Source organism: Marmota monax, unplaced genomic scaffold, assembly GCF_021218885.2.
Source record: "Marmota monax isolate L192 unplaced genomic scaffold, Marmota_monax_Labrador192_F-V1.1 WCK01_AAM20220418_F8-fsc00059, whole genome shotgun sequence".
Taxonomy (NCBI): Eukaryota; Metazoa; Chordata; class Mammalia; order Rodentia; family Sciuridae; genus Marmota; species Marmota monax.
The window spans coordinates 6,401,898-6,473,986 of record NW_026693595.1 but is presented as its reverse complement, the minus strand read 5'-3'; the positions used below and the strand labels follow the sequence as shown (position 1 = coordinate 6,473,986).

At 41.6% G+C, this 72,089-nt stretch overlaps 1 long non-coding RNA gene across 1 annotated transcript; it reads left to right on the top strand.

The window, feature by feature from the left end:
* Nucleotides 1–55,950: 55,950 nt before the first annotated feature.
* LOC131424735 (uncharacterized) lies at nucleotides 55,951–63,439 on the top strand. Its single transcript, XR_009228203.1, has 3 exons — nucleotides 55,951–56,787; nucleotides 58,775–58,861; nucleotides 62,996–63,439. It is a non-coding gene; the product is annotated as an uncharacterized LOC131424735 (long non-coding RNA).
* Nucleotides 63,440–72,089: the final 8,650 nt, after the last annotated feature.

Genomic DNA, 72,089 nt, shown 5'->3' with positions numbered 1-72,089 from the left:
TGGAACAGGATAATGAGATAGGTAGGAAGATTCCGGACAAATTTAGGAGGAAAAACTGTCAAGGCTTGGGAATCTGATTTGGTGGAGAAGGGCAAGAAGGAGGATAAGGATGTCCCTTAGGCTTGTGGCTTGGACAATTGTATGAAACACAAATTTATAGAGAAGATGAAGAATTGCATTTTGTAGAGTTGTGTTTGAGGTCTTTGTGGGACAATCCAGTGGAACTGTCCAGTACACAGTTGGATAATTCTTAACCATGAACTCCTCACCTTAAATTACTTTATTACAGATTAGCAATATAGTTAAACTTGCCAAGTCCTAAAGGAATTAGATACAAATACTTTTATTTTGCTGGAAAGAAGTCTAGGCAAAAGCTTAAACTATCTCCCACTACATCAAATTCACATGCTCACCTATAAAGTTCATTCTCCTTCTGGCTGCATGAAACTTCTCTTCTTTTGTCTTTGGTGTGACATTTATCTCATTGCTTTCTAAGATGTCTATTCAATCAATTAATAAATTAGATTAGATTAGATTGTGAGCTCAAGGCAGGATCTCTGCTCATTTTGTCTTTGGATTTCCTGTGCTTCATAGGGTGCCCTGAACAGACTATTCCCATTTCCCTTAAAGGACTTGAATTTGTACCTTAAAATTCTGCTACTAAGTCAAAGCTGTTACATGGAAATAAAAACTACTCTATTCACAAGTGGGAAAAATTACCATGTATCCCACCCCAAGATAGCAAGCAATTCTTAAAGACAGAAAAATGTATCAATTGAACAATAAAAACAAATGTGTTGCAGGGCGCAGTGTTGTATCCTGTAATCCCAGTAGTTCAGGAGGCTGAGAAAGGAGAATGCAGTGGTGCATACCTGTAATTCCAGCAGCTTGGGAGGCTGACAGGAGGATGGTGAGTTCAAAGCCAGCCTCAGCAACCGTGAGGTGCTAAGCAACTCAGTGAGACTCTGTCTCTAAATAAAATACAAAATAGGGCTGGGGATGTGGCTTAGTTCTTGATTGCCCCTGAGTTCAAGCCCTGGTACAAAAACAAACAAACAGGAGGGAACTGTGACCACGCAGAGAGCAGGCCCAGCGGCCTGCTGAGGGGCAGAGCCGCCCCCCACCCCCCGCGCCTGCCAGGTAGGTGGAACTGTGACCACGGACAGAAAAGGCCCAGTGGCCCGCGGTGGGACAGAGCTTCCAATCACTCCTGCAAGGTAGGCGGGCCTGCGACCCACCGGCAGAAGAGGAGCAGCGACCTGCTGAGAGGCAGAGCCGCCCCCTCCCCCTGCACCGGCAAGGTAGAGGGAACTGTGACCACGCACAGAGCAGGCCCAGCGGCCTGCTGAGGGGCAGAGCCGCCCCCCACCCCCCGCGCCTCCCAGGTAGGTGGAACGGTGACCACCAACAGAAAAGGCCCAGTGGCCCGCGGCGGGACAGAGCTTCCAATAACTCCTGCAAGGTAGGCGGGCCTGTGACCCACCGGCAGAAGAGGAGCAGCGGCCTGCTGAGAGGCTGAGCCGCCCCCTCCCCCTGTGCCGGCAAAGTAGAGGGAACTGTGACCATGCACGGAGCAGGCCCAGCGGCCTGCTGAGGGGCAGAGCCGCCCCCCACCCCCCGCGCCTCCCAGGTAGGTGGAACGGTGACCACCGACAGAAAAGGCCCAGTGGCCCGCGGCGGGACAGAGCTTCCAATCACTCCTGCAAGGTAGGCGGGCCTGCAACCCACCGGCAGAAGAGGAGCAGCGACCTGCTGAGAGGCAGAGCCGCCCCCTCCCCCCAGCGCCTGCAAGGTAGACGGAACTGTGACCACCATCAGAGCAGGCCAGACCTGCAACCAAGAGACAGAACAGGCCCAGTGGCCTGAGGAAGGGTAGAGCCGCCCGCCCCCCCCCCGGCGCCTGCAAGGTAGGCACACCTGCGACCCATTGGCAGTACAGCCCCAGAGGCCTGCAGAGGGGCAGTGCCGCTGCCTGCGCCTGCAGAGTAGACAGAACTGTGACCACCGACAGAACAAGCCTAGCGGCCCGCAGAGGGACAGAGCCGCCGCCCGCGCCTGCGAGGGAGACTTTGCAACTATACAAGACCAATATAAATATATAAGGGGAAAATTCATAGCACAACAGTTTCACCAAGTAGAAAGGAACGCGAACAGTATGAAGAGACAAGGAAAGAAAGGACCACAAGCATTGCAGGTCAACTCAACGTTAGAAGAGGTAATAGCTGCAGCAGATGGAATGTCAGATAAAGAATTCAGGATATACATGCTTCAGATGATCTGGAGTCTCAAGGAAGACATCAGACAGCAAAATCAGACAATGAAAGATCACTTCAACAATGAATTACATAAACAAATCCAAGAAGCAAAAGATCAACTATACAGGGAAATAGAGGTTATAAAAAACAAACAAACAGAAATCCTAGAAATGCAGGAAGCAATAAGCCAACTTAAAAACTCAATTGAGAATACTACCAGCAGAGTAGAACACTTAGAAGACAGAACATCAGACAATGAAGATAAAGTATTTCAACTTGAAAAGAACATAGACAGCTCAGCAAGACTGTTAAGAAACCATGAGCAGAACATCCAAGAAATATGGGATAACATCAAGAGACCAAATTTAAGAGTCATTGGGATACAGGAAGGGACAGAGTTTCAAACCAAAGGAATGAGCAATCTATTCAATGAAATAATACGAGAAAACTTCCCAGACTTGAAGAATGAGACAGAACCCCAAATCCTAGAAGCCTACAGGACGCCGAATGTGCAAAATCATAAGAGACCCACACCTATACACATTATAATGAAGATGCCCAACATACAGAATAAGGAGAGAATTTTAAAAGCTACAAGAGAAAGGAAGCAGATCACATTTAGGGGTAAGCCAATCAGGATAACAGCTGATCTTTCAACACAGACTCTGAAAGCTAGAAGATCCTGGAATAACATATTTCAAACACTGAAAGAAAATGGGTTCCAACCAAGAATTGTGTTTCCAGCGAAATTAAGCTTCAGGATGGAAGATGAAATTAAAACCTTCCACGATAAACAAAAGTTAAAAGAATTTGCAGCTAGAAAACCATCTCTTCAAAACATCCTTGGCAAAACATTACAGGAAGAGGAAATGGAAAATAACAATGAAAACCAACAGTGGGAGGTAGGACACTAAAGGGGGGAAAATAATCAAAGAGGAAAACAAACCATGTTTAGTAACATAAATAAACAAATATGGCTGGAAGAACAACCCATATCTCAATAATAACCCTAAATGTTAATGGCTTAAACTCACCAATCAAGAGACACAGGCTAGTAGAATGGATCACAAAACAAGACCCAACAATATGCTGCCTACAGGAGACGCATTTGATAGGAAAAGACATACATAGGCTGAAGGTGAAAGGTTGGGAAAAATCATATCACTCATATGGACTTCGGAAACAAGCAGGAGTATCCATACTCATATCAAATAAAATAGATTTCAAGCCAAAGTTAATCAAAAGGGATAAAGAGGGACACTACATACTGCTCAAGGGAACCATACACCAACAAGACATAACAATCATAAATATATATGCCCCAAACAATGGTGCAGCTATGTTCATCAAACAAACTCTTCTCAAGCTCAAGAGTCTAATAGACCACCATACAATAATCATGGGAGACTTCAACACACCTCTATCACCACTGGACAGATCTTCCAAACAAAAGTTGAATAAGGAAACTATAGAACTCAATAAAACAATTAATAACCTAGACTTAATTGACATATATAGAATATACCACCCAACATCAAGCAGTTACACTTTTTTCTCAGCAGCACATGGATCCTTCTCAAAAATAGATCATATATTATGTCACAGGGAAACTCTTAGACAATATAAAGGAGTAGAGATAATACCATGCATCCTATCTGATCATAATGGAATGGAACTGAAAATCAATGATAAAAGAAGGAAGGGAAAAGAATACATCACTTGGAGAATGAACAATAGGTTACTGAACGATCAATGGGTTATAGAAGACATCAAGGAAGAAATTAAAAAATTCTTAGAGATTAATGAAAACACAGACACAACATATCGGAATCTATGGGACACATTGAAAGCAGTTCTAAGAGGAAAATTCATTGCTTGGAGTTCATTCCTTAACAAAAGAAAAAACCAACAAATAAATGATCTCATACTTCATCTCAAAACCCTAGAAAAAGAAGAGCAAAACAACAGCAAAAGAAGTAGAAGGCAAGAAATAATTAAAATCAGAGCTGAAATTAATGAAATCGAAACAAAAGAAACAATTGAAAAAATTGACAAAACTAAAAGTTGGTTCTTTGAAAAAATAAACAAAATCGACAGACCCTTAGCCATGCTAGCGAAGAGAAGAAGAGAGAGAACTCAAATTACTAACATACGGGATGAAAGAGGCAATATCACAACAGACACTTCAGAAATACAGAAGATAATCAAAAATTATTTTGAATCCTTATACTCCAATAAATTAGAAGATAGTGAAGGCATAGATAAATTTCTTAAGTCATATGATCTGCCCAGATTGAGTCAGGAGGATATAGACAACCTAAACAGACCAATATCAATTGAGGAAATAGAAGAAACCATCAAAAGACTACCAACTAAGAAAAGCCCAGGACCGGATGGGTATACAGCAGAGTTTTACAAAACCTTTAAAGAGGAACTAATACCAATACTTTTCAAGCTACTTCGGGAAATAGAAAAAGAGGGAGAACTTCCAAATTCATTCTACGAGGCCAACATCACCCTGATACCTAAACCAGACAAAGACACTTCAAAGAAAGAAAACTACAGACCAATATCTCTAATGAACCTAGATGCAAAAATCCTCAATAAAATTCTGGCCACTCGGATACAAAAACTTATCAAAAAAATTGTGCACCATGATCAAGTAGGATTCATCCCTGGGATGCAAGGCTGGTTCAATATACGGAAATCAATAAATGTTATTCACCACATCAATAGACTTAAAAATAAGAATCATATGATCATCTCGATAGATGCGGAAAAAGCATTCGACAAAGTACAGCATCCCTTTATGTTCAAAACTCTAGAAAAACTAGGGATAACAGGAACATTCCTCAATATTGTAAAAGCAATCTATGCTAAGCCTCAGGCTAGCATCATTCTGAATGGAGAAAAACTGAAGGCATTCCCTCTAAAATCTGGAACAAGACAGGGATGCCCTCTCTCACCACTTCTGTTCAACATAGTTCTCGAAACACTGGCCAGAGCAATTAGACAGACGAAAGAAATTAAAGGCATCAAAATAGGAAAAGAAGAACTTAAATTATCACTATTTGCAGATGACATGATTCTATACCTAGCAGACCCAAAAGGGTCTACAAAGAAACTATTAGAGCTAATAAATGAATTCAGCAAAGTGGCAGGATATAAAATCAACACGCATAAATCAAAGGCATTCCTGTATATCAGCGACAAATCCTCTGAAATGGAAATGAGGACAACCACTCCATTCACAATATCTTCAAAAAAAATAAAATACTTGGGAATAAACCTAACAAAAGAGGTGAAAGACTTATACAATGAAAACTACAGAACCCTAAAGAGAGAAATAGAAGAAGATCTTAGAAGATGGAAAAATATACCCTGTTCATGGATAGGCAGAACTAACATCATCAAAATGGCGATATTACCAAAAGTTCTCTATAGGTTTAATGCAATGCCAATCAAAATCCCAACGGCATTTCTTGTAGAAATAGAGAAAGCAATCATGAAATTCATATGGAAAAACAAAAGACCCAGAATAGCAAAAACAATGCTAAGCAGGAAGTGTGAATCAGGCGGTATAGCGATACCAGACTTCAAACTATACTACAGAGCAATAGTAACAAAAACAGCATGGTACTGGTACCAAAACAGGCGGGTGGACAAATGGTACAGAACAGAGGACACAGAAACCAATCCACAAAACTACAACTACCTTATATTTGATAAAGGGGCTAAAAGCATGCAATGGAGGAAGGATAGCATCTTCAACAAATGGTGCTGGGAAAACTGGAAATCCATATGCAACAAAATGAAACTGAATCCCTTTCTCTCGCCATGCACAAAAGTGAATTCAAAATGGATCAAGGAGCTTGATATCAAATCAGAGACACGCCGTCTGATAGAAGAAAAAGTTGGCTACGATCTACATACTGTGGGGTCGGGCTCCAAATTCCTCAATAGGACACCCATAGCACAAACGTTAATAACTAGAATCAACAAATGGGACTTACTCAAACTAAAAAGTTTTTTCTCAGCAAAAGATACAATAAGAGAGGTAAATAGAGAGCCTACATCCTGGGAACAAATCTTTACTCCTCACACTTCAGATAGAGCCCTAATATCCAGAGTATACAAAGAACTCAAAAAATTAGACAATAAGAGAACAAACAACCCAATCAACAAATGGGCCAAGGACCTGAACAGACACTTCTCAGAGGAGGACATACAATCAATCAACAAGTACATGAAAAAATGCTCACCATCTCTAGCTGTCAGAGAAATGCAAATCAAAACCACCCTAAGATACCATCTCACTCCAGTTAGATTGGCAGCCATTATGAAGTCAAACAACAACAAGTGCTGGAGAGGATGTGGGGAAAAGGGTACACTTGTACATTGCTGGTGGGACTGCAAATTGGTGCAGCCAATTTGGAAAGCAATATGGAGATTTCTTGGAAAGCTGGGAATGGAGCCACCATTTGACCCAGCTATTCCCCTTCTCGGTCTATTCCCTAAAGACCTAAAAAGAGCATGCTACAGGGACACTGCTACATCGATGTTCATAGCAGCACAATTCACAATAGCTAGACTGTGGAACCAACCTAGATGCCCTTCAATGGATGAATGGATAAAAAAAATGTGGCATTTATACACAATGGAGTATTACTCTGCATTAAAAAATGACAAAATCATAGAATTTACAGGGAAATGGATGGCATTAGAGCAGATTATGCTAAGTGAAGCTAGCCAATCCCTAAAAAACAAATACCAAATGTCTTCTTTGATATAAGGAGAGTAACTAAGAACAGAGTAGGGTCGAAGAGCATGAGAAGAAGATTAACATTAAACAGGGATGAGAGGTGGGAGGGAAAGGGAGAGAGAAGGGAAAATGCATGGAAATGGAAGGAGACCCTCAGAGTTATACAAAAGTACATACAAGAGGAAGTGAGGGGAAGGGGAAAAATAATATAAGGGGGACAAACGAATGTCAGTAGAGGGAGCAGAGAGAGAAGAGGGGAGGGGAGGGGAGGGGAGGGGGGATAGTAGAGGATAGGAAAGGCAGCAGAATACAACAGACACTAGTATGGCAATATGTAAATCAATGGATGTGTAACTGATGTGATTCTGCAATCTGTATATGGGGTAAAAATGGGAGCTCATAACCCACTTGAATCAAATTGTGAAATATGATATATCAAGAACTATGTAATGTTTTGAACAGCCAACAATAAAAAAAAAAACAAACAAACAAACAACAACAACAACAAAAAAAAAAACCCAAACCCCAAATGTGTTTAAGTAAGAAACAGCAATTTGGAAGCAAATAGAGTTTATGCATAAACCGTTGCATAGTAAAAAGCTTTATTGTATATATTTTTTCTTCTTTTTCAACCTCTGGTGACTTCTGCATTCACAGTGGACTAAAAATAAAACTATAGCACTGAAAAATACCTCTAGGTCAACATAAAAGCCAAACATTTGAGTGCTTTGAAATACATGGAGACACTGGTGGCACAGGGCAGATCAAAGAGCTGTGGATAGCTGGGTGCGGTGGCATGTGTCTGTAGTGCCAGCTACTAGGGTCTAAGGCTGGAGGATCACTTGAGCCCAGGAGTTTGTGGCCAGCCTGGGCAACATTGCAAGATTCTGTCTCAACAACAACAAAAAAGCCATAGATGATAGAAGCATCCTGTGAGTTCTTTCATTAGTCATATATACACAGAATAAAATGTTTTGAGTTTAACCAAACATGCTCATAATTTAGATTTGTTCAAATAGTCAGGCTCATTGGCACATATCTGTAATTCCAGCAACTTGGGAAGCTGAGGCAGGAGGATCTCAAAGTTTGAGGCCAGCTTTAGCAACTTAGTGAGACCCTTCCTCAAAGAATAAACAAAGGTCTGGGGGTACAGCTCATTGGTAGAGTGCTGGTGAGTTCAGTCCCCAATAGAAAAACAAATTTCTTTTTGTTCCAAAAAATATTTCCTATAATAAACTATTTGTCACGGAAACTGGTGACTGGGTCTTTGTGTGACACCCCAATGGAAAAAATACTCATTCTTGCCAGGTATGGTGGTGCATACCTACAGTCCCAGAAACTCGGGAAGCTGAGGCAGGGGAATTACAAATTCAAACCCAGTCTCAGCAATTTAGTGAGTCCCTAAGCAACTTAACAAGACACTCTCAAAATAAAAAATAAATAAAATAAATAAATAAAAAAGGGCTGGGGATGTGGCTCAGTGGTTAAGTTCCCTGGGTTCAATCCTCAGTATGAAAGAAAGAAAGAAAGAAAGAGAGAGAGAGAGAGAGAGAGAGAGAGAGAAAGAAAGAGAGAAAGAGGGGGAGGGAGGGGAGGGAGGGAGAGAGAGAGGGAAGAGAGAGAGAGAGAGAAAGAAAGAAAGGGAAAGAAAGACTATTTGTTCATTACTTATGTTTGAGGGAAGAGATTGTTACATCAAAACAAACAACAGGGTGAAAGAAGGAAAAGAAATTACAAATAAAGTGTCATTTTCCAAGGGCTGTTGTGGAGAAAATTTGCTATTGTGTTAGAGAAAATAGAAAAGAAAGATGAAGAATGGATGAATGGAGGGGTGGGTGAGTGAGTGAATAATGGGTAGGACCCTGTCATTAGGTGCCTGAGTTCTTTGAGGGAAAACTGGGAGCTCTGGGAAGCATATGACAATGGTGGGGGACAGGACAGGGTTCCATCTGAGAGGTCCCCTGCAGACATGGGGAGAGGGAATGTCCAGTTACTGTTTATCCACCATTCAGTATATGTCAGGCGCAGTGGTGAGATCAGCTCTTTTGAGACCTCACTCTCCTGCTCTGTCGTTTTGCAGGAGGCAGATATAGTTCTGTTCTCATTGGCTTTTTTGGTTGGCATTGTTCCAAGGAACACACAGCCAAAATTTTCTGGGACAGGCTTAATTTCAAAGATTCTGTTCCATTGTCAGGCCAGGTATGTTTCATCTTCTCAGTTTACAGAATATGGGGATCATGGAACTCAGAGACTTGGGACCCAGCAAATAAAAAGAAAAAAAAAATTTGTAGAAAAAGGAAAAAAAAAATGTCTTATTCCTCAGCTACCAAAGGAGAAACATAGGGGATTCCTGTATCGGAGGCTGCCATTCTGCCAGGAAAATAATTTTCAGTGTGAATGAAAGGAAAGAAAGAAGTAATTGTCAACTGCTATAGTTTTGGGCAGCGTCTTCAAGGACTGGAGTGGGTGGGGGTCCTTACTGCTTTGCAGTTTTTTAGATAAACTAACATGGTTGAGGTAAAGAAGGCAAAATGTTCAAGCATTAACAAAATATCATAACCAGGGACTCTTATATGGAACCCTCATCTCCTTGGTTATGAAGTAGGAAAACAAAACCAAAGAGAGTGAAGGAGTAGGGAATGGACATTGTCTTCCCACTTCTCAACATCTCTGTCTTCTCTTCCTTCACTCATGACGATTCTGCACAAACTTTTGTGTGTGTGTGTGTGCTGGGAATTAAATCTAGGACCTTGAATATGCTAGATAAGTGCTCCAACACTGAGCTATGTTGCCAGCCCTTCTTATTTCATCTTTAAAATTTTGAGAGAGCCTCTTGCTAAGTTGCCCAGGTTGGCCTTGAACTTGAGGTCCTCCTACCTCAGCCTCCAGAGTCACTGGGATTACAAGTGTATGCTACCACATCAGGCTTCTCTTGAACTTTTCACTAAAATATCCAGAAGAGTTAGCTTCTGACATTCTAAGGAAATGACTCAAAGGAAAACAGCTATTTCTGTTTATGCCTTTGAAGACCTGTGTTTTGTTATTCGAACTCAAAAGACGTTAGTATTAATGCTTTCATCTGTTTATTAATTAATATTTTTATTATTAATTTGCACTTTATTAATTTATATTTTATTAATATAAAATTTTTTGTTGCTCAAAATTAATGATAAAGTTGTTACTCCAGAAAGCCATGGTATACAGTATTTATGGGACGGTTTTATATGTAGCTCCTACCCCCCATCACTGATACGTTATCACATACTTATAATTTGGGATGTAGCTCCTGATGAGTTCAAGGGTAAATTAATCTCTGAAGCTTTGTTTTAACATTTTAACATGGATTTACTTGCCAACAGTTCTGTCCCTCTTTCTTTAACTGGAAACCGCAGAGGAGGGTGATTCCACCAGACAAAGCGGTCATTAAGCAGTGGGTCACTTGGGGTCAGCCCTGTGATGGTAACTGGCCACCACCACTTCCTTCAGTCAGGCACATAATTAGTGGCAAGACTAAAAGAAATGCCTCCCACTTAGGGAGAACATGCGGAACAACACTGAACATTGCAGCCTACAAAACACAGGCTTTGAATCAACTTCTGGCACATCCCTGACTCTTCCATGAATGTTAAATCTTCCCCAAGCAGACAAAGATTTTTGCGTCTTTGAGGACTGGAACAAGAATTAACATAAGACTTCTGTAAGACTGTACTATAAGTTCATGGTCCAATACTATCTTTGCTTCAATGGTAACAATGATAGACAAAATATAAAATGAGAAAACAAAACAGACAGAGACAAGCTTAAAAATAAATGTTTGTCAGACATGTAGCAGAAAGACAAATAGTGGGGCTGAAATAGCAGGTCTCTGGGCTCTGGGTCCAAAAAAAATCAGACGGGAGCAGTGAAGAAATCTGCTTTTGCTTGACACAGGGTTCATAAACTCCCACCCAAGACAGGAGATCAAAACCACCAGGTTCACCGCTTAAGATCAGGTTCTGGAGAGAGGCACCCTTTATTCCTTCCCACCTTTGAAAGGAGGCTAAAAAATAAATGAAACTGACCACCATCCTGGTTACATAAAACAGAGTAGCTGAGGAGGGGGAAAGCAGACAGACTTTCTTGCCTAGGACCTAAAGCAAGCTACCAGTATCACAGATGTAATCCTAGGACATCTGTGCTGAGCTGTAAATGATAAAATCTAGTTGTAGTTTCTTAATTCTGCAGGTTGGGGTTGAGGACTGGTGATTGCAAGATTGTTAGACTAGAAATAGTGACCAGAGAGATAGAGAGCATCAACTTTCATACAAGATGAGCCTGCAATCTGGGTGCAGCAGCACACACCTGTTATCCCAGCTACTTGGGAGCCTGAGGCAGGAGGATCACAAATTCTAGGCCAGCCTCAGCAACTTAGAAAGACCCTGTCTGAAAGTAAAATAAAAAAGGGATAAGAATGTAACTCAGAGGTAGAACACTCCTGTGTTCAATCTTTGGTGCTACAAAACAAACAAACAACAACAATAAAACCCATGAATTTGCAAACTAGCTATTTGAAGAAAACAAAAAGAGAGTCAACAAAGTCAATAGTGAGATAAATTTATCCTGGGTAAAAATCAATGTAGTATAGCAATCTGAAAATATTCTTAGAATAGGTACGTTAACGTTTTTTAAAGAGATAAAAGGCTGAGTGTGGTGGCTCAGGCCTGTAATCCCAGCAGCTTGGGAGGATGAGACAGGAGGATAGTGAGTTCAAAGCCAGCCTCAGCAATGGCAAGGTGCTAAGCAACTCAGTGAGACCCTGTCTCTAAATCAAATACAAAATAGGGCTGGGGATGTGGCTCAGTGGTCGAGAGCCTCCAAATTCAATCTGCGGTAACCCCCCACCAAAAAAAAAAAAAAAGATTAAAAATTAAAAGAAAAATAGGTTGGGGTTGCAGTTCAGTGGTTAAATGCCCCTAGGTTCAATCTCTGGTGCCAGAAATAAATGAGTGAATAAATAAACGGAAAAAGAAAAAGACAAAGGAATCATTGAGTCCATAAAAGAAGTTATGAAAAGGAAGCAGGCAAATATGCAACGGGAAAACTTAGATATGAAACTATAACAGCTGGTTATAGTAATCAATTAAATTAAATTAATTTTTTTTTGTCATTGGGAGTGAAATCCAGGTGCTGTACCACTAAGCTACATCCTCAGTCCTTTTTCTTTTGCCAAGTTGCTGGGGCTGGCTTTGAATTTGCTATCCTCCTGCTTCAGCTTCTGGTGTTGCTCAGATTATTGTCAATTTTGAAAACCTAGACATAAACAAATATAGCCTTTGAAAATAAACTCAATAGATTGAATAGACTCATGTCCAGATACAGTTGAAGAGACAATTTGTGAACTGAAAGATAGTTTTGTGCAATTTTTCCGTAGTGTAGCACAGTGAGATAAAAGACATACAGCATTCAATACATGCATGTATTGAAACATGAAATTCAAGTTATGAGCCATGGAACAAGATTGAGAAGAGCCAACACACATACAATAGGATTTCTAGGAAAGGGTAATAGAAGAACAGCTGGAGAAGTAAGAGTTGAAGAAATAATGACTAATAATGTAGATTTACAGTTTGAATATATATATGAAAATAAAGTAAGGATAAAATAAGGATGCTTTCACTAGAGGAAAGGAAAGCTTACCACTTATAGGCATTGGCTAAAAGATGACCTTCACAAAAAGAAAATAAGGTTTAAGGCAAAGCAAGGTGGAATGAAAAAGATATAAGAAATAATATTCAGGGAGGAGGGAAGAAGAGAAATACTTTGAATTAAACAAAGGGGAATGAAGGGAAGTGGGGAGATAGAAATAGGAAAGATAGTTGAATGAATTGGACATAACTTTCATATATTTCATATATATATATATGAATACACAACCAGTGTAACTCCACATCATGTACAATCACAAGAAAGGGAAGCTATAATGGCTGGGCATATAGCTCAGTAGGTAGAGTACTTGCCTTGCATGCACAAGGCCCTCATTCAACCCAGTACTCCCCCACCAAAAAAAAGGGAAATTATACTCCATGTGTGTATAATATGTCAAAATACATTCTACTGTCATGTACGACTAAAAGAAACAAATTAAAAAATTTTAAAAAAGAAATAATATTGAATACTAATATATCCATAATTACAGTGGGATATTTTAACACACATCCTTGGAATCTGATAGAGCATACAGATAAAACAAGGATAAAAGTGTACTCTGCACTATGCAAATGCAAATGTATACTATTTTTTTAAGAACACATTGAAATTCAATGTTTGTTATAGTTCACGAAAGAACTTCCATTTTTTAAGTAGTTAATATTATCCAGAACATGTTTTATAATTGTGATGTGTTTACATTAGACATTAACAATTTTAAGGAAAATATTTTAAATTCCAAATGTTTGGAACTAAAGAACAAACAAAACCCCATACTCAGTAATTTTTATGCTAAAGAGGAAATCACAACAGAAATGATACACTATTTAGGATTGAATATCAATAAAAGTATTTGCACATTAAAACTTGGGGAATATAGCTAATGTAAAATTAAGATGAAATTTATAGCATTCAATTCATACATTAGGTATAAAGATAGAATGGAAATAGAGTAGTTAAGTATTATACTTGAGTGGGTAAGAAAAGAATAACGGTGAATTTTAAAAAGTTGAGTAAAGATAATAATGATAAAACTAAAATGAAATAAAACAGAAAAGTAAGAAACTAGACTAGAGTCTCAACAAACAAAAACTAATTTCTTGAAAAGTTTAAAAAAATAGTCAAATTTCTAGAAGGATTAATCCAGGGACAAAAGAAAACATTTAAGCAATATTGGGATCTTACTAGAGATACTTAAAGATTTAAAATTTTCATAATTGATGCATATGAAGACATTTATGGCACTAAATTTAAGAACTTTGACTTTAACACACTAAAAGTGAATGTAGTAGTTTTCTGTTGTTGTGACAAACTACCTGAGAAAAGTCAACTTAAAAGGGAAAAGATTTTGGCTCACAGTTTCAGAGGTTTCAGTCCATCGTTGGTTAGCTTCATTGCTTTGGTCCCGAGGCAAAGCAGATCACCAGAGCCAAAGATTATGGTGGAGGAAAGCTCCTCACCTCTTGGTAGCCAGGAGTTATCATAATTGATAGAAGACCTATGGAAATCAAACTTTTGTTATTAACCACCAAGAGTCAATGAGAAAACAGAATTTTTAAAAAATATTTATTTTTTTAATTATAGGTGGGCACTATATCTCTATTTTTATTTTTATGTGATGCTGAGTCTCAAACCCAGAGCCTCATGCATGCTAGGTGAGTGCTCTACCTCTGAGCCACAACAACCAGTTTGAGAAAACAGAATTTTAAAAGATTCCATTCAAAATATCAAATAAAAAATTTGTTAAGTGCTTAAGTTTCAAAATAGGTGCAAAAAAGTTCTGGAACCAGTCATGGTGGTGCATGCCTATAATCCTGGCAACTTGGGAAGCTGAGGCAGGAGGATTGAGAGTTCAAAGCCAGCCTCAGCAATTTAACAAGCCCCTAAGCAACTCAGCGAGACTCTGTCTCTAAATAAAATATAAAAAGGGGTGGGGATGTGGTTCAGTCAAACCTCCCTGGGTTCAATTCCCAGTACAAAAAAGAGAAAGAAAGAAAGAAAGAAAGAATGTCATGGACATGACCAGTGTAACTCCACATCATGTACAACCACAGGAATGGGAAGGTATACCCCATGTATGTATGTTATGTCAAAATACATTTTATTGTTATGTATAACCAAAAAGAACAAAAAAAAATGAAAAACAAAACAAACAAAAAAAAGGTGAGCCATTAAGAAAGTGAAAAAAAATATCATGGAGAGATTTATCAAACATTTCAAGGGATATGAAGGAAATCTGAATAAAAGAAGACATAAACTAAATTTCATAGATTGAGTTAATATTTTTAAGATGTCAATCTAAATCCATATCTTTTTTTTTCCCCCTCATGGGATCAAACTCAGGGGTTCTTTACCCCTGTGCTATATCCTCAGTTCTTTTTATATTTTAAGACAAGATCCCACTAAGTTGCCTAGGTTGGCCTCAAACTTGCAATCCTTCTGGATTGGCCTCCTAAGTTGCTAGGATTTTAGCAACCAGGTGTGTCAATGTACCTGACTTAATCCATATATTTAAGCTATTATAAGTAATATCTCTGAGGTAGCTTTCAACAGTGTTAACTTAGCTAGGCAGGAACTTTGTTACCAGACTCCCCTGCATTGAACAGCAGTTGTTTAGGTGAGCCATAAGAAAGTTCTGCTTGAGGATTGATAGTTGGAGGTGAAGCAGTAGCTATTTTTTAAGCTTTCAGGTATCAGTATGGTATAGGGTCAGGTGCTCCTGCAGCTCATGCAATAGCATCTAGATCAGCTCTGAGTGGCAGCTTGGTGATGAAGGGTGTTACTTATTCTGAAGGTCATACATAACATTAGTAAGGTTGGGGGCAGTGAGGCACAGACATGGGATTGTCCTTGTGAATTTCTAATTGTTTCTGCTCTACCCATTCATCTTCTTTCCCTGTTGGCCCTGCTGACTTCAGATTTGACTCTAGTCCTAAGCCCTATGTTAAATAAACCCCTTATTTTATATCACTCAGTGGTCCTATGTGTCTGATCAGTTCCTAGCATGCAGAGTCCTAAATAGGCTTTCATATAAAATTCACAGTCTCATTAGACAATTGATATAGAAGATTAGGAGGCCAAGATTAAGCTGAGAGAAGTCTGAAAAACATAGAAGAAAAAGGGAGGGTGTGGGGTGGGTCTTAGCCTTGGCAGATATCAAGACCTAGAATACAGGTGTTTAATCAGACAGTATGATCCTGGAGAAATGATAAAGCAGAAAGACATTAATAGAAAAGAATAGAGAGTTCATAAAACCCAAGCAAATATGAAAACTTGATATGTGATAGAAGAGGCATTTCAAATCAATAGAGGAAATGATGGACTATTCAATAAATGTGACTGCGACAACTGGGTATCTATATGAGAAAAAATTAATTTATATGCCTATACCCTGTCATACATAAAATACATTCTAGAATAATTAAAGCTCTAAATACGAAAAGCAAAACTCTGAAAAGAATTATGGGAGACTATCACTCAGGGTAGGGAAGAATTTTTACAAAGCACAAAAATTGCAACCATAAATGAAAAGTTGATTCATTTGACGATAGTAAGAGAAAGAAGGAAACTCTTGAATGATAAAAGACAACAAAAACAGAATTAAAATACAAATTACATTTTGGGAGAATACTTGGCATTGTACACAGTCAGTAAAGGGTTGGCATCTAGCATATATGCAGAACTTCTGCAAAGAAGTTACTACTAAACAAAAAGAGGAAAAGCAAGAAAAGATTTCAAACAGGCAATCCACAGAAAAGGTTGACCTGAAGACAAAAAAGAGATAAAGATTCCTATGGTAATCAAAGGAATGTGAATTAAAATAAAAATGAGATGTTATCTTACACTAATCAGATTAGTGAAAATTAAAAGTCAATAATGTTAGAGAGTGGTGAATAAAGGAAACCTCACACACAAATTAGGAGAGTATAGGAACAATTAGGTAATATCTGTGGAAGTTGAAGATATATGTGCCCCATCCAGGCAAACACTCCAGAAAATTGTGCATGGATTTCACTGCAGTGTTATAATAGCAAAAAAATGAAAAACAGAAGTCTGCCAAAAGTAGAAGGATAAATAAATCAAAGATTATTCACATAAGGGTAAAGCACACACCAGTTAGATGAGTGAATTACACCTACATGGAGCAGTATGAATAAATTTCAAAGACCAGAATATTTGAATTAAAAAAAAAAAACAAGTTTCAGGATTACATCTACTACTTTTTAATCAAATTTTTAAAACATCTCTAAATAATGGCAAATATTATTTAGAATACATATATATGGTAAAAATAGAAAAATATGGATTGAAAGGATAAACATAAATTTCATGATTTTGGTCATTTCTCAAGATATAGGTCAGGGAAGTGCCCACATAAGGTTCAAGAGTAGAAGCAACATTTGGAGTTAAGAAGCAAAGCTAATATAGGAAAATATTAATCTAGGCACTAAGCAATTCAGTGAGACCCTGTCTCTAAATAAAATACAAAATAAAATACAAAATAGGGCTGGGCATGTGGCTCAGTGGTTGAGTGCCCCTGAGTTCAACCACCAATAACCAAAAACACACCTGCATGGTGACAATTCTGGTTTATATTGTACTTTTCTTTTCTTTTCTTTCTTTTTTTTTTTTTTGGAAGCTTTTCTTTTTTTTCCTTTTTTTCTTTTTTAATATTTTCATTTTTTAGTTCTCGGCGGACACAACATCTTTGTTTGTATGTGGTACGGAGGAGGATCGAACCCGGGCCGCACGCATGCCAGACCAGCACGCTACCGCTTGAGCCACATCCCCAGCCCCAAATATTGTACTTTTCTTAGTTTGACATTTTTTTTTTCATAAAAAAATCAGCACAACAAATACTAACGGTGACTGAATGTTTGTGTCCCCCAAAGTTCATAGGTCGAAGCCCTGATCCCTAATGTGAGCATATATGCAGGTGAGGACTTTGAGAGATGATTAGGTTATGAGGTTGGAGCCCTTAAGAATGAGATTTGCTATGGTTTGGATGTGAGATGTCCCCCAAAAGCTCATGTGTAAGACAATGCAAGAAGGTTCAGAGGAGAAATGATTGGGTTTTAACCCAATCAGTGAATTAATCCCCTGATAAGGATTAACTGGATAGTAACTGAAAGCAGGTAGGGTATGGCTGGAGGAGGTGGATCACTGGGGGGCATGCCTTTGGGGTTTCTGTTTTGTTGTGGTGAGGCAAGCACTCTCTCTCTCTGCTTTCTGGATGCCACATTCCCAGCTGCTTTCCTCTGCCACCCCTTCTACTATGATGTTCTGTCTTACCTTGAGCCTTGAGAAATGGAGTTGTCCACCTATGGACTGAAACCTCTGAAACCATGAGCCCCCAAATAAACTTTTCTTCCTCTAATTGTTCTTGTCAGGTCTTTTGGTCACAGCAGTGAAAAGAATTGACTAGAACAGGATTTTAGTGCCCTTATAAGAAGAGACATGAGAGAGAGGTTCTCCATCAGTCACATAAAGTATGATTGTCTGAAAATCAGGAAAGAGGGACCTCAGCAGCAATAGATTCAGCCAGCACCTTGATCTTGGATGTCCAGCCTCCAGAACTATGAGCAACAAATTTCCATTGTTTAAGCCACTCAGGCTATATCATTTGTTATAGCAGCCTGAGCACTTGTGTGACATCCCCCTAGGCTCCACTTCCTTCCAGAGATTCTGGGGCCCTGAATAAAGCAAGGCACCTGGAGTGGGTTTACCTTGAGGAACTTACTCTGCCTGCCCACCCAGAAGGCCTTTGGTAGGAGAGCATATGGAAAGTTGGGCAGAATTAATATCCCCTTGAATTTCTAGTCCACTGTGTGGGAGAGCCCTCATGTGTTTTGCCCACAGGGAATTCTCTTTCCTCCTGTTAGACTTGCCTGGGACAGGCCAAGTCCTGGCATTTCCTGTGGACTTGGAAACCAGAATGACAGGTGCAGCCACACGGACATGTGATTTCAGTCTGCTGGGCGGCTTGACCTCACCTGATCCTGCACTGGCAGCTTCCTTGTCCCAGGTACGATTAGCGCTTGGGATGACATAACTTTTTGTTCCCTTGCAATCAGCAAACCCATCACCCCATACCTTTATTCCCTGCCTTAACTCAAAAACACTCTGTAACTGAGAACTGTTTCTTCCATTTATCATCTATTAGAAAGGGAGGTATCTTGTTTTCCCCTTTCTTCCTCTTTTGTTTTCTGTTTTTGCATTTGCTTCTCTGGTTGTTGCACATAAAATTATTGTCTAACAGGTGTATCTACATCTTTCTCTCTGGTCTGTTCCAACACTCCATTTTTTTCCCCCTGCTGTCTCTATCTTTTCCCTGTATTTCTGCCTACTTGTGCTCTGGGGCTTTCACTGTATGTGTGTGAAGATCAGCGAGAACTTTCCTTCCCACAGACCAGTGTGGAAATGATAGGGAATTCTGAGGATGAGAATTTCATGGATGGACGTTGAAGAACACAGTAAGTTATAGAATAGCCTTTGCATTGTAGGATCTGAAACCCCAGGAAACGGTAGCCATCAAAGTCCCACACATCTCAGTGAGATTTACTCAAGGCATTCTTAAGCTTTCAATCCTATCTAAGGCATTCTACCAGACAGGACTGTTTCCCATTAGCTCATAGATTAGTGGAAGTTGGGACAAGATGATGTGAAAAGAGCTAAAATCAAGGTTCTCCCAGGGGTCTCTGATGATTCTAGGAACATTCTTTGGGTCACTGAACAGTGTTCTTCAACCAGCTCTGCAGTTTCCAACCCCCTGAGTCCAGTTTTATAGCTGAAAACGTTTTTGCCTTTTTCCAAGGAGGCACCTTCTTTATTGCAAAGTCTGTCATGGGGCTTTGGATTTGCAGAATCTAGTGGCCTGAGAATGTTGCATTTTGATGTTAGGCTGATTTCAATAAATTATAAATTGAAGTAGCCATACCGAGGGAGGCCACCCATCCAGCCCAAGTTATATGAACAGGGGTTTAAGATGTCAGTGCTCTCATATTTCATGTGACCATGCTGGATCTAAATGGAAATTTTACACGGTAAGGGGGAATATCATGTCAGAGTTATTTTAGAAAGGCGATTCTGTCTTCCCACCACAATTTTATCCTTTCCGTGTTTTGTCAGTATCTGGGTCGCCTGAGATGGAGGCCAGCATTCTCACTGCCATGTCATGGATGGAGAGAGGGTGCACAGACATTAATCAACTTTCACCTTGCAAGGAAATGGCTGAGTCATTCAGGGTCACAGGTTTCCTTTTTTGCTGCTTATTCTTCAGGATAGATCATCTCATAGCCTTTGAGTTAAAAGTCATGGGCTGTAGTGCTGATGGAGGCTGTCTGTTGTTGACCTTGAGTGACTTTCACATTCTCTCTGGAGTCCTGTTTTCTTGCTATAACTCTGGAAAACAAACCTATATTTCTCATGGTAGCCTGGTATCTTTTAAAAAAAAATCTTTTTTTTTGCATTGGGGCTGTAGCTCAGTGGTAGAGTGCTGGCAGCTGGAAGTTTGCTGGAGCCACAGTAGAGTGCTTGCCTAGCATGTGTGAGGCATTGGGTTCAATTCTCAACACCACATGTAAATAAATAAAATAAAGGTCAGTTGACAACTAAAAATATATTTTTAAATATTTTTAAAATTGTGAATGATAACTCATCAGTAAATCAGAGGTGGGGATTCCTTACTGTGTAAAAACACAGAATCTCTAAGTTGAAAAGGATCTGAAAAGGGCAGCTTGCATAAATGAACCTGAATTACAGGAGAATTAGTGAGGGATTTTTTTTTTTAGTCAGAATCTAGAAGCCCCATCCTTGACCTACTAAATGGAAAATACAAAAATGAAGACTAGGAGTCTGTATTTTCAAGAGTCACTTTGGGTGGTCCAGTGCAGGTTTAGAAACCACAGTATTTTTTTTTGGGGGGGGGGTACCAGGGATTGAACCCAGGGGCACTCGGCCACTGAACCCTATCCCCAACCTTATTTTGTATTTTATTTAGAGACAAGGTTTCACTGAGTTGCTTAGCACCACACTATTGCTGAGGCTGGCTTTGAATTTACAATCCTCCTGTCTCAGCCTCCCAAGCACTGGGATCACGGGCGTGTACCACCATGCCTGATTTAGAAACCATAATATTTATAACCATTCTAAATTCATGGAATAGGGGATGTCCTTTGCAATGGCTAAGCGTCAAATGTGCAGTTTAAATTGATACATGATGGATTCAGAAAAATAACCCCTTTCAGTGGAATTGAGAAGATGGCAGATGGGCTGGGTAAAGGTGATGGGAATTTCAGGACTTTGTTTTGTTCACTAACTCCTAGAGCTAGTATGGAAGCTGGATTAGGAGCCTGAGGCAGCCTTAGCAAAAGCGAGGTGCTAAGCAATTCAGTGAGACCCTGCCTCTAAATAAAATACAAAATAGATCTGGGGATGTGGCTCAGTGGTCGAGTGTCCCGTGAGTTCAATCCCTGGTACCAAAAAAAAAAAAAAAAAAAGTATGGAAGCTGGAAAGGACCCTGAATGGAGTGAGGTTCAGTGTCAACAAGCTGTGTTATATTTTAGACCAGCTCTTCCTTCTATCTAGGCCTCAGTTTCCTCATCTGTAAGATGAAGTCATGGACTTGTTGATCTCTAGGTTGCTTCTGTGCCACTTTCTTTGACATTTACCCAATTCCTTTTCAATTGAGCATGGTATAATTCAAAAGGCTGTTCATTATTTTAATTTTTTATAATGTATTCTATGGGACCTCATGTTTGTCCCACTGAGCCTGTTTTTAGTTACCAGCCTTTATGAGCAGTGTGGAGTCAGTGCAATTGCCCTGAGAATTTAAATCCTTCCAAGATTATTTTCTGCCATCTCAGGCTGAAAATCTCCAAGAAGGCAAACTCCAGGGAAAGAGGGTAGAAATATGGATTGCAAAAGGCTTTAGAAGACAAGGTGGCTTAGAGGGAATCAAGTATCCTACCAGACATCTCCACTGAGTGAGGGTAATTCTATCTGCTGACTGCCATTTCAGAAGGTGACCAAAGAAGGTTCCAGCAACTGGCAAAGACTGAATGTTTTCCAGTTACTGTGCTCACCTTGCTCCTGGGTCATGGCCACTGTTGGCAGGAGAAGCACATAGTGGTTATAGTTACTGGCACCAGTTCAGGCTGTTCAGGCTCAAGTCTGGCCAATGAGAGGAGAATTAGCAAAGAAAGATGATCTGCAGCAGTATCTCTCTGGCCAGACATGACCAAGGGCTCGCCATCATTGGGAAGGAACCCAAAGGGAGCAGTTTAGGTAGGAGAGACTACGAGTAGGAGCCAGGCAATGGATTTTATTGAGGAGTTTTTGTTAAGAGTCAAATTCAAAGGAGGGAATATTTATTGAGCACCTATTCTGCGTCAGAAGTCATGCAAAGCTTTAGGAATTCAAGAAAAAAAGGCATGGTTCTTTTCTTGAGGATTGATAGTCTAGTAAAGAAGTTCTTCATAAAAAACAGGTTGATGTGTTCATTCTAGGGGGGATACTGTAGCAAGCGAAGGAGTTTGCAGCAGGAAAGAGAGGCTTCTGTGGGCTTAGCCTGCCATTTGAACAAGACTTTGCCAGGAAAATAAAGGAGCAGATGGGTCTTTCAGGCAGAGAAGACAAAATCGGCAAAGTCAAGAAGGTATGGAAGAGCCTAGTGTGATTGGAAAGCAGGGTGGGGCTGTGTGGATGATAAATAGGTGACCTCAGGGGAGATCTAGACCTTGAGAAGGAGCTGGGCTTAACAGTATGAGGGGGTTCTCATTAAATACTCACATCTGTGCTTTAGAAATTCTGTCCTGGAAACAGTGAGAAGGACAAGTGGGCAGAGGGCAAGAATAGAATTGTGACACATCTTAGGAGATCAAGGAAGAAAGGTCATGGCAGAGAGCTGAATGTCTGGTGTGTGTGTGTGTGTGTGTGTGTGTACGCTATTGGGGCTTGAACCCAGGGCTTGAAGCATGCTAGGCAAGCATTCTGCCACTGAGCTACATCCCCAGCCTTCTTCAGCCTCATTTTACAACTTTTATTTTGAGATACAGTGTTTCTAAGTTGCCAAGGCTGCCCCTGACCTTGTGATCCTCCTGCCTTGTCTCCTGGGTGTCTGGGATCACAGTGTGCCCCACGGTGCCTGAAGAGTTTGTATTGACTGTTATAGAATGGATCTGATGGCTGGAGACAAGGAGTTTGGGAAAGGAAGAAAGGCTCATTCTTTTTTTTTTTTTTTTTTTGGTACCAGGATTGAACCACTGAGCCACATCTCCCGCCCTTTTTTTTTTTTATATTTTATTTTGAGACAGGGTCTTGCTGAGTTGTTTAGGACCTTGCTTATTTGTTGAGGCTGGCTTTGCATCCACAATCCTCCTGCCTCAGCCTCCTGAGCTACTGGGATTACAGGTGTGCACCACTGTGCTCAGTTCATTCTTTTTTTCTTCTGATTCATATAAGCTCCAGGGATACTGCTCCCCCGTGATACACTCCCTCCAGGTTTTCCCTCCTCTCTCCCAAGTCTGCCGCAGTTGGGCTGAGATGAGATCCAGCTATGTGCTCTTACAGATCATGCGACATTTCTCAGAAGCAGATGGACTAGGGACACACTTTAAGAAATAGTGAGTCTTACCATGTTTGTATGAATAAGTCAAATTATACTCTACTGTCATATATAACTAAAATGACAAAAATTAAAAATTAAAAAAAAGAGACAGTGAGTTCTCAAAGGTTCCCATTAGAAGTACTAACTAAACTTTTGCAAAACTTATTTCAGTATCGTATATTATTTAAGGATGGGCTGTTAACCTAGTAGGGGTCGGGAGGGAATATATATATCCCATATAGTAAAAGACGTACACATTAGAAATGTGCAGCTTGGTAATTGGTCATAAAGCAATCATCTCTATAACCATTAGGCTGGTTCAGAAATGAGAAACTTTAGCTGGGGGTGTAGCTCAGTGGTATAGTTGTAAAGTGCTAGCAAGCATGGGGGCTGACTTCAATCCCAGCACACAGATAGAAAAAAAAAAGAGATGAGTAACATTGCTGGAACCCATAGAAGACCCTTCTAGGCCCCCCTCTTGTCCACTACCTTCTTGCCCAACTCCCCAGGAGAACCACTATCTTGATGAAAGTACGTAAAAGAGAAAGAGCGGGGGAGGGAGGGAAGGGAGGGAGGAAAGGAGGGAAAGAAAACACTTGCAAGTAAATATGCAATAAAAACAAATCTTCCTTTGATTTTTCCTTTCCTATTTAGATTATTTTTTTCCCCCTCATCTTCCTCTCTAGTCAAGTTTATGGGTCCTGAAACTGTCATTTGGTTCAACATATACAATAGTAACAAAATTGTGATCTGGGCTGTCCTTTGCTTTAACTGTCCATAAAGTTGTGGCCATTTATCAACCAATCAGCTCTGTAACTTTCTGTAGCTTATGCAGCTCTGAGCTTACAGAAAGTCCATGAGTCTTGAAAGAGCTTTTGCTTTGTATAAACAGTGGTGAGAATTTCTCCCCTGGAACATTTAAAGGGAGGGCAAAGAAGGGAAAGGGATGCGTTGTTGAGCCTGGAGTCTTCACACTGACTTATTTAGGTTCTGGGTGCCTTTAGAAGCTTCAAAGTTATTTGGCAATCCATCTTCCTAAGGCTTCTTCTTCTTCTTCCTCTTTTTTTTTTTTTTTTAACAACAGGTTAAATTGGCCAGCTCCAGCATCCTCTGACCTGATTTGCTTTCACTCATGGAAGGAGGGAGTTGGTAGAGGAAGGGTCTGCTTAGTTAAAAAGAGTAAGTGACCCAGATGTTTAACCAAGTTCAGCAGGCCACATAAGAGACATTGGTTGGACAATAGAGCAAGGCCTTAGGAAGACTTGAAAAGACTGGAACCAGCGGCAGAAGGGCAGCAGCTAGGCACTAGTCTCTGCCATCCTGAAGGCTGACTGGGCCCAACCTCTCCAAGTTCACGTTGAGGTTTACGAGGGTCAGTGTGTTTGTGCTGCACTTGACATTTTCACAAATTGCTCTGTAGTTGTTTTTATTAGTTTTATTCCAGCTGTTGCTCCAGAGACTCTCTGGCAGCCAGGCCTTCCAGGCCAGCTTGGAATCCCTTGTTAATTGACTCAAGTCATGAAAAGGCGACAGCAAGCCTGCTTTGAACTCTTGCCTGTTCCAGTGCTGGACAAATCCCAAGCATTCACCATAGGAAAAGCAGTAATGAGGCTCACACCTCCAAGTTTATGGTGCAGATTTTGCCTGTTCAGGTGTTAAGTGCAGTGGTGAAGCGCAAGCCCAGGGGAACCAGATCTGAAGAGTAAACAGACTCTGAGAATGTGCTTCCTCCTGGGTCCTAAGTGAGGAAGTTGGGTCCAGGGGCAGCTCTCTCAGCAATCCTGTCAAAGCCCTGCAGTTAATAGCATCCAGATGACCCAAATGAATTCACAGATATCTGTTACTCCCTGTGTTTTCACTTCACACCAGCTCTCCACGGAGGCAGATGCAGCTCAGCTTGGGAGAAACTTGACAAGAAGTCTCAGTGAAATTTTCCCTGCGAAGCTATTAGTTTTACCCCACTTCATGGAGAGCAGATTGTGAAAGTAATATTACGGAGGTCTAGGGAGAAGGGCCACCATCATGAGGATGTAACTGATGTGTATGGCTACTGAAACACTTTTTTGTTTCTTATTTATTATTTAAAAAGCTATGGCAAAGGTAGCATCAACAGAGCTAAATATTTATTGACCTTCCCGAAACCATCTGCAATAGAATTTTTAAAAAGTTCTATCAACTGTCATGTGAATCTATCTATTTATTTATGTATTTATTGTAACACTGGGGATTGAACCCGGGGTGCTTTACCACTGAGCTACATCCTCAGCCCTTTTTGGTTTTTATTTTGAGACAAGGTTTCACTAAGTTGCTGAGGTTGGCCTAGAACTTAGCATCCTCTGGCTTCACCCTCTTGAAGAGCTAGGATTATGTGCATGTGCTTTCATATCCCTATGTCATGTGAAATTGACTCCTGTCTCTTCTAATACAACGTGTATAAGGCTCTCTTTCCTTGATAAATGTTTATCCTTTAAAATGAATCTAGACCTAAGCATATCTTTTAAAATTATTTAAAGGCAAGGGTTTAGTATGTTATTTGTTTTTCAGGGGAGGTGAGTCAATGATAGAAATCAGAAAACAGTGTGTTCGCAAGGCTTGGAAAGAGTGTCTCAAAACGTAACCCTGGAGCAGGGCGTGGTGGGTGGGGAGCAGTGGCAGAAGGAGGGAGAAACCATAAATTAAAACAGATTTAAAAGATGTGTCAGGCACATGTAAATGTAGACCTTATTTGAATCCTGATTTGTAAAATAAGCCAACAAATGAAATACAAGAAAATTGGGGAAATAAGAACACTGTTTGGATATTTGATGATATTAAGGAATTTTTTAAAATTAGGTATAAGAATCATATTGCTTTAAAAAAGTTATTTTCTGTATAAATGCATTATAGGCAAAGTTTTTGCAGACGGAATGATATAGTATCTGAAATTTCTTTCAAAATAACCCAAAGGAGCTAGATTGTAGCACACGCTTTGAATTCCAGCATCTTGGGAGCCTGAGGCAGTAGGATTGCAAGTTTGAGGCCAGCCTCAGCAACTTAGTGAGACTCTGTCTCAAAATAAAAAAATAATAATAATAAAAATTAAAAAGGGCTGGTGGTGTAGCTTAGTGGTAGATCACTCGTGAGTTCAAACCCCATTATTGCAAAAACAAAAACCAAAACAAAACCCAATGTAGCTGGATGCTGCGGTGCACACTTGTAATCTCAGCTACTTGGAAGGCTGAGGGAGGAAGATCACAAGTTAAAGGCCAGCATGGGCAACTTAGACAGCCCCATCTCAAAATAAGATAAAAACAACTGAGGATGTAATTGCAGTGATAGACTGTGCCTGAGTTTAATTCCCAGCATTTCAAAATTAAAAAAAAAATGCAACCCCCTCCCCCAAAAAGATAAGCCAAAGAGTCAGGATGGGGATTTTGTGGAGGGTGGGGTAGGCCGGGAATGGAGGTGAGAGATGAAATGAGATTGTCCAAGTTTGATGACTGTTGAAGATGGGTCATAGATAGAGTGACGGGTTCATTATATTTATCTATTTCCTCTATGCTGAAGATTTCCATTATGCAAAGTTAAAAATGAAAGACCTCTCTGCAGGCTCTTTCTCTGTTAGCTTTCTTCGGTAGAGGAGGAAAAGGCACTGAAGAGTTTCTCTCAAGTCAAGCATACAATTTTTACCTTTATTAAATATATAATCAGAAATTTTTGACTCCTACAATTCTTTGATTATATCATTCTGTGAAATTGTGATTAACTGATATACTGGTCACAGCAATCATCAATATTTATACCACACTGGGGTTTGAGAGAGGCAGAAGAGGAAGGAACCACTTGTTGATTTTTTAGTTAGTCAAAGGAAAGAACATGATCTGAATATTTGCAATGGGATCGGGGGATGTGGGACAAAAGAATATTATACTTCTTGTAACATTATATAAATATAAATTATATTTATATAAATTACATTAATTTATATAAATATAAATGTGGGTGGGGAGAGTAGTTGCAGTTTGTGTGGTAAATCTCCTTTTTTTTTCTTTTTTTTTTATTGGTTGTTCAAAACATTACAAAGCTCTTGACATTTCATATTTCATACATTTGATTCAGGTGGGTTTTGAACTCCCAATTTTACCCCAAATACAGATTGCAGAATCACGTCGGTTACACATCTACATTTTTACATAATACTCTATTAGTAACTGTTGTATTCTGCTACCTTTCCTATCCTCTACTATCTCCCCTCCCCTCCCCTCCCATCTTCTCTCTCTACCCCATCTACTGTAATTCATTTCTCTCCTTGTTTATTTTCCCATTCCCCTCACAACCTCTTATATGTAATTTTGTATAACAATGAGGATCTCCCTCCATTACCATGCAATTTCCCTTTTCTCTCCCTTTCCCTCCCACCTCATGTATCTGTTTAATGTTAATCTTTTCTTCCTGCTCTTCCTCCCTGCTTTGTTCTTAGTTGCTCTCATTATATCAAAGAAGACATTTGGTATTTGTTTTTTAGGGATTGGCTAGCTTCACTAAGCATAATCTGCTCTAGTGCCATCCATTTCCCTGCAAATTCCATGATTTTGTCATTTTTTAGTGCTGTATAATACTCCATTGTGTATAAATGCTACATTTTTTTAAATCCATTCATCTATTGAAGGGCATCTGGGTTGGTTCCACAGTCTAGTGATTGTGAATTATGCTGCTATGAACATCGATGTAGCAGTATCCCTGTAGTACGCTCTTTTAAGGTCTTCAGGGAATAGTCCGAGAAGGGCAATAGCTGGGTCAAATGGTGGTTCCATTCCCAGCTTTCCCAGGAATCTCCATACTGCTTTCCAAATTGGCTGCACCAGTTTGCAGTCCCACCAGCAATGTACAAGAGTACCCTTTTCCCCACATCCTCTCCAGCACTTGTTGTTTGACTTCATAATGGCTGCCAATCTTACTGGAGTGAGATGGTATCTTAGGGTTGTTTTGATTTGCATTTCTCTGACTGCTAGTGATGGTGAGCATTTTTTCATGTACTTGTTGATTGATTGTATGTCCTCCTCTGAGAAGTGTCTGTTCAGGTCCTTGGCCCATTTGTTGATTGGGTTATTTGTTTTCTTATTGTTTAATTTTTTGAGTTCTTTGTATACTCTGGATATTAGGGCTCTATCTGAAGTGTGAGGAGTAAAAATTTGTTCCCATGATGTAGGCTCCCTATTTACCTCTCTTATTGTTTCTCTTGCTGAGAAAAAACTTTTCAGTTTAAGTAGGTCCCATTTGTTGATTCTTGTTATTAACTTTTGTGCTATGGGTGTCCTATTAAGGAATTTGGAGCCCGACCCCACAATATGTAGATCGGAGCCAACTTTTTCTTCTATCAGACGTAGAGTCTCTGATTTGATATCTAGCTCCTTGATCCACTTTGAGTTAACTTTTGTGCATGGCAAGAGGAGGGGATTCAGTTTCATTTTGTTGCATATGGATTTCCAGTTTTCCCAACACCATTTGTTGAAGATGCTATCCTTCCTCCATTGCATGCTTTTAGCTCCTTTATCAAATATAAGATAGCTGTAGCTTTGTGGATTAGTCTCTGTGTCCTCTATTCTGTACCATTGGTCCACCCGCCTGTTTTGGTACCAGTACCATGCTGTTTTTGTTACTATTGCTCTGTAATATAGTTTTAAATCCGGTATCGCTATACCACCTGATTCACACTTCCTGCTTAGAATTGCTTTTGCTATTCTTGGTCTTTTATTTTTCCATATGAATTTCATGATTGCTTTATCTATTTCTACAAGAAATGCCATTGGGATTTTGATTGGCATTGCATTAAACCTATAGAGAACTTTTGGTAATATCGCCATTTTGATGATGTTAGTTCTGCCTATCCATGAACAGGGTATATTTTTCCATCTTCTAAGATCATCTTCTACTTCTCTTTTTAGGGTTTTGTAGTTTTCATTGTATAAGTCCTTCACCTCTTTTGTTAGGTTGATTCCCAAGTATTTTATTTTTTTTGAGGATATTGTGAATGGAGTGTTTTTCCTCATTTCCGTTTCAGAAGTTTTGTCGCTGATATACAGAAATGCCTTTGATTTATGCGTGTTGATTTTATATCCTGCCACTTTGCTGAATTCATTTATTAGTTCTAGTAGTTTTTTTGTAGACCCTTTTGGGTCTTCTAGGTATAGAATCATGTCATCTGCAAATAGTGATAATTTAAGTTCTTCCTTTCCTATTTTTATGCCTTTAATTTCTTTCATCTGTCTAATTGCTCTGGCCAGTGTTTCGAGAACTATATTGAATAGAAGTGGTGATAGAGGGCATCCCTGTCTTGTTCCAGATTTTAGAGGGAATGCCTTCAATTTTTCTCCATTGAGAATGATGCTAGCCTGAGGCTTAGCATAGATAGCTTTTACTACGTCGAGGTAAGTTCCTGTTATTCCTAGTTTTTCTAATGTTTTGAACATAAAGGGATGCCGTACTTTGTCGAATGCTTTTTCTGCGTCTATTGAGATGATCATATGGTTCTTATCTTTAAGTCTATTGATGTGGTGAATAACATTTATTGATTTCCGTATATTGAACCATCCTTGCATCCCAGGGATGAATCCTACTTTATCGTGGTGCACAATTTTTTTGATGTGCCTTTGTATCCGATTCGCCAGAATTTTATTGAGGATTTTTGCATCTAGGTTCATCAGAGATATTGGTCTGTAGTTTTCTTTCTTTGAGGTGTCTTTGTCTGGTTTCGGAATCAGGGTGATGTTGGCCTCATAGAATGAATTTGGCAGAGCTCCCTCTTTTTCTATTTCCTGAAATAGCTTGAAAAGTATTGGTATTAATTCTTCCTTAAAGGTTTTGTAAAACTCCACTGTATACCCATCCGGTCCTGGGCTTTTCTTGGTTGGAAGTCTTTTGATTGCTTCTTCTATTTCATCTATTGATATTGGTCTGTTTAAGTTGTGAGTATCCTCCTGACTCAGTCTGGGCAAATCATATGACTTAAGGAATTTATCGATGTCTTCACTATCTTCTATTTTATTGGAATATAGGTTTTCAAAATAATTTCTAATTGTCTTTTGTATTTCTGTAGCGTCTGTTGTGATATTGCCTTTTTCATCCCGTATGTTAGTAATTTGAGTTCTCTCTCTTCTTCTCTTCTTTAGCATGGCTAAGGGTCTGTCGATTTTATTTATTTTTTCAAAGAACCAACTTTTAGTTTTGTTAATTTTTTCAATAGTTTCTTTTGTTTCAATTTTGTTGATTTCTGCTCTGATTTTAATTATTTCTTGCCTTCTGCTACATTTGCTGTTGTTTTGCTCTTCCTTTTCTAGGGCTTTGAGATGAAGTGTGAGCTCATTTATTTGTTGGTTTTTCCTTTTTTTGAGGAATGACCTCCAGGCGATGAATTTCCCTCTTAAAACTGCTTTCATTTTTTCCCATAGATTCCGATATGTTGTGTCTGTATTTTCATTTATCTCTAAGAATTTTTTGATTTCCTCCTTTATGTCTTCTGTAACCCATTGATCATTCAGTAACATATTGTTCATTTTCCATGTGATGTAGGATTTTTCCTTCCTTCTTTTATCATTGATTTCCAGTTTCATTCCATTATGATCAGATAAAATGCATGGGATTATCTCCACCCCTGTATATTTACTGAGGGTTGCCCTATGGCATAATATATGGTCTATTTTTGAGAAGGATCCATGTGCTGCTGAGAAAAAAGTATATCCACTTGATGATGGTTGATATATTCTATATATGTCAGTTAAGTCTAGGTTGTTGATTGTGATATTGAGGTCTATAGTTTCTTTATTCAACTTTTGTTTGGAGGATCTGTCAAATGGTGAGAGAGGTGTGTTGAAGTCACCCATAATTATTGTGTTGTGGTCTATTTGATTCTTGAACTTGAGGAGAATTTGTTTTATGAACGTCGCAGCACCATTATTTGGTGCATAAATATTGATAATTGTTATGTCTTGTTGGTGAATGGTTCCTTTTAACAGTATATAATGTCCTTCCTTATCCCTTTTGATTAACTTAGTCTTGAAGTCGATTTTATTCGATATGAGGATGGCCACCCCTGCTTGCTTACAAGGACCGTGTGCGTGGTATATTTTTTCCCAACCTTTCACCTTCAGCCTGTGTATGTCTTTTCCAATCAGATGTGTCTCCTGGAGGCAGCATATCGTTGGATTTGTTTTTTTAATCCATGTTACCAGCCTATGTCGCTTTATTGGAGAGGTTAAGCCATTAACGTTTAGAGTTACTATTGATATATGGTTTGTACTTCCAGCCATGTTTGATTATTTATCTTCTTTTTTTTAAATTTAATTTAGTTTGTTTCTCCATGGTTAGCTTTCCCCCCGCCCTCTGTTTTTATAGAGGCACTTCCCACTGATGGTTTTGATTATTGTTTTTCATTTCTTCCTCGTGTAGTGTTTTGCTCAAGATGCTTTGCAATGCTGGTTTTCTGGCTGCAAATTCTTTTAGCTTTTGTTTATCATGAAAGATTTTTATTTCATTGTTGTACCTGAAGCTTAATTTTGCTGGATACAGAATTCTTGGTTGGCATCCATTGTCTTTCAGTGTTTGAAATACATTGTTCCAGGATCTTCTCGATTTCAGCGTCTGTGATGAAAAATCCGTTGTTAACCTTATTGGTTTACCCCTGAATGTAATCTGCCTCCTTTCTCTTGTAGCTTTTAATATTTTCTCCTTTTAAAGAAACCTTATCATAGGCTCAAAAGTAGTTCATTTCTTAGGCTGTATTTCTGATCTATCACTACTGTATTAGTTATCCATGCTGTATAACAAATAACCCCAAAATTCAGTAAATGAAAACCACAAACATTTCTTACAGTCTCTGAGCTTGGGAATCTGGGTGTGGCTTAGCAGCATAGTCGGAGATATGTTGTATGGGGTTGTGGCCATCTGAGGACTCAAATGGGAAGCATCCACTCCCAAAATCATTGCTGTGACCATTGGCAAGTCTCATATCTGCTTCTGTGTTCACTCACATGGGCCTCTCCACAGAGCTGCCTTGTGTCGTGATGCCTGTCCTTACCCAGGGCAAGAGAAAATATGTCACACAGAAGCACCAGTCCTTTCATGAGAACATTGGAAATGATGATTCATCTCTTCTGCTGGATCGCATTGTTTGAAAGGAAGTCACTAAATCCAGCTAGAGTGAACAACTCATTCCTGTTTTTCCAAGACTTTCCTGCTGTTAGTTCTAGAAGCCCCAAATCTTGAGAACCCCTAACTCTTGGGCAAACTTTAACTCAGTCTATATTCAAAGAGAGGGAATTATACAAGGATGTGAATAACAAAAGGTGGGAACCATTTGGGGCCACCTTGGAGGCTGTCTACCATGACCATCTTTTTATGATTTAGTTCTTTTCATTCTTAAAAAATCAAGGCCTGGGAGCCTTTGTGGTTCATATATCAGAATAAAAGCCTTTGTTTTTTAATGATATGATGGATCATGTTGAAGTGAACCGAATCAACATGTAAACCAACTTTAAAAACAGCATGTGCTGGGTGGAGAATGTGGCTCAGTGTTTGTGGGGCCCTGCGTTCAATTCCTAACAGTGGAAACAAAACAAAAAACACAAGAACCTTTTTCAGGGGAGAGAACTAATGATATTTATTTACACACACACACACACACACTCACATACACAGACACAATTTCTTTTTTTCTTAGTTGGTCATTATTTCAAAATAAGTACTGATGTTTTATACTAGTTGTCTTTTGCTTTGATTTCTAGAATTCCTAGCCAGATTTATAACCTATTTCTCTTTTGAAAAAAGAAGTTAATTGGTGTTGTTTTAATTAGAAAGGTATTACGCTTTATTATAGATGACTTGGGATCTACAAAGAGTAAAATTAGGTAAAAAAAGGAAAGCATCTGAACCCCTTTGCTTATTTCGAGGCCCTTTTTAATGTACTGGTGCTTTGTGTTTACACTACAGTACTGTACTATAAATTAATGTCAGATCCTGCTTTCCCCATTAATATATTATCAGCGTTTTCTATCTTGTTAAAAATTCTTCACTTTTATATTTTTTGATTATTACCACCCACGTGACGTTTACTCAGTTTCCTGGAACTAGGGCAGTGAGTCGGATTAGAAATATTAAAGATATGAGAAGTTTAAGAAATACAGACAAGACACGGACATAAGTAAAAAGCGGAGGGCATGGTGGGATGGCCCAGCTCTGATGGAGACTGGATCTAACAACCAAATGGAGCCCACCCATTTTATTTAAATGGGTATGAACACCAGTGGGATTCAGAGTGAAGAACTTCCTGAGGAAAACAGAAAGAAGATGGCAAAGACAACTTGATTGGGGCTTAGCAGGTTATGCCCTACACCTCCTCTCCTTCCAGGCTGCTGCATTTGAACCTAGGGCTGTCTGAACCAATAGGTGGGGGTCAGCAGTCTTGAACTGGTGGGATTTCACCAAGAGTTCTCAGAATAGTAACGCCCCTGCCTTGAGATGGCCCATAATTCTTTCCAGCCTCTGACATTTGAAGATTACATTTTTGTTTTTCAATTAAGAGGATATACTAAGCTGAACACAGTGGTGCATGCCTGTAATTCCAGCAGTTTGGGGAAGCTGAGGCAGGAGGATCTTAAGTTGGAGGCCAGCCTCAGCAATTCAGTGAGGTCCTAAGTAATGCAGCAAGACCCTGTCTCAAAATAAAAAGGGAAAGGGATATTGCTCTGTGGTAAAGTACCTTTGTGTTTAATACCTAGTACAAAAAAAAAAAAAAAGAAGAAGATATACTGATTTCATGTATGTTTGCCTTTTGACTTGATGACTTGTGGAATTTTAATTATTTTGAATTTTAAACCTTATTTATTTATGGTGTTCAGGATTGAACTTAGGGGCACTTTACCACTGAGCCACATCCCCAGCCCTTTTTATTTTTTTTCATTATGAGACAGGTCTTGCTAAGTTGCTTAGTGTCTCACTAAATTGCAGAGGCTGGCTTTGAACTTGTGATCCTCCTGCCTCAGCCTCCCAAGTTGCTGGAATTACAGCATGTACCATCATGCCCAGCAAAAATATTTTAAACCTAGATTTGGAGTTTGTCACTCATTTATTCCTTCAAGCAATAACCTGGGGTATACATTACGCCTGGCACTGACAATAATATAGAAATGAGAAAAGGATTTGTTTACTTTTTATACATCATGGAACTTGGAGGCTATTGAGCTAGCAAAATGGGTGTCATTTCTATTATCCACCACTGTGGGCTTGGTTCCCCTCCCCTGTGCTCCACTAGTGCCTTCTGCCTGTGGCTATCTGACCTCTGACACCTCATGGAAATTATCCATTTGTACACAAGTTTCTTCCTCTACACTGGGCTCCTCAAGGGCAAGGAACATATCTTTGTTCAATCTTTAAAAAAGCAAACTAGAAAAAAAGAATTGATGAATTCCAACATGCTAGGGCCTCTGCTACATCCTGGTTAAGAAAGCCGAGCTTCCAGTCTGGTGGGGAGACAGATTTTAGACAAGCAAACATACAAACGGGGGTTGTACAATGGTGGTAAGTGCCATTGGGAAATGAAGGTGTTTTATAGAGAGAATAGCAGGAAAACCTAGTTTGAATGGGTTGATAAAGAAAGGCCTGGCTGAGAAAGGGTATTTGATCAGAAGGAAGGAAGGAAGAGGGGCGTGGAGGAGCTGGGTGAGGGTGTTCCAAGTCAAGAAATAGAGCATGCAAAGGCCCTGAGGTGGAAAAGGGCTTAGCACGTTCCAGGAACTAAAAGGAGGCAGGCACCAGTGATGGGGGGAGGAGCAGCATGATGGGCAGTGAAAACCACAGAGGTAGGTAAGAGCATCCTGCAGGACTTCGTAGGAAATGTCAAGGATTTTGAAATTTACCCTAAAGGCCATGGTGTGCCATGGTAAGGACTATAGGTAGAGATGAGACATTGCTTTAGTCTGGTTTCCCTCAGAAGAAGACCAAGTTGATTTGGGAGGTAGTATAAAAAAGCATCAACAGAGAAGTGAAGGATTGAGGCAAGTAAGGGAAGAAGTCTAATAAAGGATAATTCAAATTTCACTGTGGACAACTGGAACTTATGTCCTCTGGGGATCGCAGGGGGCCATTCTAGACTATGCCCCCAGATTATCCCACTTGAGGTATCCAAGAACTGGGGTATTTATTCACCTTATCATGCCAGCCATTGCTTGGGGTCTGTTGGAGGAAGAGGAAGTATCTGTGGGGTGATGAGTAGGCAAAGCAGCTACGTGACCAGAGAAAACTTTCTAGCAAAAAAAAAAAAAATGTGGAATGGGCGTTGGAAGTCAGGTTGGTGAACCCTGAAGCCCTGGATGAGGACCGATGGCAGATAGTTCACTTTATTTTTTTCAGTGAATAAACCAGAAGGACAAGAAAGTGGGAGACTAATTCAGAAACTGTTTCATAGAGGTGTTGGTGGTATAGAGCTTAGCATAGCTGCCTTTCAGAGAGTGTGCTGTGGTCCAGGTGATGATGGGGAAGACAGAGACCTGGACAAAATGGTGCCTGATGGAGATGGAGAGAAGAAGTGGATTTGGGGTTCATGTGGGTATGGCATTAATATCTTGATATGCTGGTTTAGATGTAGGGCATGAGGAAGAAGGAGAATTCAAGAATCCTTTCTAGCTTGAATATCTGAGCAAGTGATGATACAATTTAGCAAAGTGGGAAAACTGGGAGAAGGTTGGGTTTGGGTCATGTATTATAAATGAAATCAGCTGGCATCCTTGTGTAACTTTTTCTTGCAGCACTGAGCTGGAACTGAGAAGGTGGCTCTTAGGTTTCATTCATAGGTGAAGGTTTGGCAGGTGTGTTTAACAGGGGACAGCGGGCAGGGGAGTTGAAAGCATTTGGAAGGGAGTGGAAAGTATGTCAACCAAGATCTAGGGACAGTGACGCAACAGGGGAGTTACCAGAAAAAGTAAGCTGGAAGAATAGGCATGTGTAGTCTGATTCACCTTGGTATCTGTGGCACGTAGTAAAAGCTAGGTGAATATTTGTACTTAAAGTGAGGCAATTTCTGACCCGTTGGGTGGGCCTTAGAGTGGTTGAGTTTCGTATATCTCCATTTCTTTATTTCTTGGGTTCAGCACTCATTTTGAGTTAGTCTATTATATCTACATTCGGTTTTTTCTTTGTAGGAACCAGCAAATAAGAACTTCTCCTCTAGCTGGGTGCCATGGTGCAGGCCTGGAGTCCCAGCTACTCTGGGAAGTTGAGGCAGGAGGATCACAAATTCAAGATCAGCCTTGGCAACTTATCAAGATCCTGCCTCAAAATAAATAAAATGATCTGGGTTTGTAGCTTAAATGATTATAGCAAAATAAATAAAATGATCTAGATTGTAAATTACTACTGAACTACAACCCCAACCCCTTTCTTGGGTTTGATTAATGTGTTAGGATGGTTCCCAGAACTCAGGGAAACATTTATGTCACAGTGGTCTACTTTATGCTTTGAATATAACCCTTGTTGCTTTGCCACTGCAACTTATCAGTGGCCCTCAGTTAAATCCCCAGTACCATAAAATAAATCAATCAAGAAAGAGAGAAAAGAAAGAAAGAAAGAAAGAAAGAAAGAAAGAAAGAAAGAAAGAAAGAAAGAAAGAAAGAAAGATCTCTATGCTTCCTGTCTCTGGTGGTGTTTAAAAAAGATAGTTGCTCTTGACAAGTCCTGAATTCACTTGTGCTTGTGGGAATGGATATGGACTCTGGACTGATTTGGGGATATTTCATTCATCCATTGCTTCATTCATTTATGCAATCTATTTGATTAGCCCATGCTGTGAACCTACTACGTGTCTATCCTCAGGTTCTTGAGGTTTTGAGATAACAAAATGAATGGCCAAAAAAGTTTTGCTCATTAGGGAGCTACAAATAGTACGTGAGTTTCTGGACATGAACTTTTTGGCTCTCTGCCCTTCATATACAGTTATATTGAGACGAAAGGAGGGAAAAGCCTTTATTCTTTTGCCTGCTGTGTTGTTTTAAAATTTTATCAAAATGTACAATGCTCTGAAGGAGCCTAGTCAGAGAGGAAACTTTCTATGGTGTCTAAAAATGTACAGACCCATCTCTCTAGGAGCCGTGATGGGGTCACCAGTCATGCCCCATAAAGGGCGCAGTGCAGATTCTCACCCCTCTCACATTTTTAAAGCCATTGAAGGTTTTTATTATTATTTTTTAGGTTGGTTTTACCTACCTAAGAGTAACACCCACTGATGCTTCTTCAGAATTTGTGCAATCTTCCATGAGAGACATATCATTTCAGTAAATTGAATCAGCCATTTATTTTGTTTTTCTAAACTGTCAACCACTTTCTCTTCCAGGGGGAAAAAAAAAAAAGGAGACAGAGAAAGAACTAAGCCTGACACAATGGCCCACAATCCGTAATCCCAGATACTCAGGATGCTGGAGCAGAAGGATCACAAGTTCCAGGCTAGTCTCAGCAACTTAGTGAGACTCTGTCTTAAAATAAAATAAAATAAAAAGGGCTGGAATGTAGCTCAGTGGTAGAGCACTTGTCTACCATGTACGAGACCCTGTGTTCATTCCCCAGTACTTCAAAAATAAATGAATAAATAAATAAACAAAATAAAAGCAAAGGGAACCAGGCTTCCAGGGGTTCCATCATTAGTCCGTGTCACTGTGGCATTCAGCAGGTTGGGAGGGGCCAAATCTCAGAGGTGATTGCTGAGCACTGGCACATGGGGTGCAGAAGAGGTGCTCAGCAAATTCTTGTTTGGCTCATAGATTCTTACAAATCTCTTTAGTGCTGGGATTGTGCCTTGTGTCCTCAGCACCTAGTACATAGCCTCCTACCTCAGAGGTACTCAATGTAGACGTTTACTGCCTGAGCGCACATGCAGCGATTACTAGGAAAGGCTGAGCCTTTAAACTCAAAAGTGTGTCTTAGAGTTGACTCTGACTTCTCAAAAAAGAATAAACGATTTCCCCCTTGGAACTCACATTCAACCCATCATCCCTCCAGGGTGAGAGGTGTGTGGGTTTCCCCACCCACCAAACAATTCTCCAGCAGAGTCCAGCTGGGTGTCCTCTGGGTCAGCTCACTGCTGCCACTGTCTACCTGGAGACAATGGTGGATCCCATGGGTTCAGGGCTCAGTTCCACGAGATGCCCCCACGGCAGATGCCAACTGCAAGTAGTAGGTCGTCAACTGTGCCTCTGACCATCTGACTTTAAATCAGGATCCTTACTATTCTTCCTTGGGTTTTTGTGTTGTTTTGCATTTTTTTTTTTTTTGGAAGTATTGGTGATCGAACCAGGACCTTGCACATATTAGGTAGGCATTGTGCAAGTCCTTTTTAAAAACAGGTTTTTTTATTTTGAGACAGGGTTCCACTAAGTTGCCTAGACTAGGCCTTGAGCTTTTAATCCTCTTGCTTCTGCCTTCCAAGTGGCTAAGATTACAGGCACCTTATCCAGCTCCTTCCTTTTTTTTTTTTTTTTTTATGTCGTAGGTGGCCACAATACCTTTATTTATTTACATGGTGTTGAGGATCAAATCCACTGCCTCACACATGCTAGAAAGCACTTTACTACTGAACTATAACCCCAACCCCTTTCTTGGGTTTGATTAATGTGTTAGGATGGTTCTCAGAACTCAGGGAAACACTTATGTCACAGTGGTCTACTTTATGCTTTGAATGTAGCCCTTGCTGCTCTGCCACTGCAACTTATTTTTAAGATGGACATGTTTCTTTCTCTTCCTCTCTCCCTGCTCCTCCCTAATCTTTCCCCCTCCTTAATCTGGGGGAAATAGTATTACCTTTCTTCCCCATCCTAGGCAGAGTTATCTGTCCCTGTGTACACACCCACCATAGGAACTAAGTCATCCAGACTTTGGGGATGATGACAGAACATCTCAGAAATGACTATCTATCTCTCAAATTAATAAGTGAATTACAACTCCAGACAACCCGTGGAATGTAGCCTTTGAGACACCTCTTTAAAAGCTCCCTGTTCCTGCTGATGGGCAGAATCACAGCCTTTGGTATAGGAATTCCTGGTATTTCTCCTTTGCTAGCAAAGCAATAAACCTTTCTTTTCCTTTTTCTCAAAACCGTGTGTTCGTTATTGGATTGGACTGAGCTTTTGGCAACACTTACATATACATTGGCTTATTTATAATATTGGATATTACAAAGGATATAGATGAACACCAGTTGGGAGATACATGGGGAAAGAGATGTGGGAAGGATGTAAAGCTTCAGTGCCTTCTCTAGGGCACCAGTCTTTCAGAAACCTCCATATGCTCAGCAATCTGGAATCTTGTCAAAATCTATTGTTTTAGGATTTATATAGAATTTAATCTCCTCTTCCTCTCCCCCTCCTCCCCAGAGGCTGATGGGTGAGGCTCATATTCTCCAGGTTCAGCCCTTATGGAGACTATCTAGGGGATTTTCCCTCTAGCTCTATTAGCATAAAGGCAGGTGTGATCAGGAAGGAACTGTCATTTATAGCAAAAGACATTCCTATCACTCAGGGAATCCCAAGGGTTTTAGAAGCTCTGAGACAGGAACTGGGAGTAAACACCACATAGATTTCCTATTATACCACAATTCTCTCCTAGCTCTGATCAGCAATATGAAATACATACCTCTGCTTGTGTTTTGTGCCTTTTTGGTTGTGATGGGGAAAAAAGTTGGCAAGCAGACATGGCAATCTAACCTGCTCCTCTATCTCTATTCCCTCTCATGTGTAAAGTGCCACTTCAACCAAGTCGCTGAAGTAAAAGGCTTGGGTCTAGGAGTCACTCCTTGCCTTCACAGAAGAGCGCCAGGATCCAAAAGACAGAAGGTGGCTGCAAACAGAGTGAGGATTGGAAAGTCAGGGGCACAGTCCATGCCAAAGCTAAGACTATGAAGAAGCGCATCATCATAGGAGCCATTTGGAGAAGGCTCACTGTCACGGTCACGTGGGACTTGCTTTGTGTCTTGTCTCCTGTTGGGGGAGGGGTTCTACTCTCCACTCATCATGTCCCTTCTATTTTTGTAACATTCCTGGTTTTTCTATAACTGTTGTCGAAACCTTGGTCCTTATCCCTGATACCAATCCAATAACGAGGACATGGTTTTGAGAAAAAGGAAAAAGAAGGTTTATTGCTTTGCTAGCAAAGGAGAAACACATGTATATATGTACCAAAAGCCTCCTGTCCCAAAGGCTGTGATTCTGCCCATCAGCAGGAACAGGAGGCTTTTAAAGAGGTGTCTCAAAGGCTACATTCCACGTGTTGTCTGTCTGGAGTTGTAATTCACTTATTAATTTGGGAAATAGTCATTTCTGAGATCTTCTGTTGCCATCCCCAAAGTCTGGATGACTTCATTCCTGTGGTGGTATGTACTCAAGGACAGATATATACACAATAATTATATATATTTTATATAAATATACAAAAATGCTATATATATATATATACATATACATATATACACACACACACACACACACATACATACACACATATATCAATTATAGGACTAATGCTGTAGACAGATACACATGCATAGAGAAGTGTGTGTGTATGTTATCAACAGGGTGTCTGGCTGGAGTCCAGGTCCTTGGTGTCCTGAACAAAGAATTGTGCAAGACACACACTATTAAGAGGCAAAGTACAGATTTATTGAAGATGAAGGTGAAAGTAGCACTTGTAAGGTAGAGCAGACTGGTCTGAGCAAGACAGGGAGGCTCAGACCCTGATGGCTGGAAATCAGTGTCTTATATGCTAAACTGTGAGGCTGTCTCTTCCCTATACAGACCTGATTGAAGACCTTACCCCATTTGCCTTCATTGGTTACCTTATGATACCCGACTAGAATATCATCCAATTTCCCCTCCTTGGTTACTTTAGAAAAAGTAATTAGAATCCTGCCCACTTTATCCCCATTGGTCATTTAAAAAGACCCAACCTGTGACAGGAGTTGCCAGGGTGATAAGTCCTCAGTGGCGGGTGTGGTCATGGTAATGGGACTTATCTTAAACAGGGACAGGGCTCCTTGTCTTGTCCTCCAATGGCTTCTTTTTAATCCCCATCTCTGCCATCTTGGTGTCCTTGAACTCCTACCTAACAAATACCCATACATTTGTTATATATAACAGTTGGGAGATAGTCATTTCTGAGATCTTTAAAATTCAACTTGAAAAGAAACAAAGGTGGGGGGAATGTTTTCATATTTTTCCATGCTCAAGTTTATTTCTTTGAATCAAACCCTCTCTTCCATCCGGAGCTTTATTTTCCTTGGGAAAGTGTATATGGAAAGCACGATGTCAAGGCCCTGGGTCCTCTTCCTGCCCCTGTTTCTGGGTCCATGGCCTAAAGCACCACCCTTGTTCCTCTGCCCATGTGTCCCTGTGTATCATGCAGGGTGTGGGATGTGTCCCACTGTTTCCTCTGGGCAGATGAGTGCTCTGATCCAAGTGCACAGCATAGATGTGGAGTATATATGTGCCACATGCTTGGCACACTATTGGGTGCTGTGAGGGACACGGTGTTGGACCAGCCACAGATCCTTCCCTGTCCTTTGACATCTCTGATAAAAAGGGTCACCTGCAGGCTCTGGAGAAAATGGTCCCAAAGAGTGGGACAGGTAAAGGGCTGTGGAATTTTGATCAACTTAGAACTGATCTCTTAAACTTTCTCTTTAAGTCACCAAACATTTACCAAATTCCTTTAGGCGAGGCCTCTAATGATTTACTTCCTTTGCCTGTCCCAGGGAAGGCATGATAACTATTTATTGACTACTCTGGCACCCCTTACCGTATTTACAAAACACTGTGCTTCAGCTGTAGTTAGGGAGGGACATATTTGGAGAAACTATTGTGTTCACCACATCTCTGTACTAGAAAGATCTGACTTGAGGTTTTTTTTTTTTTTAATTTTTTATTGTGGGTTGTTCAAAACATTACAAATTTCTTGACATATCATATTCCACACTTTGATTCAAGTGGGTTATGAACTCCCACCTTCACCCCATACACAGATTGCAGAATCACATCAGTTACACATCCATTGATTTACAAATTGCCATACTAGTGTCTGTTGTGCTCCGCTGCCTTTCCCATCCTCCACCCTCCCCCCTCCTCACCTCTCCCCTCCCCTCCCCTCCTCTCTCTCTACCCCCTCCACTGTATAACCCTGAGGGTCTCCTTCCATTACCGTGCAATTTCCCTTCTCTCTCCCTTTCCCTCCCACCTCTCATCCCTGTTAAATGTTAATCTTCTTCTCCTGCTCTTCGTCCCTACTCTGTTCTTAGTTACTTTCCTTATATCAAAGAAGACATTTGGCATTTGTTTTTTAAGGATTGGCTAGCTTCACTTAGCATAATCTGCTCTAATGCCATCCATTTCCCTGTAAATTCTATGATTTTGTCATTTTTTAATGCAGAGTAATACTCCATTGTGTATAAATGCCACATTTTTTTTTTATCCATTCGTCTATTGAAGGGCATCTAGGTTGGTTCCACAGTCTTGCTATTGTGAACTGTGCTGCTATGAACATCGATGTAGCAGTGTCCCTGTAGCATGCTCTTTTTAGGTCTTTAGGGAATAGACCAAGAAGGGGAATAGCTGGGTCAAATGGTGGCTCCATTCCCAGCTTTCCAAGAAATCTCCATACTGCTTTCCAAATTGGCTGCACCAATCTGCAGTCCCACCAGCAATGTACAAGTGTACCCTTTTCCCCACATCCTCGCCAGCACTTGTTGTTGTTTGACTTCCTAATGGCTGCCAATCTTACTGGAGTGAGATGGTATCTTAGGGTGGTTTTGATTTGCATTTCTCTGACAGCTAGAGATGTTGAGCATTTTTTCATGTACTTGTTGATTGACTGTATGTCCTCCTCTGAGAAGTGTCTGTTCAGGTCCTTGGCCCATTTGTTGATTGGGTTGTTTGTTCTCTTATTGTCTAATTTTTTGAGTTCTTTGTATACTCTGGATATTAGGGCTCTATCTGAAGTGTGAGGAGTAAAGATTTGTTCCCAGGGTGTAGGCTCCCTATTTACCTCTCTTATTGTTTCTTTAGCTGAGAAAAAACTTTTTAGTTTGAGTAAGTCCCATTTGTTGATTCTAGTTATTAACTTTTGTGCTATGGGTGTCCTATTGAGGAATTTGGAGCCCGACCCCACAGTATGTAGATCGTAGCCAACTTTTTCTTCTATCAGACGGCGCGTCTCTGATTTGATATCAAGCTCCTTGATCCATTTTGAATTCACTTTTGTGCATGGCGAGAGAAAGGGATTCAGTTTCATTTTGTTGCATATGGATTTCCAGTTTTCCCAGCACCATTTGTTGAAGATGCTATCCTTCCTCCATTGCATGCTTTTAGCCCCTTTATCAAATATAAGATAGTTGTAGTTTTGTGGATCGGTTTCTGTGTCCTCTATTCTGTACCATTGGTCCACCCGCCTGTTTTGGTACCAGTACCATGCTGTTTTTGTTACTATTGCTCTGTAGTATAGTTTGAAGTCTGGTATCGCTATACCGCCTGATTCACACTTCCTGCTTAGCATTGTTTTTGCTATTCTGGGTCTTTTATTTTTCCATATGAATTTCATGATTGCTTTCTCTATTTCTACAAGAAATGCCATTGGGATTTTGATTGGCATTGCATTAAACCTATAGAGAACTTTTGGTAATATCACCATTTTGATGATGTTAGTTCTGCCTATCCATGAACAGGGTATATTTTTCCATCTTCTAAGATCTTCTTCTATTTCTCTCTTTAGGGTTCTGTAGTTTTCATTGTATAAGTCTTTCACCTCTTTTGTTAGGTTGATTCCCAAGTATTTTATTTTTTTTGAAGATATTTTGAATGGAATGGTTGTCCTCATTTCCATTTCAGAGGATTTGTCGCTGATATACAGGAATGCCTTTGATTTATGCGTGTTGATTTTATATCCTGCCACTTTGCTGAATTCATTTATTAGCTCTAATAGTTTCTTTGTAGACCCTTTTGGGTCTGCTAGGTATAGAATCATATCATCTGCAAATAGTGATAATTTAAGTTCTTCTTTTCCTATTTTTATGCCTTTAATTTCTTTCGTCTGTCTAATTGCTCTGGCCAGTGTTTCGAGAACTATGTTGAAGAGAAGTGGAGAGAGAGGGCATCCCTGTCTTGTTCCAAATTTTAGAGGGAATGCCTTCAGTTTTTCTCCATTCAGAATGATGCTAGCCTGAGGCTTAGCATAGATTGCTTTTACAATATTGAGGTATGTTCCTGTTATCCCTAGCTTTTCTAGAGTTTTGAACATAAAGGGATGCTGTACTTTGTCGAATGCTTTTTCCGCATCTATCGAGATGATCATATGGTTCTTATTTTTAAGTCTATTGATGTGGTGAATAACATTTATTGATTTCCGTATATTGAACCAGCTTTGCATCCCAGGGATGAATCCTACTTGATCATGGTGTACAATTTTTTTGATATGTTTTTGTATCCGATTCGCCAGAATTTTATTGAGGATTTTTGCATCTAGGTTCATTAGAGATATTGGTCTGTAGTTTTCTTTCTTTGAAGTGTCTTTGTCTGGTTTAGGTATCAGGGTGATGTTGGCCTCATAGAATGAATTTGGAAGTTCTCCCTCCTTTTCTATTTCCTGAAGTAGCTTGAAAAGTATTGGTATTAGTTCTTCTTTAAAGGTTTTGTAAAATTCTGCTGTATACCCATCCGGACCTGGGCTTTTCTTAGTTGGTAGTCTTTTTATGGTTTCTTCTATTTCCTCAATTGATATTGCTCTGTTTAGGTTGTCTATATCCTCCTGACTCAATCTGGGCAGATCATATGACTTAAGAAATTTATCTATGCCTTCACTATCTTCTAATTTATTGGAGTATAAGGATTCAAAATAGTTTTTGATTATCTTCTGTATTTCTGAAGTGTCTGTTGTGATATTGCCTTTTTCATCCCGTATGCTAGTAATTTGAGTTGTCTCTCTTCTTCTCTTCGCTAGCATGGCTAAGGGTCTGTCGATTTTGTTTATTTTTTCAAAGAACCAACTTTTAGTTTTGTCAATTTTTTCAATTGTTTCTTTTGTTTCGATTTCATTAATTTCAGCTCTGATTTTAATTATTTCTTGCCTTCTACTTCTTTTGCTGTTGTTTTGCTTTTCTTTTTCAAGGATTTTGAGATGAAGTATGAGATCATTTATTTGTTGGTTTTTTCTTTTTTTAAGGAATGAACTCCAAGCAATGAATTTTCCTCTTAGAACTGCTTTCAATGTGTCCCATAGATTCCGATATGTTGTGTCTGTGTTTTCATTTATCTCTAAGAATTTTTTAATTTCCTCCTTGATGTCTTCTATAACCCATTGATCATTCAGTAACCTATTGTTCATTCTCCAATTGATGTATGCTTTTTCCTTCCTTCTTTTATCGTTGATTTTCAGTTTCATTCCATTATGATCAGATAAGATGCATGGTATTATCTCTACTCCTTTATATTGTCTAAGAGTTTCCCTGTGACATAATATATGATCTATTTTTGAGAAGGATCCATGTGCTGCTGAGAAAAAAGTGTAACTGCTTGATGTTGGGTGGTATACTCTATATATGTCAATTAGGTCTAGGTTATTAATAGTGTTATTGAGTTCTATAGTTTCCTTATTCAACTTTTGTTTGGAAGATCTGTCCAGTGGCGAGAGAGGTGTGTTGAAGTCTCCCATGATTATGGTGTGGTGGTCTATTAGACTCTTGAACTTGAGAAGAGTTTGTTTGACGAACATAGCTGCACCATTGTTTGGGGCATAAATATTTATGATTGTTATGTCTTGTTGGTGTATTGTTCCCTTAAGCAGTATGTAGTGTCCCTCTTTATCCCTTTTGATTAACTTTGGCTTGAAATCTATTTTATTTGATATGAGTATGGACACTCCTGCTTGTTTCCGAAGTCCATATGAGTGATATGATTTTTCCCAACCTTTCACCTTCAGCCTATGTATGTCTTTTCCTATCAAATGCGTCTCCTGTAGGCAGCATATTGTTGGGTCTTGTTTTGTGATCCATTCTACTAGCCTGTGTCTCTTAATTGGTGAGTTTAAGCCATTAACATTTAGGGTTATTATTGAGATATGGGTTGTTCTTCCAGCCATATTTGTTTATTTCTGTTACTAAACATTGTTTGTTTTCCTCTTTGATTATTTCCCCCCCCCCCTTTACTGTCCTACCTCCCACTGTTGGTTTTCATTGTTATTTTCCATTTCCTCTTCCTGTAATGCTTTGGCGAGGATGTTTTGAAGAGATGGTTTTCTAGCTGCGAATTCTTTAAACTTTTGTTTATTGTGGAAGGTTTTAATTTCATCCTCCATCCTGAAGCTTAATTTCGCTGGATACACAATTCTTGGTTGGAACCCATTTTCTTTCAGTGTTTGAAATATGTTATTCCAGGATCTTCTAGCTTTCAGAGTCTGTGTTGAAAGGTCAGCTGTTATCCTGATTGGCTTACCCCTAAATGTAATCTGCTTCCTTTCTCTTGTAGCTTTTAAAATTCTCTCCTTATTCTGTATGTTGGGCATCTTCATTATAATGTGTCTAGGTGTGGATCTCTTATGATTTTGCACATTCGGCGTCCTGTAGGCTTCTAGGATTTGGGATTCTGTCTCATTCTTCAAGTCTGGGAAGTTTTCTCGTATTATTTCATTGAATAGACTGCTCATTCCTTTGGTTTGGAGCTCTGTACCTTCCTGTATCCCAATGACTCTTAAGTTTGGTCTCTTAATGTTATCCCATATTTCTTGGATGTTCTGCTCATGGTTTCTTAACAGTCTTGCTGAGCTGTCTATGTTCTTTTCCAGTTGAAATACTTTGTCTTCATTGTCTGATGTTCTATCTTCTAAGTGTTCTACTCTGCTGGTAGTATTCTCCATTGAGTTTTTAAGTTGGTTTATTGCTTCCTGCATTTCTAGGATTTCTGATTGCTTGTTTTTTATAACCTCTATCTCCCTGTATAGTTGATCCTTTGCTTCCTGGATTTGTTTGCGTAATTCGTTGTCGAAGTGATCTTTCATTGTCTGATTTTGCTGTTTAATGTCTTCCTTGATACTCCAGATCATCTGAAGCATGTACATCCTGAATTCTTTATCTGACATTCCATCTGCTGCAGCTGTTACCTCTTCTAAAGTTGCGTTGACCTGCATTGCTTGTGGTCCTTTCTTTCCTTGTCTTTTCATACTGCTTGCGTATCTTTCCTGCAGGCGCAGGCGGCGGCTCTGCTCTCTCCTTATTCCAATTGGGGTGTCGTGGCTACCACGCCAGCAGGTCACTGGGCCTGTTCTGGGAGCTGGTGGCGGCTCTGTTCTGCCCCTACTCCAATTGGGGTGACGAGTGTACCACGCCGGCAGGCCACCGGGCCTGATCCGCCAGTCGGTTGCAGGTTTGCCTACCCTGCAGGCGCGGGCGGCAGCTCTACTCTGCCCCTACTCCAAATGGGGTGACATGTCTGTTGTACCGGCAGGCCACTGGGCCTGTCCCGCTGGTCGGTCGCAGATCTGCCCACCTTTTGGGCACGGGTGGAGGCTCTGCTCTGCCCCTACTCCAATTGGGGTGTCGTGACTACCCTGCCTGCAGGACGCTGGGCCTGTTCCTGGCAAGGGAGGCGACTCTGCTCTGTCACTACTCCAGTTAGGGTGGTGTTTGTACCACGCCGGCAGGCTCCTGGGCCTGATCCACCGGTCTGTTGTAGGTCTGCCTACCTTGAAGGCACGGGCGGCGGATCTGCCCTGCCCCTCCTACCATGCCTGCGGACCCCTGGGCCTGATCTGCAGGTTGATCACTGGTCTGCTCACCCTGCGGGCACGGGTGGCGGTTCCGCTCCGCCCCCACTCCAATTGGGGTCATGTGACCACCACACCGGCAGGGCCTGATCCAGGCGTGGGAGAAGGATCTGCTCTGCCCCTACTCCAGTTGGGGTGACGTGTGTACCACACTGGCAGGCCACTGGGCCTGACCCGCCAGGCTGTCACAGGTTTGTTTACCTTGCAAGCACGAAGGGCGGCTCTGCCCTGCCCCTCCTACCACGCCCATGTACTACTGGGTCATGGGTCTGCCCACCTGGCGGGTGCGGGTGGCGGCTCCACTCCGCCCCCTCTCCAATTGGGGTCACGCGGTCACCACGCTGGCGAGCCGCTGGGCCTGCTCCGGGGGCTGGCGGCGGCCCGGCTCCTTCCCTCTGGCTCGAGGACAAATTGAGGAGACTCGGGTGACTGAGCCTCACCCTCCTTACCAGGAGACCAACTGCTTATGTCACCGCTGGTATTGATGAAGATCTCTCCTCCACCCCTTTCTGCTGACATCAGATCTCTGCCATGTTGGTATCCTATGCGAATGGCAGCATTTCGTTCCCCTTGCCGGGCAACCCAAGCAACGGGTGAGTCCTGACCGGCCCTCAGCAGGACCCGGACCGAGACGCAGTTTCCGCGGGCTCTTAGCCCCGGTCCAGGGAAGTTCCGGGAGCTGGAACTCGGCCGCTCTGTGCTCGGTGTAAGCTCCTATAAGTGTAAGCTCCAAGAAGCAGCCCCCGCGGGCTCAGTTCCGGGAGCCGGAATTCGGCTGCTTAGTGCTTGGTGTTTGCTCTGATAGTAGCAGGGTCCAAGAAGCAGCCTCTGCAGGCTCCGCAGCCCTGAGCCAGGGCGGTTCCGGGACGGTTCCGGGAGCCGGATCTCGGCCGCCCCGCGCTCGGTGTTCACTCCGATAAGATCAGATTTTAAGAAGCACCCAGGCGCTGAACCCTAGCAATCTGTCTGCAAGCCACAGGCGAATTGCAGCCTGAAATTACCTGTTCTATGGCTGAATGAGCTGCGGTCAGTCGAAAACAGGTATGGTGACGTCAGTTTACCAACATGGTGGCTGCTGGCCTCCTCTGTGGTCTGACCGGTGTGGAGAACCGAGATGGACCGCTTCCTTCCCCCGTCTCGAACCCAGAATTCAGCCCTGAGTGCGGTGCTTGCGCGGCTGGCAGAAACTGCAGCGCTGTAACCCTGCGTCTCTATCCCAGCGCGCGCTGCAGACTCTAGCCGCGGGGCGATTTGCTGAATAAGCAGTTTTACCCTCCGTGCGACAAACCTCTTGCGTTTGAGTCCCCGTAGCCGATCCTCGTGCGATGGAAATCCTTCCTCCAGGTTCCGGCGCACCCCACTATTGCTGGAAATTCCTAACAAGATATCCTTTAGCCGTCCTGACTTGTCATACTCCCACACAGTGAAGCAGCACACGGGGGTAATGCACTCCCCTCGCCGCCATCTTCCTTCCCCTCCGCCCTGACTTGAGGTTTTAAAATTGTGTTTCCTAAGTATTTGCCTTGACCTTTTGTGTCTGACTTTCTCTCTCTCTCTCTCTCTCTCTCTCTCTCTCTCTCTGTCATTTGTTCATTCCTACTCATGCAAACCATTTCTCCTCCTCCACTATCAGTCAGGTGGCTTGGCCTAATGGACTATCTTTCTCTAATAGGAACACAGCAGTTTGCAAAGCTTGCCTTGCGAGAGCTTCCCTTCACTCTCTACATGTGGCACATGTACGTGAGGGCAGTCACACCCTCACAGGCCTGCAGGCTGAAAAGAAGCTTCTAAAAGTGGGAAGTGTGGAGTGAACAGCTGTGCTCTGCTCCAGCCGTTCCCACATTGTGGATGGCACTCTCAAAGGACAAGGCACAATGGCTGTAGTCCATATATGATGCATATATTACACACTGAGCAACAGTTGTTACTACTATTATTGTTTTAAAAAAAATTTATGGGCGCATTATAATCATACACAATAGTACTACTATTGTTATGAATAATTAAGCTACTCGGTGTTCATGACTAATCTCTAAGGTGGAAATTATTGTGACCTGTAACTTACAAAGGAAAGGAGTTGCAATTTGACTAAGGTTACATCCCCAATAAAATGTGGAGTTCTTTTGCATTTGTTGAATGAATGATTTAATGAATGAATGGCTGGTGAAAATCACAATGGTGGGCATATGCTGATCTTTCACGAGCAGATGATCTGATTGTTGTTCTTGAATTTCTGTGCTTTCCCCCCAAGTATTGGCAGGACTTATTACCTAAACTCAGGGTGAGTTCTATGACATGTATGGATCAAGAGAATACATTAAATTCACCAGTCACTTCTTGTTTTTTGAAATGGGCTTTTTTTGGGGGGGTGGGGGTTACCGGGGATTGAACTTAGGGATGCCCACTGAGCCACATTTCCAGCCCTATTTTGTATTTTTTATTAGAGACAGGGTCTCACTGAGTTGATTAGTGCCTCACTTTTGTTCAGGCTGGCTTTGAGATCCTCCACCTCAGCCTCCTGAGTTGCTGGGATTACAGGCATGCACCACTGTGCCAGCTTTAATGGGCTTTTTATTATTATTATGTTGTGATGCCAGGGATCAAACCCAGGGCCTTGTGCCTGTTGGACACATACTCTACTTCTGGTTATACTCTTAGTCCTCAAATCACTTCTCCTTTTTTTTAATGATTTTTTTTAGTTGTAGTTGGATACAATACCTTTATTATACTTATATATTTTTATGTGATGCTGAGGATTGAACCCACGGCCTCACACGTGCTAGGCACATACTCTACCGCTGAGCCACAACCCCAGCTCCCTCAAATCACTTCTTAGCTAAGCACTTTAGTGAAAGAAATGAGTATTATTAGTCAATTAACAAATGTCTGACCTTTGCACATTAATACCTAGATCCCCAACAAGGTAAATTTATGGAAAGTTGAAGTGCAATTACTCACTGGTTGCTGTGGCTCATGCCTGTATTCCCAATGACTCAGAAGGCTCAGGCAGGAGGATAGCAAGTTTGAGACCAGCATGGGTAGCTTAGCAAGACTCTGTGTCAAAATAAAAAATAAAAAGGACTGGGGATGAAGCTCAGTGGTAGAGTGTCTCTAGGTTCAATCCCTAGTACTGGCTGGGATTGAGGAGGAAGGAACTGCTTGCAAATGTTCATCTGAGCCAGTTGTTCATTTCCCAATTCTAGTGTTAATAATGTGGCCATGCTGAGTAGACTTAGGCTGTTTGTACTCTCTCCTCATTCACCAGGGGAGCTAGTGACCCAAAATTGGACACCCAGGAGGCCATAGGAGGCAAGGAGGCATTGGGGTGACTCATACCTTGGAAGCCAGCTTTTAAAAAATGAGCAGAAACTTATGATTATAGTTCAGCATTCCTCGTTCTTCCTCCTCTTATTCTTCTATTTGAGTCTCAGGTGTATTTTGCCATTGCTGTTTTTGCCAATAAAGACAGCTAAAATGGGCATTGCCCTTAAGAATGTACAGACGGCACATTGCAACCACTCCTAGGAGGGATTAGCATTGTCGTTTACAGAATCTCGAAGTCTAGGTGGCCAAACTTGGTCCACTGAGTCCAAATTCTGTGCTGCTTTAGCTGCCCAAGGAGGTTAAGGTAACAAGGAGTCTTCCTGCTTCTCTCTACTGTCACTTAGAGACTGTCACTTGCCTTGGAGGAGAATTCTTATGGACAGCTCTTAAAGCCTTGGATTTTACAAACTATTCCACAGGCTCTTGGAGATCAGCTCTGGAGAGTTTGCCTTGAAACACATGCACAGTGATTTCTGTGCTAGATACTGACTTTTTGGTATTTCCTGTTGGAGCTCTGCTTGGGTGGAGTTCCCTTTGGAAGCACCAGAATTTTCCTGTTTGTGCAGTTGATTTTCTAAACCTTAAATAAACTCTGTTGTTAGGTGTCTAGAACAATAACAACTTAACTCTTTTTTTCTTCTTCTTCTTCTAGACACTGGGGATTGAATCCAGGGGTGCTCTATCACTGAATAGATTCCCCAGCCCCTTTTGTTTTTTATTTTGAGGCAGAGTCTAAGTTGCCCAGGCTGGTCTTGAACCTGTAATCCTCCTGCCTCAGCCTCTCGAGTTGCTGGGATTACTGGCGTGTGCCACAGCACCCCACATCAACAACTCTTTATTAAGCACCTACTATGAACCTGCTACTGTTCTAGCAGCTGGGAATACAATGTGACCTCAGCCAACCCTGCTCTCAAAGAACTCTCAGTCTGAACCAGGACACAGATTAGTAAACAGGCATTTGCCTTCCACGTGGTAAGTGCCATGAAGGGCAAAGTACAGAGTGTGGGGGACAGGAGGTGGGGGTGAATCCAGCCTTGAGAGTGGCAGGGCTTGGAGAAGGGGGTGCAGTGTACCAGGAAAGACCTCCCAGAGCCTGAGCCAGTTACACTGCATGTTAAATATGAGAACTTGATTTTGTAGAATCTGTTTTCAATGACCTGCAAATACAATATGAATTAGTTTGTAAGAAAACTTTTTTTTTTCTTTTTTTCCAAGCCTTTTTTTTTTTTTTTTTTTTTGCCATGGCTTAGATGTCTCCACTTCTCTCATTTTTACTGCACATTAAAGACATTAATGCAGAGGTATGAATCTCCTGAAGGCTGAGGCACCAAACCAGATAGCCTGCTTGCAGGAGAATTAGGTGAATCTTTGCTTTTCCTGTTTGGAAAGCGAGGAAGGGAGAAGTAGAGTCAGGCAAGAAAAGCAAACTGCTTCCCTGCTCCCAATTCAGGTCTTCCTCAGGGACTTCATTATTTTCTGTGAAGTGTATTTTGGGAATGTCAAGTGTACACAACTCTAGTCAAATTCTGTGGAATCAACACAAAACGCATTCTAAGGCCACGATATGTAAATGACTGTGGATTATTTTCTTTTTAGATTCTCCTTCTCGCTGTTTCCCTTCATTAGTGTGAATGATAAAGACTGGCTTCCTGCCAAAAGAAAAACTAGGGGGCGTGGATGGAAAACAATTCGGATACTTCCCTGTGTCTGGCTAGTTGGAGTTTCCTGCGATTACTTTTGCATGTTCTCTGGATCTCTAGGTCAGACAATGGAATACCTACCAACTCATTTGTTTTTCTTTTTCTTTTTTTGGTACTGGGAATTGAACTCATAGGCATTCAACCACTAAGTCACATCCTCAGCCCTATTTTGTATTTTATTTAGAGACAGGGTCTCACTGAGTTGCTTAGCACCTTGCTGTTGCTGAGGCTGGCTTTGAACTCGTGATCCTCCTGTCTCAATCTCCTGAGCTCCTGGGATTATAGGTATGTGCCACCGCACCTGGCTCCTTTGTTTTTGAAATCATTTTATTGAGGTGTAATTTATATACAAAAGAATGTACCCATGTTAGGCATACAGTTCTATGAATGTTGACAAATATATACACTGGTCTAAACCTCCACAACCTAGACATGGACACTTGCAGGTGGGCGTGGTGGCACACACCTGTAATCCCAGCAACTCTGGAGGCTGAGGCAGGAGGATTGCAAGTTCAAGGGCAGCCTCAGTAACTTATGAAACCCTAAAAAATTTACGGAGACCTTGTCTCAAAAAGTAAAAAAAGGACTGGGGATGTGACTCAGTGGTTAAGTGCCCCTGGGTTCAATAACAAGTACAAAAAGAAGAAGAAGGAGGAGGAGAAGGAGGAGGAGGAGGAGGAGGAGGAGGAGGAGGAGGAGGAGGAGGAGGAGGAGGAGGAAAGAAATGAAGACTCAGTTCCCAAAATTTGTTGCCCCCAACCCTAACCTCAGGCAACCACTGACCTGCTTCCTCTCACCCTAGATCAATTTTGCCTGTTCTAGAATTTCCAATACATGGAATCGTACCGTGTACATTCTTTTGAGTGTGGCTTTTTTTTTGGCTTAGGATAAAGTTTTTGCAATTCATCCTTAAGAGTATCTATAGTTCATTTCTTTTTATTTAAAAATGCCAATTTTGAGCCAGATGTGGTGGTGCACACCTGTAATACCAGGGGCTCTGGAGGCTGAGACAAGAGGATCGTGAATTCAAAGCCAGCCTCAGCGATTTAGTGAGGTACTAAGCAACTCAGTGAAACCTTGTCTCTAAATAAATACAAAATAGGGCTGGGGTGTGGCTCAGTGGTCAAGTACCCCTGAGTTCAATCCCCAGTGGGCCCTCACCCCCCGCCACCAAAATGCTGATTTTGAAAGTAGCAAACAATTGTTTAATTGCTTAGCAAGATGAGCAGATGAAGAAAGTCCCTTTGGCCTAAAAATTCTATCCACTTGCCTAGGAAATGAAGGCCTGAGAATTATATCAGGTTAGTACGAATCACATTTAAGAAGCAGCCGAGCACATGAATTTCTGAGCTCCGGGAGCCTGGGAGGACAGGGAGAGATGAAGCTCCAGTGAATGATAGAATATATTACAGAGAATGACAGGGTTATTTGCTCAGTTCTGTTATGAGCTCAGCAAAATGTGACAATCCTGGGAAATATAAATATATATTGCTATATTTATATGTGTGTTTGTCCCAGGAGACCTGGCAGGGAGTGGTGGGGAGACGGGTATCCTGGAGGATTTGAGTAGGCAGAGATAACTGGATAAAGTAGAGCCTGTTCGAGGTTACTCTAATGTATAGTGACAAATAAAAATTAACAAAGGTGCCCAGCTGGTGGCGTATGCCCTGGAATCCCAGCTACTCAGGGAGGCTGAGGCAGAAGGATCACTAGTTCCATGCCAGTCTCAGCAATTTAGTGAGATCTTATCTCAAAATAAAATAAGACGACTTGGGGTGTAGCTCAGTGGTAGAGTGCTTACCTAGCATGCTTGAGTCCCAGGGTTCTGTCCCCAGTACAGAAAAGTTACAATGAAAGCTAATATTTATGGGACCCTTGCTGTATCCTGCACTGTGCTCAGTTCTGAAGGGGCACTGTTTCATTGAACCTGCACCTGTGCCCTACATAGCCGATGTGGGTGCTCTGCCTGCATCCTCTGCATATTTCAAGTAGTATTTCTGCACACCATCCTGGCTGTGTACCTAATAGGGAAACAAATGCTACCAGCTCCCTGTGTGACCTGTCCTGTCTTCCCTTCACCTCTCCATGGGACTTTGCTTGATTCTCCACTATGCTTGGCCTCTATCCCTCTCCACTCCCACTTCCTGCCTTCTCCAGCAATTTTCTTCAGAGACACTTCTTTATAAATCACCTTCTTCTGAGTCTTCATCTCAAGGTCTGCTTCTGGGGACCCTAAACTCAGACAAGATACTATAAGTTACAGTTGTGTTATAAATCAGAGAAATAGCTGGGCCCTGTGGCTCAGGCCTATAATCCCAGCCTCTCTGGAGGATGAAACAAAAAGACTGCAAGTTCAAAGCCAGCCTCAGCTATTTAGCAAGGCCCTAAACAACTCAGCAAGACCCTGTCTCTAAATAAAATATAAAAAAGGGCTGGGAATGTGGATCAGTAGTTAAGTGCCTCTGAGTTCAATCCCTGGTACAAAAAGCAAAACAAAAAATAACAAAAACATAAACAAATAGGAGAAGTTAGACAAGCATGCATGCACACACCCACCCCACCCCACCCCCAAGCTGATTCTTGCTCATCCTTCAGATGAGCACTTGACCTTCACTTTCTCAGACGACCTTCCCTAATCCTTCCCCCGAGTCTAGGTCAGGCTCCATGCTTATGTTCTCAGAGTCATCCTTTGTTACCATTGCCTTGGTACTAGGTTTATAATGATTTGTGTGATTATTGGATTAATGATCATGTCCCCTATGAATTGGCTGGCTCCAGGATGTCAGGGGCCATGTCTTGTTTGCTCTCAGCACATAGTTTCTAGAACATAGTGACTGTTCATTAAATATTTACTGACTGAATGAATGGCTTTAAGTTCCTTCACTTTCCTCACAGTGCTCACTGGCCTCTATTTGGAACTGGGCTGAAATACATAATGTATTATCCCTGAGAGTGACATAAGGTCTTTCCCCCACCACCATTCTTTTGATGGTTAGGAAAAGCAATATTCAGGTAAAATGAAAATAAAATGTTTTATTCCAGGGGACCAAAATTTAGTGTCAACTGTGGAGTTGAATTTAGAAACAGGAGATAACTGGGTAGAATCTGAATGAATTATGAGGAAGAAATCTGAATGACATTTTAATGAAATACAATGTTGTTTAAATATGCTCCCATTCTGAATGAAATACACTGTCTTAGATCCCCCCCGCCACTTACTTTTCAACAAAAGTATACTCTGCCCCTTATTCTCATTGGGAGGCTAAGTATCTATTTCCTTATATTCTTGCCATAGTGACTTTTCAGATAGGTAACATTATCAAACTGCCTTTTATGAGTGTGTGGAGAAAAGGAGAATGGAATTGTACAAGATTAATGAAACAAATGCAGATTGAGAGATTTCCCAGGTGGTTAAGTAAAACTACCCAGGCGCACTCAGACACCCACACCCCATCCTCAAGATAGTTTTGGCTCTGATCAGCAGAGATAAATTTTCCTACCTGACAATTGACTGTATAAGAAAGTGTGTCTTAATAGTCACAGATTTCTGCTTCTGTTTGCTGCTGTCTCAGGCAATCCTTCACCTGCTGGGACGAAGGACCTGAAGGATCTTGGCATACAGAGAGGTGGTGCTTAGCAGCAAGGTAAATATTGGCAGGCTGCACATGAGAGGTGAATATAAATAAGTCAGAGTATCCTTAGAAAAGTTCATTCTGCATCTGCCATTTTATTACCAACTGGCAAATAGGAAATCATGAGTTTATCATGTTTTTGCCGAAATCACAGCAAAAGCTTTTGCAGAAAAGCTGCAAAGTATTCAGGGCCAATAAATGCTGAGTGAATAATTTTGAACGTGAACTTTGGAACCAGGGATTGAATCCAGAGGCAGATAATCACTGAGCCACATCCCCAGCTTTTTAATTTTTTTTTTTTTTAAGAGACAGGGTCTTGTTAAATTGCTCAGCCTCCAGAGTCTTGGGATTACAGGTGTGGGCTGGCTCGCCTGGTTTAAACATATTTTCACAAATCCTGATGGTTGCATTAGATTAACGAATGTGCCTCTCCTAACTTTATCTCTCATACTCATGTTCATCAGTGTCTGCTTGGAGTTGCTCAATCAAACCAGGCTGTTCCACACTTGGGTGCATTTGCTTTTGTGGCTCTTAGTGCCTGGACTGGAATGTGCTCCCTGCAGATCTTTCAATGACTGTTATCAGGATCATCTTTCATCTCCTTTCTTGACTAACTCACTCCTAGTATGAGCCATTTTGTCCTTTATAAACTTGATTGCACAGATCTATTTAACTAAACATGACTGGGCCCTCTTGGGAAGTCCCTGCTCACACCCTGTACCCACTCTGAGGCCATAGTCAACACTTCATTGCAACCCACTTGTCCAATTGTGACCTATCATGTCATCTCCCAAAGCATTTCAGTAATGTAGATTTCAGTAATGTAGGAGCCAAACTTCATAAAATCCCCTTGAAAATATCCATTCCAATAGTCTTTTCTGCCATTGCCAGTCACCTAACCTCCTCTATCTCCTCAAAGTGTCCACTCTCCACTTTCCTCCAGCTATGCTGGCTTTAGTCTCCCTCCCCACTGGATTCCTCACCACCACCCCAACTTCATTTAGCAATTTAGCCTGCTTAGTCCTTTAAGGACAGGAATCAAGTTTCACACATTTTTGCATCTCCTTTGCAAAATAGTTAAAATACTTGTGAGATGAAGGAAGGATAATTGAAAGAATGTAGCCACTGACTGATTACAATCTCTAACATCTTACTCTTATCATGGTTTTCTTCTGTTTGAAGATGTTCCCTATCTTCTCAACGAATGCCTTGGCCAGCTGTCATTTCTCTCTGAATCCAGCACTCTGCTCAACTAGGATGGGCTCTCTTCCCCTCAAGACTATGGTGCATATTGTTGCTTTCAGGTGTTCATTAGGGTTGTTTCTCTAGGCCTGGAATCCTCTATGTCATTCATGAGGGTGATCAGTATTGGGTTACCATCACCCCAAGGAAGGCCAAGGTGGATGCAACTGGTCTGGTCTTGTAGGTCCATGTGAGTTCGAGTTCTTCCCACTCTTGAAGGCTCAACATAGGTCTTTACTTCCTCAGGACATTTCTCTGAGTCCTCTAGCCCAGGTATAATCCCTTCTCTGTTGACTTGTTAGGACATAAACCCTGAATGTGTCCACACTGAGGGTGCTTAATTGTTTGGCCTTGTGTTGCTATGCAATGTTGAGTGTGAGGCTTTGAGGTCATTTCTCTTCCTAGATCGTGGTTGTTATCAGGGCTATTCATCCTTTTTTTTTTTTTTTTGGTTTTTCTCCATTACTAGACTTGTGGTAGGTCTGTACTTCTCTAACTCCTTGAAGTTATATGCAACTATCTTGCTGTGGTCAATGAAATGGTTTCCGCCTGTTACTGGTGAGGGCGAGTCCGCTTCTCCAGATGTGAAGATTGAACACCTGGGAATCGGTGTGAGGCAAGCATAGAAAACAAACACACACTTCTCAACAGAGAAGGGGCCCAGAGCTGGGTGTCATGGGAGGGGGTGCAGCTTGTCCTTTTTATAATTTCCAGTGTTCTCACTTCTCATGTCCCCTTCCTTTATCCCGTCAAACAGTAAAAAGGCAGAAGAGGGGCAATTCAGAGGGAGTGGCCCAGGAAATACTCATTAATAATTCCCTGCTGGGATGAACACCTACTGGAGGTAGGTGACTTTTTGATTATTGCTTAGGGGAGGGGGAAGTGTCCTGAAGGTATTAACATTGTTCCCCTTTGAACCAGCTTCCATCTTCCCAACCCTATTCAACTTCTGTCTTCTGGACCCCCCCCCCCGCCCCCCCGCCCCATTCACCTATCTACACTAACTGCCTGACCTTTGTTCTTGCTTCAAAATGTGAGCAGAATTGCCATGAGTCCCTTCACAGGAAGAAGTGTTAAAGGCTGGTAAGTGACTGACCACACTCTTTCCCTTTGATGTGGTGACTGGAAAAGTTCAAGTTATCTGGCAGTTGTTCATTAGCCTGGGTCTTTGAGTGAAGATCCAGCTGATTCACAATGGGCTAGTGGGGTGAGTAGGAAACTAATCTTTGTTGTATTTAGCTAGATCCAGAAGTTAGCTGTCTATGGTGACTCATGCCTGTCATCCCAGAGGCTCTGGAGGCTGAGGCAGGAGGATCAGAAGTTCAAAGCCAGCCTCAGCAATTTAGTGAGGCTAAGCAATTCAGCGAGACCTTGTCTCTAAATAAAATATTACAAAAAGGGGCTGGGGGACGTGGCTCAGTGGTTAAGCGCTCCCAGGTTCAATACCCAGTACCAAACAAACAAAAAAACAACACACACACACACACACACACACAAAATTCAGAAGTCGTTTGTTACTGCAGCACAAGCTGTCCTGTGCAGACAGACTAGAAATTCCTTAAGCACTTATGCTTAACTCACCTTTCCATCTCCTGTAGAACACAGAACAATACTTCATGGATGTTCAATAATTATTGCCAATTGGTGATATGAACTGAGATAAGGCAAAATATATTAGACTGGAGAGTGAAACTTGTTATCAGTAATTCAACTTAAGACTTCAGTGTCTGAAAAACCCAAATATATGTGCAAGATGATTCCAATAACATTCTTATATATATGAGGAGGCAGAATAGTGCAATGAAAGAAACTTGGGCTTTTGAGCCAAATACATCTGGGTTCAGGTACAATCTCTTCTTCTATGTATGTGGCTGCATAGCCATGGGCAAGTTATTGAAGATCTTTGGGTACTAGTTTCCTCATCTGTAACAGGGATAATATCACCAACTACCACACAGAATTATTGTGAGATTAATGAGAGAATGTATTTAAAGTCCTTGGCATGTCATGAATGGTCAACAGTTACTCTCTTAGGTCTCTTCTCACCAGATGTGTGTGGGTTGGTGTTAACTCTTGCTTAACTCTCTGGGAACTCCTTCCTTTCATTTACTCCCTCTGAGATCTCCATTACTTGCCTAGTCCCTGGATTTATTTAACTCAGTCTTCCTGTTCCTTAAAGTTTTGCTTTTGCTGCCTTATGCATATTCTGTTCATCCATAACTGGCTGGAGTTGGCAGGAGCCATTGGCAAAGGTCTCCAGTTGGGAGGACAGTAATTTTAAGACAGGCTCTCTGCGGCCAATTTTTTTTTTTTTTTTTGTACTATGGATTGAACTCAGGGGCACTTGAACACTGAGCCACATCCCCAGCCCAATTTTTTTTTGTATTATTATTAAGAGACAGGGTCTCACTGAGTTGCTTAGTGCCTTGCTAATTTGCTGAGGTTGGCTTTGAACTCGTGATCCTCCTGCCTCTGTCTCCTGAACTGCTGAGATTACAGGCATGCACCACTGTGCCTGGCTCTTCTGTCAATTTTAAACAGGGTCCTCAGTGTGAGAGGCAGAGCCAGGAAAGTGAAGGGAGGTGGTCTCCATAGGGAGGAAAGAATTTAGAATGTCATGGTGTCCAGGGACAGGAGAGTCCTTACTTTGCCCAGGCCTTAGCTGTAACAGCAGAAAATTGATCACCCTCTTGAACGTGGGTCTCACTAGTGATGGCAGCATGGAAGTCTTTGCAGTTGTTTTCAATGACTGACTCCTTTGGGTCACAAGTTGGGGCTTGGTATGTTGTCCCAAAGGCTGTGCTTTTTGGCCCAGGGTGTGTTGTGTTTATGGGTGGGTGTATTGTCCCTGAGTCCTTGAGGCCATCTCCCTCCCACCTCCCTGCGTAGCAGCAGCTGTGATGTGGCATGTCCAACCACCCCAAAGGTGCTTGTGTAACTTGTTTTTCGAAGCCTTGGCAGGAGTTCTAGTCCTGAAGTGAGAAAGGATGTTTACATTCTGGAAGAGCAGTCCTGAGAAATGTCTTGCATGGGGGCTGTTCCTGATCAACCCCGTCCCCCAGCATGCCTAGCACCTTATTTTTCTCTGGGATGGTTTATCACAGCCATAGCCATCATCTTGGACCTGGAAGAAACAAACTGAGCATGAAAAGAAAACAGGCTGCGGGGAAGCATTGGCCAACTGTCCCAAGTTTACTGCCCTGTAGAAACGGCCTTTGCTGCAAAGGCAAGTGAAATTCTCTAGGTCAAGGCCTTTGCTGCCATGGTGCCTTGTGCCTGGCACAGAGCAAGGTGTCAGAGGCAGATGCTCAATAGACATTCGCTGAGAAAATGAATTGTGAAAATCTGTGGGCGATGGAACATTTCAGAGGACTCGCAGGTGGAAGTTCTTAACTGACACCTGGTTAACAGCTTCCTCTGATGGGTACCTACATTATTAATAACAATGGTTGCTATTTATTAGATACCCAGTCTGTGCCAAGAAGAGGCATATTTTATTTCCTTTAATTCCACAGTAGGAACAGTTCTACAAATAGGTAACCAGCTCCCTAATTAATAGCTGAGAGCACGCATGCTCATGGGCACAGTTTGAGGAACTCGCCTGATGTCACAGAGAAAGAAAACCAGGATCCAAAGCCACCAACTTAGAGCACTTTCTGTGGCTCCCTTGCTGCCCCTCACCCCTGCTGGTCTCCATGTCCTGCAACAGGCCAGGGCAGGGTTACCTATAAAAGGGGTTCAGGCCCATCCCACTCTCCTGCTGTGGTAGTTCTACTACTTTTTTTTTTTTTTCATTTTTTTTCCTCTTGCAAATAAATAGGCTTGAATCCCTGCTGCAAGGACCACGCCAGATGCCCGCTTTGTCATTCTTTCAATTGCTCACCTGGCTTCAAGACCTTCCCTGCTCAGTCTGGCCACCCTCCCCTCTCAGCCTTCCTCGGGTGGCCACACCCAGCTTTCTTTCTTCCTATCCTATTCAGTCCTCTGGCTTCAAGGCCAGGTTTTCATTTCGCTATATAAACCTTGCTTCAGGTGTTATTTTATGGACAGGCTCTAGAGGAAAAAAAAAAAAGCAGTCAATAAATATGTGTTGAATTGTGTGCTAAACTCTAGACAAAGAAAGGAAAATCTTTGGATCGCGAAGACGACAGAAAGGCAGCGGGTGGGGGCGGGGCAACCATGAATTTGACTCTTCCTCCTGCTCTCGGGGTCCTCTTTGGATGCCTCCCTCCCACCCTGGGCCGGCCAGGCCGCCACCGCGTGTTTAGCCTTAGTGCTGTCATCTGATTACGGTAACATCCAAACAGATTGAAGCCCCAAATCAATGCCAGAGCAGAAGTGCACGCGCGGGGGGTGGTTTCCTTGGAAATGCTTCAGTTATAATTAACCTCCAAAGAGAGCCATCCAAACAAGTTCCTTGACCCTCTGGGGAGAAGAAGGAACAATGGAACTGCAAGGGAAGCCATTTCTGCCAGCCGCGGGGGCGTGTGTGCCCGCGCCGGGTCCCACCTTCGCAGCGCACTGTCCATAGATGGCCTCTGACAGTCCCAGTATTCAAACGTCGGGGCCGGGGGTTGGCGGCTGCGGTGCCTGCTGCTGCCACGGCTGAGATCATGCTGTTGGTCTTGTTTTACCGAGAGCAGCCCAGCCTGTTGTGCCGAGTACAGAACGTTCTCTTCTGTGAACTGAGCTTGAACTCTTCCAACCCACTTTGTTTGAGGAACCACACAGACACAGAAGAAAACGACAGGGAAGATAACCCCCCAAATCCTTGAAATCCTGGTGTTCGCTGCACTTTGGGTTTGGGCCATTCGCTTTGCACGACTCAGAATGAAAAAAATCCCAAGCATTACACTTCTTGGAAGAACAAAATGCTTGTGATGTCCTTCTTCTAAGACAGGACTTGGCATCCACTTTGGAAATTAACAAGTCTGTCACTGTCTTTCTTCAATTTCTTTCTTTTTTTTTTCCCCCTTAGGCATTCAAGGAACAACAACAAATAAAAGCTATTTTCCTATAAAGGAAAGATAAGCCCTTGGCGCTAGTGACTTCTCTCTCACTTGTTGGAGCTGTCACAATATTATAGTGTTTACCACTTTGCTGTTATGACTGCAGAGAGATGACTGTGAGGGTCATTGGCCTCCATATAAATGACCAACGAGAGAAGCTGCTAATGTTTGGTTAAATGGTTTGAAATTTCTCTCCAAGTCAAGTATGTGGTGCACACCCGTTAATCCCAGTGACTCAGGAGGCTGAGGCAGGAGGACTGCAAGTAGAGGCCAGCCACAGCAACTTGGCAAGACCCTGTCTCAAGAAAATAAAAGGGTTGGGGGGGTGATGCTCACCCTCAGGTGAAAGAGCACCCTCAGGCTCAATCCCCAGCATTACATAAGTAAATAAATAAATAAAAATTTAAAAACTACCTTCACATAGTCATGTTTGAATTTCCAGGGCACAAATGGTTTAGAGGGCTGCTTAGAGAATTGGAGGGTGATGGGGATGTGCCTCAAGCGGTAGTGCGCTCGCCTGGCATGCGTGCAGCCTGGTTCGATCCTCAGCACACATACAGACAAAGATGTTGTGTCTGCTGAAAAATAAATATTAAAATTCTCTCTCTCTCTCTCTCTCTAAAAAAAAAAAAAAGAGAATTGGAGGGTGAGATTTCTGTGGGATAGACAGTATGGTGCAGTGTAGATGTTTTCTAACATTATTATTTTAAAACACAGGGTCTTGCCGTTGTACAGGTTGGCTCTGAACTTATGGGCTCAAAAGATCCTCCTGTCTCAGTGTCTAAGTAGCTGGGACTATTGGTATGTACCACTGCACCTGGCTAATAACTACTATTTTTGAAAGTAGTTGATTCCTTTTATTGTATTAAAATTTACTAAAAACTCACTGGTGAAGCAGGAAGAGCACAAATTTGTGTGAGTAGTGGATTTGAATCTTCTTCTCATGGATGCTCATATAATATTAGACAGGTCATTTACTGAGACTCATTTGTGAAAGGGGTGTAATCTTGTCACATGTACTGGCAGAGTCACTTGTAATTGTACTGGGGTTTGAACCCAGGGGTGCTTAATCACTGAGCCACATCCCTTGCCCTTTTTATTATTTATTTTGATCCAGGGTCTTACTAAGTTGCTTAGGGCCTCACTAAGTTTCTGAGGCTGGCTTTGAACCTGCTGTCCTCCTGTCTCGGCCTCCTGAGCGACTGAATGAACAGGTGTGCACCACTGCACCTGGCTCAAGATTCTTCTCTTGAATTTGCAGTTCTAGGAAACTCTTGTTTTGGGAGCTGCTGTCCTGTGGGTTTTTTATTGCTGTTGGCAATAGCGAAATTTCTATAAGAAGATCTTTACTTGTGAGAGGTTTCCAGTTCTAAGGGATCCCCTCTGATCATATTTTTTTTGAAAAGTCACATCATTGGGGGAGGGTGGCTCAGGCCTGTAATCTCAGCAATGTGGGAGGCTGAGGCAGGAGGATCACAAGTTCAAGGCCAATGTCAAGCAACCAAGTGAGACCCTGTCTCTCAAAATGAAAATTAAAAAGGGTTGGGGACGTGGTTCAGTGGTGAATAAAGCGCCCCTGAGTTCAATCTCAAAAAAAAAAAAAAAAAAGAATGACAAATGATATTAGAATATTGGTTCAATAGTTCATTCATTTCATAAACTTCAACTGAATAGTTGGTAGGTTTAAGTTAGAGGCTGAGATCTAGGTGATGGGGGATGAGCAAGACACACTCACTACCTTGTAAGAGTTTATTGCCCATGGGAGAGGCATGTAATATATAATATATATAAAGTGAAGGAGGTTGCTACATACCCACTAGAGTTACAAATAACAAGCTGGAGGTAGAGTGCTACAGAAACAAGATGAGGATTCTCATAGAAGAAGTGGAAGCAAGCGCAGTCTAGACAGTAAAGGAAAGGAATCAGATAGACAATCTTTGTGGTTAATAGAATGTCATGGCATATTTGGGTTGAAGCTAGAGTATGTAGGAAGAGGTAAAGAAATAGATTGAACATAGACAAGGATTGTCTTCTTCCCCTTATTTTGCCCTTTGCTTTTTTTTTTTTTTTTAATCTCTTGAATCTTTCTTAACACAGTTCTCCAGGAATCCACTAGGTAGTGGTTGAGATTGGCACTTGAGATAGAATCATTGTCATTTCTGGCTTGGGCTTTAAATTCAATACTTACATATTTGCATTTTATTTGCATTTCTTTGAGGAGTTTTTGCCATTTCTGAGAATCAGAATTGTGACTCAAAGTCATAAGTATCTTGTGAGGAAGTTCAGGAGGGTAGGATCCACAGAAAAGGTGAAAAGCTGGAAACAAGATTGTTAGGAAGACTGTGAGAACCATCTAGAACAACGTGAGTGGGAGGGAAAAGTAGATGTGGGTAGACAGGAGAGGCTGTAGGGAGGTAGAAATTATAGGACTTGGCAAAGAGAGAGCGAGAAAACTTGATCATCACTAAGCTTTCTCACTTTGGGTACTGAGAGGCCCAGGCCCTGGGGATGGGGGGGGGGCGGTTGGACAGGAATGCAGTGTTGCAGAAACCTTGGTCCTTGTCCCCATACCAATCCAATAAGGAGGACATGGTTTTGAGAAAAAGGAAAAAGTTTATTGCTTTGCTAGCAAAGGAGAAATACAGGAGGCTCCTTTCCCAAAGGCTGTGATTCTGCCCATCAGCAGGAACAGGGGGCTTTTAAAGAGGTGATTTGGAGAAAATGAGATTAAGAAGGAGAGATCAGGAAGAAGACGATTAGGGAAAAGACGATCAGGAGCTGGGCATGGTGGCTCACACCTGTAATCCCAGTGATTCGGGAGGCTGAGACAGAAGGATCACGAGTTCAAATCCAGCCTCGGCAACTTATTAAGGCTCTAAGCAACTCAGTGAGACCCTGTCTTTAAATAAAATACAAAATAGGGGCTGGAGATGTGGCTCAGTGGTTGAATGCCCCTGAGTTCAAGCCCCATTACCAAAAAAAAAAAAAAAAGCCCCCAAACAAAAATAAGATTAGGGAGGAGGTTAAGGAAAAGATCAGAGAGGAGAAAATCAGGGAAAAGGTTAAGGAAAAGAAGATCAGGGAGGAGAAGATAAGAAAGGAGACGGTTAGGGAAAAGAAGGTTGGGGAAAAAGGGAAAAAAACCCCACATATGTAAGTTTCAAAGCCACAAGGAATATGATCAAAGCATCAAGTGAACCCATGTTTCAGCAGGATTAGAGCTTCAACCTTCCCTTTTACAAACAGAAGATGAGCTGAGTTTCAGACAGGGTGTGAACTTGAGGAGTCACTGGGCCATCCATGGAGAGGATCCCAGCTCTTATCTAGAAATACACATCTGGCATTAAGACCCAGAGTAGTTCAGGATTCACGCAGAAGAACCAGTGGAAAGCTGGGGAGTTCATGTCATCTCTTAGAAGACAGACAGGAAAGAAGGGCTAGGTTTGATCTTGAGAGGTGCCTGTGTTTAATGAACACCTAAGGAGGAGAAGCTGAGAGATAACACAAATTCTTAACAATCCAGGAGCTGGGCGTGGAGGCGCACACCTGTAATCCCAGCAATTTGGGAGGCTGAGGCAGGGGGATCTCAGGGTTGAGGCCATCTTCAGCAACTTACCAAGATCCTGTCTTAAAATAAGAAAATAAAAAGGACTGAGGACGTAGCTCAGTGGTAAAATGCCCCTGGGTTCAACCCCCAGCACCCAAACAAACAAAAACCAACCTGGGGTATCATTAGTTAAATCTAGTCCTCTCCTGTCTGGTTTTTCTTTGCTACAGAACCATGACTCACTTGAATGGGACCTATTGGTGTTTGTCTGGGAATTAAAGAAAATAGATGGTTTTCTCCTGCACATCCTTTAAGGCAATGTTTCTCAAACTCTTCTGACCATGAACCACAGTGACATGACCCAGGACACACATGCGTAGGTAATTATGTAACTCAATCAAAAGGCTTCATGAAACAATATCAACTTGTATCTTTTGCAGTTAGTACTGATATTTTCTGTTTTGTTTTATTTAATCAAAAAGTGAAAATGTTGATTGAGTCCTCCAAGTTGATATCAGAATCACCAATGTGATTCAAAGTTGCAGTTTGAAAGACACTGTTTAGAAATGGTGATTTCTGGAAGTCCACTCTCCCTCTAGTGGTTGTAATCTTTCAGAGTGATTCTGGTTTGTAGGCTCAGCTCTGCCTGAGGACCAGTGGGAAAGAGCTGATCCCAAGTCGAAGGACTTTCTTGCATGTAGGCACTTTTACTTTGGGAGGAAGTTCTAGGTGAGTCCTATTAGCAGGTTTGCTTTTGATGTTTCCAGATGCAAATAACAACGATAATATAGGCTGAGCAGCTCTAACGTGAGGGTGCTTAAGAAGCTTCAGACATTGGAGAATTATGGATTTCAGATTAGGGATTCTAATCAGTAAAGTCTATGCAAATATTCCCAAATCCAGAAAACTCCTAAATCTGAAACGTATGCAGTCCCAAGCATTTTGGAGAAGGCACATTCAACTTATCATGGACATTTATTAAGTCAAGCACATTACATACACTAGTAACAATTTAGTTTCAAAATAAAGCTCTGAGGGAAAATGAATTATTGCCTGCATTTTACATTTGAGAACTACCAAAGCTAGGAGAGAAAACTTGCCCATTATTATACAGACAGTAAATGGTGAACTCAGACTCATTCAGTCTGTTTGCAGAATGCAGGCGCTTAACATAACTTGGAAAACATTTTGAAGAGTTGGACTAGCAAATGGTGTCTTCCTTGGTTTCATTTGTGTGTCTCTTAGCAGGGCTTGGTCTTATCTCTCAGTACTCTTTTATCTTTTCTTAGTGGAGCCTCCTTCAATTTGTAATTTATGGATATAATCAAGTATCTAAGTGGGGCATGGCAGCACATGTCTGTCATCCCAGCTACTCAGGAGACTGAGGTAGGAGCATTGCAGATTTGAGGCCAGCCTGGATAATTTAGTGAGACTCTATCCCAAAATAAAATAAAAAGGCTGAGGGTATAGCTCAGTGGTAGAGGATTCCTGCAATCTCCAATATGCAAAAATCAATCAATCAAATACCTCACATGCTTTCAAAAACTGGAAACAGGAAAAGAAACTGGAAAAGAAACAAGAAAAAGAAAGAAATGGGTGTGGTGGCACAGTCCTGTAATCCCAGCAGCTCTGGAGGCCAAGGAGGAAGGATCGTGAGTTCAAACCCAGCCTCAGCAATTTAGTAAGGCCCTAAGCAATTTAGTGCGACTCTATCTGAAAATAAAAAATAAATAAATAAAATAAAAAGGGCTGGGGATGTGGCTCAGTGGTTAACTGCCTCTGAGTTCAATTCCCAGTACCAGGAAAAAAAAAAAAGAGGCCGAAAAATAGTGGGGAGGGTGTTGATGAATGGGCTTCTGAGGCTGGGCTGGAAAAGAATATCTGAAGTACTGAAGTCCAGGCCTGGTCACCAGGCAACTCATCACCTGGCAACAGCTTCCCAGCTAGCTGCCTGCTTCCATCTTCACCCGGACAGCACAGCAGCCCTCCACGTCTCCACCAGGCTTCTCTCCAAAGCAGCACCCTTATGCACACTCTCCTACGTCATGCTTCTTGCTGACACTAAAGGCTCATCCTGTCCCCAATGAACTCCTCCCTCTCCCTTGGACAATGGCTTCCCCTTCCCATCCCACCACAGCGTCTTCAGGATGAAGCACAGCTCCTCAGAAGGCCATCCCAGATCACAGTGGCTCTACCCCACCTCTCCCACTATTTCCCCACGGGAAGCTCAGCTTGGCAAGTTTTCCCCACAGGTGGGTGGTTCCTGTTTACTTCAGTGATGTGCCTGTGTTGTGTCCCTGCCTGGAAAGCATCCTTCCCCTGCCCCTCCCTGCTCTTCACACCTGCCCATCCTTCAGGACTGGTCAGTTCTGGTCTCCTTACTATGACTTCCCTTTATCTCTTTATCTTTGCACCTTTTATTTTATATCATCCATTTAGTATTGTAACCAGTGAAGTCATTTAAATGATTCATATTTAAATCCTCAACTAGATTCATTCATTCAAGAACTATTTCTCAAATTGCTAAGGTTCAGACACAGGAAATGCATGGCAATGAGGGTAAGAACAGGTGTCATTACCCCAAGATCTAACAACAGCAGCTGCTGTTTTTGACATAGTTTCCATTGACCTTCTAGGAAAATACCCCTGGTTCCTTTTGAGCATCTCTCCCCTTAAGTCTTAGTCCTGTGGCAGGAGCAGGGCTGGTCTCCTTTTTTGAGTGAAAGTGGGTGTGTGACAGAGGCATGACCAGTGAGAGGACTGCACTGCCTGGGCCACAGTTATTGGTTTAGAGAAGGGGATGGGACCACAGCTAGGCCAGGGGGAGCCAGCCCCAGGTTCTTGCTAGAACTCTCTGGGGCTGCCAAGCTGGTAGACTGTGAGCCTGGAGCTTCTGGCAATTATTATTGCCATCACTTGGGGGAGGGCCTGCTGAAGATGAAGCCAACATGAAAGAAATCAGAGCAGAGGGATAGAAAGCAACTGATTTTGTATTATGTCTTTTGAGCACTGAGATCCAGCCAACACTGTACCTTGAAGCCAATCACTTTCCTTCTGGTTTGGATTGACTTCTGTAACCCACAACTCAAAGAGTTCAAACTGATGGGTGCATCCTTCATGCTCCATGCTCCATGCTCCATGCTTACTTCCAAGTGAAGAACAGCCCAGAGAGAAGCTTTATTCTCTCTGGCATCTGGGCTGATACGGTTACTTTGATCCCAACTAAATTGGCCTGGACTGATTCCTAATCCAATTTAGGTTGAGTTGAGGGTCAAGGTTAAAGGGAGTTGTGCAGGGCCTGGTGGCTCAAGCCTGAAATCCCAATGACCAGGGAGGCTGAGGCAAGTTTGAGGCCAGCCTCAGCAACTTAGATACCATTTCAAAATAACAAACTAAGTAAGTATATAAGTAGGGCTGGTGATGTAGCTTGGTGATTGAATGCTTCTGGGTTCAATTCCTAGTACCTCCAAAAAAAAAAAAAAGGATTATAATGAGTCAAATGGTTTCCTATGGTTCTGGTCACCTGTGAGCACTTCCTTTTTTATTTACGTGTGTGTCCATAATGACCTGCTTGGTCCAAGTGTTCAGTGTATAGCCTGACACTTCCCTGGTGGCACACATAAGCCTCTTGGTCCAAGTGTTCTGCTTCACCTCTCTGCTTGGAAGGAGATAGGACCCTCATATTGAAAACTGAGAAGAATGATGGGATTGTGGTCATAAGCCTGCAGTGGACTTATAAACTATAAGAGATTGGTGGTGAGCAGGTGACAACTGAGGAAGGAAAACTGACGGTGACCTACATTTCAGGACTCATGTGTGGCTTCTGGGTGTGTTTTTCATCTGTTCTCTGATAAATTCTTCTTCTTTTTTTTTTTTAGTTGTAATTGGACACAATACCTTTATTTTATTTATTTTTATGTGGTGCTGAGGATGGAACACAGGGCCTTGCACGTGCTAGGCGAGTGCTCTACCGCTGAGCCACAACCTCAGCCCTGATAAATTCTTCTTAAGAATCAGTCCATCAAAAATTGGCTCATATTTAATAAGCATCAACTAGAAACCAAAGACCAGCATATCCTGGAATTCATAAGACTTCAAAGATCCCACAACAATTTTATTTTCCTCTCATTTGCCTTCATCTCGCACAGCCCTCAGCCAGTCTCTGTGTAATAAACACCTCTGGTGATTAATAATACTTAAAGCCTTGAAGTTATTTCAAGATATAATCAGAGAATAAATTCTTAGTTCCCAAGGAATGACCAAACATTCTTAAGCTCCAGGTAGGAATCTTGGATCCCAATACAGTATTCATCTTTATCCCTGGTTCAAGGAATGACCAAATATTTCTAAGCTAGTGGTAGGAACATTTTTCCTGTTTCCAACATTTAACTTTGAATTCTTGAAATAGTGTCACTCCCATAAGTCAGAGGTTAGAGAACATTTTAAAATGCTTTTAACAGAACAGGTTATGCCTTAAACTGAATCACCGCTTCACCTTAAATGTCCCTCAGCTGCCTGAGATGACTTCCTGTGCCTGCATTTAGTCTCTGGCTAAGGCCACAGTGGACACAGCTTTGGCTCTTTCCCAGGTTGAGGCTTCTCTGGCTGAAGGTGTACCTCTTGCTTAGGCGCTTCTGCCTGGAGAATATTTGGAACATTTTAGGTGTCCTTTCCGTTCCCATTTTAGTTAAGTCTTTCTGTAGTAAAATGATAATAAAATAATTCCAGTGTCCTCCTGTTCTGAAGACCTATAAACTGTGCTGGGTAGAGGCACTTTGCAAAGTAAGACTAGCTGCTGGTCAGCATATGAAATGTGTGGGTAATGGACCGTAGCACAAGATAGTATGATTTAATTTGAGCCTGTTAGGAACAAGGGTGAAGGATGTAGCTCAATGGTAGAGAACTTGCCTAGCACATGTGATGCCCTGGGTTCCATCCTCAGCACTTAAAAAAAGAAAAGGAACAAGACTTCCCATTCTGATCATTTCCTATAAATGAAGCTCAAGGTCCTGTCTGAGATAGAAGAACACCTGCCTTCCCCCGCATATCCCGGTATTCATAAGACTTCAAAGATCCCATAACAATTTTATTTTCTTCTCATCAGGGGTTGGGAAATGTGGCGCTCACCTCCCTTCCGCCACTGGGCTTGGACAGCGGTTAATTTTAAGGCAGATTTGAAGGCAGTGTTTTCAGCTTTGGAGGCACTTTAGAATCACCTGGAAAAACTCTGGACACCTGGGACCTGCCTGAAGAGATTCTGTATTTTGGGGTGTGGGGTCCATCCTGACATCAGGATTTGGAAATCCTCCTGAATATTTATAATGTGCTGTGATTATATGATCAGATCAGGTCCAGAAAAAAAAAAAAAAAAAAAAGCTAAATTCAGCCTTTGTTTCCATTGGTTGTCATTGCTCTGAATTGACTTTCTATATACCACTGAATATGAGTTTGTAATAAAGAAATCTGGGGAAATCTTTTGCTTGTGTTTTTGAATGTACTGGGGAGAGTCAAAGTCC